This window comes from Bacillus rossius, chromosome 1, assembly GCF_032445375.1.
Source record: "Bacillus rossius redtenbacheri isolate Brsri chromosome 1, Brsri_v3, whole genome shotgun sequence".
Lineage (NCBI taxonomy): Eukaryota > Metazoa > Arthropoda > Insecta > Phasmatodea > Bacillidae > Bacillus > Bacillus rossius.
The window spans coordinates 143496220-143549623 of NC_086330.1; the positions used below are offsets into that span (position 1 = coordinate 143496220).

General features: G+C 40.0%; 1 protein-coding gene across 1 annotated transcript; it reads right to left on the minus strand.

Moving 5' to 3' along the window:
- Positions 1-15212: 15212 nt before the first annotated feature.
- LOC134536943 (15-hydroxyprostaglandin dehydrogenase [NAD(+)]-like) lies at positions 15213-43921 on the minus strand. Its single transcript, XM_063377091.1, has 6 exons — positions 43814-43921; positions 43604-43732; positions 41423-41549; positions 32071-32177; positions 25448-25602; positions 15213-15252 (listed from the first exon to the last, which is right to left on the minus strand). Exons 2-6 carry the CDS (start codon positions 43694-43696, stop codon positions 15213-15215), a joined length of 522 nt encoding a protein of 173 aa, XP_063233161.1. The 5' UTR covers positions 43697-43732; positions 43814-43921.
- Positions 43922-53404: the final 9483 nt, after the last annotated feature.

Here is a 53404-nt window from a genome sequence, read left to right on the forward strand (position 1 = left end):
AATTATCATTACTTTAACTATCACATCCACAACGATAGTATTGATAACATATATTTTAGTTAAAACCTATAAATGATAAGACTTTAAGAAAAAAAATTGTGGTTACAACAACGAAATGACTGTGGTTTTTGTGGATTTTGTGGATTTTTGTGGATTTTGTGGATTTTTGTGGATTTTGTGGAATTTTGTGGATTTTTGTCTATAAGGATCATAATAATGCTGGTACGAGATAGGAACTCGACCTTACATACACTAACGTACTTTAGAAACCTACACCCGATGATAACATCCATCAGATTAAATCAAGATGGCGGTCTCCACTAAATAAGATGGCTGCCTCCGGCAGGCAACGATGGTATATATTTTTTATTTTGATAATTAATTTATTTTAAAGCATGCGGTGTAACGAGAAATTGTAACAGGGATGAGTGGGGTTTTCGATGACGATATCATTGTAACAGAGGAGGGGGTGGGCTAGATGGTGTATTCGCAATGTAGAGGAGTGGGGTACTCGATGCATAGGGTTTTTAAATAAAATTTTATTAAATAATATATTTTTAAATTTTATTTTAAAATTTTGATTATTTAATTTTTTATAAATTTTAAAATTTTTTTTCATTAAAATCGGATAATAAATAAAGATTTTCAAGATGGCGGATGAAACTCGAAATGTCGGGATGTTCTAGAAAACAAAATGGCGGATAAAAACAAAATGGTCGCCGGAAGTGACGCAATCCAAGATGGCCGCAGGAAGTGACGTAATCCAAGATGGCGGCCGGAAGTGACGTAATCCAAGATGTTCGCCGGAAGTGACGTAATCCAAGATGGCCTCCGGAAGTGACGTAATCCAAGATGGCCGCTGCGGATCCCCGGATCCCCCACCACCCACCGGTGCACCAGGACATACTATATATACCTACTTGAAGACTTGTTAATAGGCGTATAGTAAATCAATTAAACTGATGGTCACGAAAAAGTTTGTTTGTTTGTTTGTTTACGGCACGCAGTTACAGCATGTTACAGTAAGATTGGGTGTCTCGTATTTCGAGACGAAGAGAGGCTATGCGATGAGTATGGAGCATTAGCAGAATGAGTGGTTGAGGTAAATCGGAGTGCTCCGAGAAAACCAACCCGCACACGGCAACACTTGCGCCTTGGAGCGAGTGACCTGACCACTCAATCACCAAGACCCACGTTCTAGCGAGATCTGACATAAATGTTGGCATAAAGAATTTTCTGCAAATCAAAAGAGTGGAATTTAAAATGGCGTTCACTGAAATTTTCCAGAATACAAGATGGTGGATACAAGAGGATGGAATCCAAAATAGTGGCATATTGATTTTGTGGTATGCATGATGGCATATCGAAGATGGCGGTTAACAATGTTATGAAAAGTTATAACTAATAATAAACTAATCGGCTTGGATTTAGGGATTGTTACGAAACTGTTAGCTGTTTAGGATATTTAGAATGTTAAAAAAAAACATTGTGGCTAATCTTGTTTAAAAACTTTCCCTGAAACAGAGAAATTTTGTGTTATTTTGAGAAATGTTGGCAAATTTTTGAGTGAAAACAGGAAATTTTTTAAGGTAAAGGTCATCTAATACAGCGGCTGTGAGGTCACAAATCAAAGATGGCTGCCGTATCTCGACTCAATAACCAGAACCAAGTTTCAGGACGCAAGCGTTCAAGTCACAAGTTGAAATAAGTTTGGTTGTGGACTGCGGAAGTAGGCCCATCAAATGGAATGAATCTCGTATGTGGACTGCAAACTTAAGGACCTCGAAAACCCGGGCACACATGTGTGCAGATCTTCAGAAGAAACCACGCGATTTAGAAAATTTCTCACGATTTTCCGAGTGCTGTCTGTTTGGGAAAAGCATTTAATAATATTCTGAAGTCGGATGATAAGATCTGTTTCCGGATTAAATTTTTTAACTGTATTTTTAAGAGATAAAATGGCTACAACGTATTTTCTTAGAAAAAAGTAATTTGTAGGCATGAAACACAGTGTACAGATTCTTGAAAGCACTCAAGCGACCTGACGTTTTCCTTTATTCATTTCTCCGCCATATAATGTTATTGTTACCACTAAAATATCATATTCACCGCACGACGAGAAGACTGCGCGCTATAGTTCAGAGGAGATACTGCGCTAGAAGCACCAGCGAGCGTCGAACTTGCCATCACGCCTCACTAACAGTGCCACTAAAAAAATTGGCCTATATTTAAAACAAAGTAAATATTACAAGGTACCTATGTTAATTTAGTTGTAAATCATTCTTCAGGGTTATTTGAAGTAATTTCCTGAACACATCCCATTGCTGGTTTAGACAGGTTGTCATAGAAAAGCACTAAAACGAACAGCAAAGATGAATACATAAACACACGGAGAAAATAAAAACAATACAGGCTGAAAACAAATGTTTCACACAGATAATTCAGTGTAAGAATTTTAGTTAGAAAAAAAATTATGGTACCGACGAACACAGTGGACTGACAGCGAAGAAACAGTTGCAACAAGAACAGTAAATATAGAAATTATAGGCGTGTAACATTTGGCATCAGTTGATATAACCTTGTTTCCGTGTTTTTATGTATTAATTTTTTGCTATCTATTCATTAGGCTTTCTTATGACAGTCAGTGCAAGCCATAAAATGCGTATATTTTTATTTTTATTTTTGCATATGGCAAAGTTACACGCTGAACGCCTTGCCTTATACTTAACCACATTTTATAAAATATAAAATAACTTTTACAAATAAAACAATACATTAAAGAGAAACATAAAGATAGTGATCACTTTAAGAAATGACTAAGCAAATAGAATAGCTCACACTTAAGTTTATAAACTAAAAATGTAAATCTAACAAAAAAATGTAGGTATAATTTTTTTAATATAGGCTTATAAATGCTGGTCTTTATTTCTTACTAAAAACAAATTTCACTATATATATATATATATATATATATATATATATATATATATATGTGTGTGTGTGTGTGTGTGTGTGTGTGTGTGTGTGTGTGTGTGTGTGTGTGTGTGTAAAAAATAAAAAAAAGATCAAAAACTACATTTTGCTAAATAAATAATTATAACTTTTCCAAACTACAGAGTAACTATTAGTTTTCAAATAGTTAACTTATCACATTTAAAAAAATTCCACACACACGTAATTTAATTTTAATTTTTTTAAATTAAAAAGAGAACCATGTACACTATCCATTTCAATTTTTTACAGTGTTTCAAAACAAGCCTGCTCCAAGCTGAGTGTGAAATTTATTGCCTTATTGGCTCTTCGAGTGTGAATTGCTATGTCCATGAAATTATATTAAATCAGTATTCCCCATTGCGAGAATCATAGCTCGGTCGCTCGTCCTGTCGCCGTCAATCCGACTTCCATCGCTCACGGCAGGTCGTAATTGTCTGGCTGCCAGGCGGACGGGTGTCGGACGCGACTCGTCGAGGTCAAAGGCCGCGGGTCACACACCTCTGCGCGCTTAACCCCGCTCAACCCCCCCCCCCCCCCCCTTTTTCAACCCGGCTCTTTCCTATCCAGCCGCGGTAGTTCGCGCGCCAACATATCGGGCGATCCCGACAAAGGGACGACGTCATACCACTTTAATAAACCCAGGCTCGGGGAAGCATCACAACTGGGACGAGGGAGATCGACGAAGAAATGATTAATGCGCGTCAACAAATTTTCTGTCTTTCCATCCTAACTAAGCCCACTTTCGGTGTCTTCTTAAATATCCGTTCATTATTCCATTCTGATGCGCCATTTATCTATCCCACGAACACTGCATCCCAGGAAGAGGAAGTACGGAAACTCTGACGATGTTATTTTAAAAAATGTTTTTAAAAAAGCCAGCGTTATTTACCTCGGTGTATTACACTCTGATAGTCTACAATGACAAAAATATCGGTTGGATGAACCAACATTAAGTAACGCACGACACAGAGACCCCGGAAATTTTTGCTCATTCGTCTTCCAATTAAAACTCTGATAACTCCTTTTTTTTTTGTGACGTCTTCAATGGAGTCAAAGTTGCTCTGCAACGCCAACAAAGTAGTCTAAACAAGTAGTAATAATAATTATAAAACACATGGATGCGTGACCAGCACGCGCGTTAGAAGTGAAACTTCACACGACTGCATAAAAATGTGTGAAAGTATTTATGTGAGAGAGAGAGAGAGAGCAAGTATGCGAATATGCAAGTGCGCAAGTATACACATGAATGTGCACAAGTATGCGAGCATGCTGTAATTGAAACATGCAATTCAGCGCCCCATTCCAAGCCTTCGTTACTCTCTAATGATGTCATCGCTTATACTTACCCTGCCGGCTATTAAGGGCGTATGTCCCATTCAAGGTCATTATTTTATTTTCACTTTTATTATGGTTAAACTTGAAAATATTTTTAGTGTCCGAAATCCAACAAAATTATTTATATATAGTGTGCATACTTTTCCATAGTTAGCAGGCAAATTTGAATTTTTATAATTTTTGTGCAGTATGGATAATGAGGACCAAACGGATTAAATAACTGGCAATATTAGTGTTTAATGGCAATGGTGGTGGCCACTGTGTGGTATCGTATAAATTTATACATACATTTTTATTTAATTGTATTTAGCTTTTTTGAATCATGAAAATTATGGTGGTTTAAAAAATCAGATTTTTTTTTTAATATTTCTGAAATAAATTAAACCATATCATATACCAGCCAGTAAAATTTATTTAAACCTAAAATGTTTTAGTTTTATATTCCATTTAATTCCCTTTATATATGCTGCACAAAATCGTTTGAAATGTAACTTTGACAACTCTTTTTTTCTCTCCAAAAGTAAGCGATATATATTTTTGTTCTTTTTTGTAAAGGTTCAGCCACTCAAAAAATCTGCAAGTTTAACCGCGTGGAACGTAAATATAAAGTAATGACCTGGAACGGGTCATTCAACTTAGAAAATTTTTTACAAAAAAACCTACAAAACATTTAGCATGAACGTTCGAACCCTGAACAGGCAATTCAATAGCGTACAGAGGCCAACGGACAAACACAAGTGTAGACCGTAGATTATTGAATCCACGAACTTTATGGGGCACTAATTTTAACCCTCCCAGACTTTTAGTACAGGAACAAATCAGGGTAGTGATATTTAACTGTTTCCTGGAACATGAACTGCTTTATTCTGTAACACTCTTTCGAGTGCCACGTTGTGTTTGCTCAGGCTGTGTGTGTGATCGAGGCGCGGGCGCAAATCGTGCACGCTATCTGTGTGAAAGCGCGCGCGGCGATCTGAGTTAGTTGCTGGTTTTGTCGTGCGGCGTTCCGATCTGGTGTGTTTTTGTGCTGTTGGTACGCGAGGGAATTTAGCGCTTGGGTGAAGGTATTGGCAGGAGTGGACGTGTGTTAGGAGTTGGTAGGAGACAGCAGGTGGAGTGGAGTTGATACGAGTCGCTAAACGAGGAATGTCGTACCTACTGAAGAGAAGGGTTGGAGGAGGAGTAATAGGCGGTTAACTGTGAGGAAGCTTCCGCAACAAATAACGAGACGTTAAAATAAAATAAAATTTAGCTGCGCGCCCGAGACAAGAGTACAATGGAATAGAGGCTCACCTTTCATCGATTAGCTAACGAGAGTTATGAATTCAATCAGCATTAGTTTCACGAGAGATTGTGACGATGAGTAAGCAAGTGGAGAAAGAAATGAAGCCGAACTGCGTCAGAGTATTGGACTGATCACGAGAATAAAACGTTTTGCTCTCATAAATCTACACGTTGGGGTGCCACAAGTTGTAATAATATTTTTTGCCGAGGACAATAAGGAAGTTTACTGCAGAGAGAGTTTTTCATGGCGCATGAAGATATAAAGAGTGCTGCTACGAGGATGTCGTGTTCTACCTGCTTGGATAATGAAGTAGAAGCTGGAGTCTACGAAAAGAAGTTTTTGTGAAATCAGTGCAGCAGTGATGTCAGCGCGGCGACTTCAATGCACGTCAGCGGCTGGAGAGAATGGGGCCGCTCCTCCGACACTTCTGTAAATTGCTAGGGGCAATTTGATTTTTCTTCATAGATCAGTTTTCCTTCAAACTGTAAGTGTTGACATTTTTATATTTTTTTGTGGATCTATCAAAGATTTATTTTTCTCTTAATTAGGAGTCTAGGCATGTGTAGGTTTTCCTCAGATTTAATAATTTTTTTTGTCACGTGGAGTTATGCTCTGATTGATCGCTATGTTGTGTCGCTTTTCTTTCGTTGTGCTTTTTTTTGGTGCCGACTAACTATTCGGCTGTAAAATCCGGCGACTAGGAAATGCTGAGGCTTAGTCAGGTTTGCCACACAAATAGGATGAGTAGTTTGTAAAAAATTCATCCTTTCCTGCTAAAGTAAAGTTGATTTTGTTCCGTTGGAATTTAAATTATTTTTATTATATTTATTGGTGCTCACCTGGTTTATCTTCATAAAGTAAATTCGTAACGGAAATAGTGAACTGAAGAAATTTTTGTTCTTGGTTAGGTATAACTATAATACTTGTTAGGTGATTATTAATTTTAGAAATGTTTTGTGGTATTATATTGTGATTACAAGGTAGGCCTACATAGTAGGTATAGATTTTATTGCCAGTCCAGCTTAAAGCATTTTATAATAATAGGTGTTTTATTATAATTTGTTTTAGCAGAAGTGCAGGTACATTCTTAAATACTCAGTAACTCTATCTCGGTGCTAAAAAAGTATTTATGATTGTGAATAGGCCAGTGATCTAATGTGTATGATATTGATGTGTGTAATAGTACCTGAACAAGTAATTTAAATATTTAAATATTTTTATATCGATTGTTTACATATTCTATTTTGCTATATACATATTATTTTTTTATGAGATTTTTAGTGGGGTTAAGTGGTCTGGTGTAACCGGTGCACCGGACGGCGGGGGCAAGTGGTTCCAGAATTTGTGAGGCTGGAGGTTGTATTGGAGGGGAACGGCCTGTATGCCCCCTTTGCTAGAGACCTTGACCCCCATTGATTATTCTATTTTAGGTGTCTATTTTATATGATTTTAAGACTGTTGGAGTCTGTAACTGAAGTAATGCCTTCTTCTGATGTGGAATATTTACTGTGTATATTTTTTCTTTTGGAACTGAATATTATAAACTAATATCATCAGCCTGGGTTTATTATTATTGTAATCCAGCCTTCTGCTTGGTCCCTATTAGTGTTTTCTGGCCCGGTCAGGCAAAAGAGGGGGTTTCAGGCTGCGCCACTCTGCTTCTAGAGCTGTGGTGTTAGTTGTCAGTGTTGCTGTTTCTGTTGTATTGCTGTGGCAAGCCTTGCTCTGCATCATGCCTACCGCCTGGATTCAGCGGCTAAGCAAGGCCGAGTTAAAAATAAATTTATCTGCAGCGGGGATTATGACTGAGGAATCTGAGGATATGGAGTCTTTGCGTAAGAAGATGATCAATTTCCTTAAAGGTAATAAGGGAGGTGTAAATGAGAATGTTGGAGAGGGCAGCGCTAGCTCTAGGGGGGGTGAAATGAAAGTTTCTTTGGTATTATCTTCTTTTAATAATATCCCACTGTTGTACAGCTAAGATCCTATGGCTGTATTGTAGTTCATGGTTGAGGTAGATAAACTCAAGCGCAGTTTTCTTTTGAGTTCAGATGTCGAATTAATCCAAGGGCTGTTAACTAAGTGCTCAGGTGTGGTCCTGGAAGTGTTATTAGAAGGCCTTGAGAAAGGGAACACCTGGGAGAGTATAAAATCTAAAGTTTGGAAGGTCATTTGTCCTGTGAGGTAAAAAGAGGATTTGATTAGGAATTGCATCCAACATTTTCAACGGAAGGGGGAACGCATGGTGGAGTATATTCAACATCTAAAGGAAAATGCTTCTGCTTTGGGGGAGATACTGACTACTGAGGAACTTATCAACCGGGTTTCAGAGAATATGGATCCTGGAATCCGGCAACAATGTGCCTTCCTGCAGCGTCCTAGTAATGAAGAGGAGTTAGGTGGATGGGCAATAAAAGTGGATAATCTTGTGTACACCAGTCGTGTTTACGAGGCCCAAGAAAAATTGAAAGGTAAAGAGAATGACCAGCGCAAAAGTGAGTTTACGGTGTCCGCTACAAATTATTCTCAACATCACAAGAGCGAGATTGTTTGCTATAGATGTAATAAATCTGGACATATCGCTAGCAGATGTAGGGATCAAAGACCTGATTATAGAAAATGTTTCCAGTGTGGTCAGAGCGGGCATATTGCTAAATCTTGCCAGGCCAAAACTTCCAGTGGGACTGTTGGAATAGGGAAGGAACATGACAAAGATGCTGCGAGTCAAGTAGCTGTCATTAAAGCTAAAGATGGGGGCAAGAAGTATAAAAGTTTTTGGGTGAACATGCAGGTTGGTGAAGAGAATTTTCAAGCCATGGTAGACACTGGCGCTAATAGCAGTTTTGTCAGTCAACGATTTGTGAGTCAACTAGTAAACAACAGACCTGAATTGAAGAGCAGGATACGTATTGGGGAAGATTTCAGTTTGCAAGTTGCAAATGGTGCCAGCTACCAGGTGAAAGTTTTCTTCTTGATGCATTTCAAGATTCTGAAGTTTTCGTCGACAAGAAAATTTTGGATTCTACCCAACCTTATAGGAGATGTGATATTGGGTCTTGATTTTCTGGAAGAGACGAGGGCCATTCTCAATTGCGCAGAGCGGAAACTGGTGTTTGGATTTCAAGATAACTTTGTAGTTCCGTTATTGGAAAAGAAAAATAGGGAAGAAGTTTGTTCAAGAATTCAAGTAGAGAAAGGGAAATTAACTAAAGAGCAGGAAAATCAGATTAAAGAAACAATTGAAGAGTTCCTAGATGTGTTAACTTGTAAATTAGGAAGATGCGATATGCTGCCATATAAGATCAAGGTCTGTGATGAAGAGCCCATTAAATTTAGGCCTTACCAGTGTTCGCCACCTAAGTTGATGGCATTCAAGGGGATTATTAAGGAGTTGGAAAACCAGAAGATCATTAAGCGAACCTTATCTTCCTATGCTTCACCTGCTTTCCTTGTGAAGAAAAAGGAACCTGGAAAATACCGGCTTGTACTGGACTATCGTCTACTCAATAAGAAGGTAAAGGTCGACCCTTTCCCTTTACCAAATATTGAGGTTCTATTTCAGTATTTGAGTAAAGGAAAATATTTTACAGTATTTGACTTGAATTCAGCCTTTCACCAGTGTGTATTAGATAAGGAGAGTTGTAAATACACAGGCTTTGTCACACTTTGGGGCCATTTTGAATGGGAAAGAGTACCATTCGGAGTAAACTTTGGAGGTCAATGTTTATCCAGAATCCTGCATACACTCTTGGAGGATTTTCAGTTTGATTTTGTTGTCTCATTCTTGGATGACATCCTTGTGTTCTCTGAGACTTTCGAGGAACATTTAGAGCATATGAAGAAGGTTCTGCAGAAATTGCGTTTCGCTGGGTTCACTGTAAATCCAGACAAGGTGGTGTGGGCTAAACAACAGGTCAAGTTTTTGGGATTTTTGGTAGCAGATGGAAATTTGGTTATGGATCCAGAGAAAATTGCCCCAATCGTGAATTTCCCAGCTCCCAAGAATGTTAAAGGAGTCATGCGGTTTCTTGGCATGTTGGGATATTTCTCGAAGTTCATTCCTAACTATGCTGAGCGTTGTGCGCCGTTGAATAAGCTCAAGAGGAAAGATGTAGAATTTGTTTGGGGAAATGAGCCTTTGAAGATCTTAAGTATGCCATCTCTCATCCCCCTATTCTTCGTTTACCAGATTTTCAGAAGCCTTTCACCCTTCAAGTAGATGCTAGCAGTTTAGCCTTAGGGGCAGTGCTGTTACAGGGAGATGAAGGGAACATGAGGCCTGTAGCTTATGCGGGAAGGGCGCTTACACAGTGTGAACAAATGTATAGCACCTATGAGAAAGAGGCTTTAGCTTGTATTTTTGGTATGGAGCGGTTTGCTAACTACCTGAAACATGCCGAGTTCAATCTGCTTACGGATAATCAGGCACTCACCTGGCTGTTCTCTCACCCGAGACAGTTAGGTAAAGTCGGCCGTTGGATAATGCGATTGTCAAGGTTCAGGTTTAATATCTCTCATATTAAAGGCTGTAATAATGGGGTGGCAGATGCCATATCAAGAATGTATGATCCTGGGGAATTCGAGCTAGAGAAGAAAGAGGAAGGATAAAAAGAAGAAGAATTTGTTTTGGCCATCAACACCATTCCTGAATCCTTCATCAACATTGAAATATGGCAGCAAGATGATGAGGAGGGTCAAGAACTCAGAGACAAGATCGTGCGAGGAAGTTGTAAGGACTTCGTAATGCTTAAGAATATCATTCATAAAGTCAATTGTAAAGGGAAAAAAAGTGTTTGGGTACCAAAAGCGGTATGAGAAATGTTGTTGCGGTATTTCCATGATTCTACTGTGGGAGCTCACATGGGAATAGAAAAAACGGAAAGTAATATTAGACAAGAATTTTTTTGGGATAACCTACATGAAGATGTGAGAGATTACATCAGGAAAAATAAGGAGTGCCAACTCGCAAAGCAACCAAAGAATACCAAAGTGGGAGCGTACTCTGTCCAGACACCACAAAGGATATGGGAGCGGGTGTTTATTTATATATTTGGACCTTTCCCTAGATCGAGCCGGGGGATGAATTGCATATTAATATTGGTGGATGCCTTTTCATGGTTTGTTTTTCTACTCCCGCTCCGAGACATGAAGGCGACTTCTGTAAGCTCGAAGCTAGAGACTGAAGTTTGGAAGATTTTTGGGAGTCCTGAGTTATTAATTTCTGATAATGCCACCTACTTCACATCCATCACCATGAAAAACATGTGCTTCCAGGGGCATCAAGCAAGTGCATACAAGTCCATATTATCCATGCCCCAATTTGGTCGAACGGGTAAACAAATCGGTAAAGGTTGCATTGACGATTTTCCATCATCAAAATCAAAGAGGTTGGGATACTGAACTTCCTTCACTCAATGTTGCCTTGAATTCTGTAGTACATGGAGTTACTGGTAAATCTCCTAGCATGATCATGTTTGGGCGTGAGTTGCCACATCCCTTACTGAGTATGTGGGGAATACCACCAGGTTGTTTCGAGAGCACTGGGAAAAAGTTGGAAGAGGTTTGATTGGAAACAGAGAAGGCGTTAGAGAAAGCACACACTGTGATGGCGAGAAGATACAACAAGCACAGGATTGACTCGGACATCAAGAAAGGTGATCTGGTGGTGTGTCGGAAAGTCGTCTTGAGTAAGAAAGTAGATTTGATTTCTAGCAAGTTGAGTCCAGCAGATGAGGGTCCTTTTCGTGTGCTATCTTTTCTGACTCCCGTTACGGTCAACCTTGGTGATCCGGAGAAAGGGCATTCAGTGAAGAAGGCTCATATTTCAGCTGTTAAGAAGTTTATACAATCTTAGAGGCTCTGTCTGGTGGGTTTTAGAGGAATCGTGCCTTTTGGTGTCTTGATAGTTTTTTGGTGGGTTGAAAGTGTTTGAATTTTCTTCTTGGGTTTTTCCTTAGTTGGGTGAGATCCTTTTGGTTTATTGGGGATGTTGTTCCTTGTTGTAATCGTTGGTATTGTCTTGGTGATTTAGTTTTCCCCCTGGAGTTTGGCGGGTCTGCTATCATCTTTCTCTTCGGTTTTGGTCTTTTTGTTGTCTGCCGGGGGGAGTGTTTATGAGGGGTGGCTGTGACACTCTTTCGAGTGCCACGTTGTGTTTGCTCAGGCTGTGTGTGTGATCGAGGCGCGGGCGCAAATCATGCACGCTTATCTGTGTGAAAGCGCGCGCAGCGATCTGAGTTAGTTGCTGGTTTTGTCGTGCGGCGTTCCGATCTGGTGTGTTTTTGTGCTGTTGGTACGCGAGGGAATTTAGCGCTTGGGTGAAGGTATTGGCAGGAGTGGACGTGTGTTAGGAGTTGGTAGGAGACAGCAGGTGGAGTGGAGTTGATACGAGTCGCTAAACGAGGAATGTCGTACCTACTGAAGAGAAGGGTTGGAGGAGGAGTAATAAGCGGTTAACTGTGAGGAAGCTTTCGCAACAAATAACGAGACGTTAATAAAAAAAAATTAGCTGCGCGCCCGAGACAAGAGTACAATGGAATAGAGGCTCACCTTTCATCGATTAGCTAACGAGAGTTATGAATTCAATCAGCATTAGTTTCACGAGAGATTGTGACAATGAGTAAGCAAGTGGAGAAAGAAATGAAGCCGAACTGCGTCAGAGTATTGGACTGATCACGAGAATAAAACGTTTTGCTCTCATAAATCTGCACGTTGGGGTGCCACAAGTTGTAATAATATTTTTTGACGAGGACAATAAGGAAGTTTACTGCAGAGAGAGTTTTTCATGGCGCATGAAGATATAAAGAGTGCTGCTACGAGGATGTCGTGTTCTACCTGCTTGGATAATGAAGTAGAAGCTGGAGTCTACGAAAATAAGTTTTTGTGAAATCAGTGCAGCAGTGATGTCAGCGCGGCGATTTCAAGGCACATCAGCGGCTGGAGAGAATGGGGCCGTTCCTCCGACACTTCTGTAAATTGCTAGGGGCAATTTGATTTTTCTTCATAGATCAGTTTTCCTTCAAACTGTAAGTGTTGACATTTTTATATTTTTTTGTGGATCTATCAAAGATTTATTTTTCACTTAATTAGGAGTGTAGGCATGTGTAGGTTTTCCTCAGATTTAATATTTATTTTTGTCTCGTGGAGTTATGCTCTGATTGTTCGCTATGTTGTGTCGCTTTTCTTTCGTTGTGCTTTTTTTTGGTGCCGACTAACTATTCGGCTGTAAAATCCGGCGACTAGGAAATGCTGAGGCTTAGTCAGGTTTGCCACACAAATAGGATGAGTAGTTTGTAAAAAATTCATCCTTTCCTGCTAAAGTAAAGTTGATTTTGTTCCGTTGGAATTTAAATTATTTTTATTATATTTATTGGTGCTCACCTGGTTTATCTTCATAAAGTAAATTCGTAACGGAAATAGTGAACTGAAGAAATTTTTGTTCTTGGTTAGGTATAACTATAATACTTGTTAGGTGATTATTAATTTTAGAAATGTTTTGTGGTATTATATTGTGATTACAAGGTAGGCCTACATAGTAGGTATAGATTTTATTGCCAGTCCAGCTTAAAGCATTTTATAATAATAGGTGTTTTATTATAATTTGTTTTAGCAGAAGTGCAGGTACATTCTTAAATACTCAGTAACTCTATCTCGGTGCTAAAAAAGTATTTATGATTGTGAATAGGCCAGTGATCTAATGTGTATGATATTGATGTGTGTAATAGTACCTGAACAAGTAATTTAAATATTTAAATATTTTATATCGATTGTTTACATATTCTATTTTGCTATATTACATATTATTTTTTTATGAGATTTTTAGTGGGGTTAAGTGGTCTGGTGTAACCGGTGCACCGGACGACGGGGGCAAGTGGTTCCAGAATTTGTGAGGCTGGAGGTTGTATTGGAGGGGAACGGCCTGTATGCCCCCTTTGCTAGAGACCTTGACCCCCATTGATTATTCTATTTTAGGTGTCTATTTTATATGATTTTAAGACTGTTGGAGTTTGTAACTGAAGTAATGCCTTCTTCTGATGTGGAATATTTACTGTGTATATTTTTTTCTTTTGGAACTGAATATTATAAACTAATACCATCAGCCTGGGTTTATTATTATTGTAATCCAGCTTTCTGCTTGGTCCCTATTAGTGTTTTCTGGCCCGGTCAGGCAAAAGAGGGGGTTTCAATTCGGTGGCATATAATGTTCTGTATGAGGGTCATTATCTGCTGATACTGAAACCTGGTTGTTCTTTTGTTCTTTCTCTGCTCTAGTTTTCCTCATGCTGGAATCGCAGGTACGCGTAGGATACGTTGCGACAGCAAAATATTGCGTAATTGTGTTAAATGTTTTTACCCGCATGGCAAACAAAAATAAACTATTGAATATAAAATGTTTCCTGCCAATGTACTTACTATAGGTATCAGACATACGAAAGACAAAAAAGTTACACATTTTATTTTTAAAATTTTAATCAATATGACAGAGTGATTAATTTATTTCAAATTTAACATTCTGTCAGAAAAAAATTCCTGTGGATGAAGACACTTTGAAAATTCCAAATTTAATTTAGGAAATAAACCTTAAAACAATACACCAATTCTCCAGTCGAAACATCTTTCGGAAACTGAATTCTAAAACTCATTTCAGTAACGTCGCATTGAACGTGACGCGATGGAAATAGAAAATCTTTCTGGTCGAATAAATCCGTCGCTTTTGCCAATTTTGTCGCGCTCACGTCACGGATATGTCGAAAGTTACTGTCTGGGAAATGATTAAATTTGTTTGTGTCCACCATGCTATTGTGATTTTAGCATACGCGTGAACAAATATTTAAACTATTTTGTTTATCCTATCTCACGTCTTAATTTAAAAATTGCCAAGACGTGTAGCTTTACTTCCAACAATAAAACATTTTTTCACAGGCACTATCCAGTAAAAAAAAAAAAGTTGTTGTCTACTTTTAGCGTCGTTTAGCCAAATTCATTTGTTATATTCAGGATATTGGAGAAAAGTTATTTGACGTGAATAATGCTTCCTTCACCTAAGTTTTTTTTTGCTACAAAGTAAACGATTACAACGAGCTCGCAGTGCTGAGTGAATGTTGAGAGCAAATTTTAAGTCAACGCAGAAATTAATTCTCGCAATCCTTTACTGAAAACTAATTAGGACACATAAAACTGAGTTGAACTGCTCACCTCTTCTAACTGGCATATTAATGAGTACAAATTTTTCTTAATGTATGATACAACAAAAGCTCTATATTCTATTCTTCTTACTAATTACCTTAATGGTATAAGTACCCAAAATAAAATTTCAAACATCAGCTCATTTCTTCATACATTGTCATATGGTACTAATAAACACCATAAACATTTTGAGAGATGTTTATTTAACTAATTTATAAATATGAGGCAAATTAAATGTTTTCATACAAAATAATTAGTAAAAAGTATATATTTAAACATGCATATTGACCTAGGGTCACTTTCACCCCCTGGCCTATGTATTAGCATACCATTTTCCATCTCTTCTCTTCATCTCTCTTCATCCCTTTCCGCCAACAGAGGTTGCTCTTGGAGCAGGTTTTCCACTCCGTGGTCAATGGAGAGATGTCCCTGTGCATCTCACTTCTCCACCCCTTCCAGGGAGGGGGTGAAAGGATAGAATTACTTGACTGCATAGTTGCAGAAACATGAGCCACGTGGTTATACACTCTAGAAATAGTTTGGAGGGGAGGTGGTGGGAGGTTGGGTTATAAAACATGTTTACCTCCATCTGTCAACTCACAAGCCAGCTTGCAGAAGCCTAAAATGTAATCAAATGGCCACCAAGATAATGAATATGATTATAAAGACCTGTTCTATTTCTTTCGCTCATCCCTCTGTACAATTGTTTTGTTGAGGTGTTATTATTGTTGTGTGTGTATATTTTAATATGTATTTTTGAAATAAGACATATGTTCTTTCGAAAAATTTCAATAATTTGTATATTTATCATATAGTAAAAAAATATTTTTTCTTAATAAACAGAATTTCATGTGAGTGTGTAGAAGAACTACAGTTATTGCTTATTTTAAGAATTAAAATAAGAAAAAATAAATATAATAAAAATAATTTTAATAAACTTATACATTGGGACACGGCTCATAATTTCTGCAAAGAAAAATTTGTTTAACTGCTCTGAAACTGGAAGTTCTGGATGTTTCTTGTCTAGGCTAAGCACAACACATAAGTGTACTCAGGGGAGAATGTGAGACCTGTCTATCTAGGCACAATAAATATTTTTAAACACAACTGCTTTGTTTTGAATTGTACTTGTTCATCCAATGTCATCAACCTGACAAGAAAATAAAAGTGGAACATATAGGGTCTCACTCACACTTCTCACGCATTCGACTGCTAATAATGTCAATCATATATTCGGTTTCCGGAACTGCGACCGGAACATCTAGCTATAATTGATAATAGCTATGAAATACAAGACTCAAAGACACACATAAAACCAAAATTACTACCAGATGAATCACTTTTATCCTACAGTGTGTTTTTCATAGCAATGCTCAAGTTGATATCAACATCAGCAACACTCTAGATCAAATTATGGACTTCAAACCCAAAATCTATGAGGAAAAACATGTTCGAGTTGAGCCAAACTGTCATTCCATTTATAGTAAATATCATACAAATCACAACTTTTGTTGTAGGGTATAGCTACCTAAATGATAATCTAAGTACATGATTCACGAATTCCCACAATTTATACTACCTAAATATAACATTTGCAATCGAAACATTGTTGCACAATCGTGGAAATTCAACAAAAGCAAATGGATGGGTGTGGAGGAGGAATGGAAAGGAATGGGCCTGAACACTGTATTGGTGCTTAAAAAGGACGTATATTACTAGAAATAATCATGCAATCATTAGAGTACGAGGGATCCTTGGAAAAACACTGATTAGAAAAATAACCATATTAGACTGCAAGGTTAGGCAAAATATAGTTTACCAAATTAAATATTTTTAGTGCCATTAAAATGAATGTATGCTTGAACAATTACGCCATACAGAGTTTACTAATTAAAAGAATGCGGGGAGGACCTGCCAAGTAATAATCATAACCCACTCTCTTTTTTTCATTTTATTAAATGTCACTATAGTCGCGCCGTTGTAGGAAAGGACTTGGCTCCTCCCTGCGAGACCTGCCAACGACGACGCACTTCGCGCGAAGAAGTGTAAAGATTGGTCGGCGTGGTCAAGAGGGGTGGGAGGCAGTCCAGGTAGTCGTTGGACACAACAGGCAGCGTTGCCACGTCTTTGTGCCACCCCGACGTGACATCACACCCTGAGCCGCCACTGTTCTCGGGCACGTTCTACAATCACATTCACGGATGCGGACACGATCACGCAGCTGGTAATATAACGAACGTATTGACCGACACGTAATAGTTCAACATTGCCGAGGTTAGCCTTCATTTCCGCGAACGTTGCCCACTCCCGTCTGGGTTATAGTTTTTCCATTAATATCTTAGTTCTGCTGTATTTCTTGTACTTGAACCCCAACAAATGTATTATTCTCTTTAATGATGTCTTGCCTCCAGAAAATAAACCTGCCTTAGCCAACTATGCAAGTAGTTTCGTTACGGTTGGTATCTCTCCACGTATGTAGTACTGATATATGTGCCGTCGAATAGCATCTTGATCGAAGTTGTCAATGCTGGTCACAGGCTTGCATCTATTACGATGTTTCCCTGGCGTCGACAGTCTTTGGTTTTGAGTATCGGCATAATCTTTCTCGTTGCAGATCCGTATAACAGTTGTCTTTGCAATTCCAACTGCTTCTGATGTTCTGTTTACTGCTTGCGAAACAGGTAACAACAGCCCGTTGTTTGCTTTCTCACGCTCGAAATACTCGCGCACTCGAGTTACCACCTATCCGCTGTACGACCGCAAAACGCACCGTTTTCTACCACCTTCCATCCTTGTGTGTCAGTACACAGCAACTGGCCGTACGCCCACGACACTGCATGGAGCGTTACTGCTGGATGTGGCAACGCCGCGCCGCGGCCAGCCAGCGGGTCATCGCCGGTTGGCTCTTGCACGCGTCACTCTGTCTCTCTCGTTCACTGTTGCAGGCGGAGCCAAGTCCGTTCCTACAACGGCGCAACTATAGTAGTATGTAAATGGGGCTCCTGGCACTGGGTCCTGGGTGAGGAGCTAAGTGGACGGCGGCCATCTTGGATTTCTGACGTCACGGCGACCATCTTGGATGAGTGTGACCTTGACCTTGACCTTGACCTTTCACCTTCAAAACTTTTCAAAATTTGCCAAAATTGTTCAATATTTGCCCAAAATTCCTCAAAATTAACCAAAATTTCCATTTTTTTGGGGAACAAACCCGCTAAAAGAACCTCAAAAATTTTGATAAATTAAAAATTTCTCTTTTCGAGGGAAAAATTCCCGTTTCAAGGGAAAATTAACCGTTTTTAGTCCTTAAAAATCCCATGGCTAGAAATGTCCATATAGAGGCTTAAGAATCCATGTCTACAGCCTCCGATAAGCCTCTGACGTCATCATGGAATATGTCATCTTGGATTATGACGTCACCGTTGCAATTTCCGCTACGGCCGCCATCTTGAAAATCTTTATTTATTATCCGATTTTAGTGAAAAAATGTTTAAATTTATAAAAAAAAGTTCAATTAATAAAAAATGAAATAAACATACATTTACGACATGGAACTAGGAGTCCTCGGTTCGAAACTGCTAAGAGCAAATAAACAACAACAGATCCTTCCTCCACAGAAGCCACCTACAGACTGACCTACCACCACCAATACCAAGGTATATATCTCGTCAGCTGGTATGACGTCATGTCCGCCATCTTGTCCTCATCCGCTGGAGACCACCGTCTTGTTTTCGTCTGCTGGAGGACACCATCTTGTGTGTGTACTTGTCTTTTAGGGTACATTACCATCATACTTGTCTAAGTTTTACCCATTAGAGTGCAGTAATTATTTATTATTACTGGGGTGCCCATCATCTTGGAATTTGGGCGCCATTTTGGAATCATGTAATTATTTAGCTATAAATTCGGGAAAAACTCCAAAATTCATAAACAAATTCACTCATTAAAGTCATGATTGATTATATCAATTCCTGTTCTTGGTTCGAGCCTAGGACGATGCAAAAAATAATAATTTTATGTAAAAAATATAATTTTAATAAATTATTATCAAAGTCCTAAAAGAGACTTAAAATCATCTACTACCATCATCCTTTAAACCATTACGACCGCCATCTTAGATATTTGTATTTATTGACTTATTATTTCGGGATAAATTCCAAAATTCACCGAAAAAATCACACATTACCTACTTTACATATTGAATCGAAACTTGGTTCAATCAATGGACGAAACTAAAAATAAATTTCATTTAAATACCAGAAAAGTGTCAGGTTCAAGAAATAAAACACTGCAAGTTCTTTTACAAACATAATATTTATTACATAATTTCTATCCTACTACAGGATCACTTGCGACAGCCAGCAATCTTATAAACATTTAGCCCTGCATAGACGTGAAACGACTAATTCTTAGCTCCAACTGCTCCAAATTATCCAAATGCTCCAACAGCTCCAAATGCTCCAAATGCTCCAACAGCTCCAAATGCCCCAAAGGCTCCAAATGCTCCAACTGTTCCAACTGCTCCAAATACTCCAAATGTCCAAATGCTCCAAATGCTCCAAATGCTCCAACAGCTCCAACTGCTCCAAATGCTCCAACAGATCCAACAGCTCCAAATGCTCGAAAGGATCCAAATGCTCCAACAGCTCCAAAGGCTCCAAATGCTCCAACAGTTCCAACTGCACCAAATGCTCCAAATGCTTCAACAGCTCCAACTGCTCCAAATGTTCCAACAGCTCCAAATATTCCAACAGCTCCAAATGCTCCAAATGCTCCAACAGCTCCGACAGCTCCAAATGCTCCAAAGGCTCCAAATTCTCGAAAGGCTCCAAATGCTCCAACAGCTCCAAATGTTACAACAGCTACAACAGCTCCAAATGCTCCAACTGCCCTAAATGCTCCATAAGCTCCAAATGCTCCAAAAGCTCCTGTTCACGCATGTGTGAATATTTACTGGACACAGACAATTTTCTCTTTTCTCTTTTCATCATGTTGACTTGTTTGTAGTGCTTGGCATTGTGGGTAAACAAACAAGGAGTCTAGCAAGATGGCGGTTTGTGTTAGTGGTTTGTATTTAGTTGTTGTGAAAATAAAATACATTATCCGGCAATAGATGTTGTTGAGTTTATACATCAAAACATAATTTTGGTCCTCCGGGCCGGATAAAAGATATGAGCAACCAGTTTTAAAAACATTTCTGTGTGTGTGTGCTATTGGTGTCATGGCGGCTTCAACAACCGAGTTACAGCTTATCATTTTTGACTATGTTATGGACAAAGTAAACGAAGTTAGTGCAATTTTAAAGGAAACAGCCAACAATCCAGATCTTTTTGAAGAATTTGCAATTGCGTTTGAAGAAGTCTCAGAAAAGAAAGACGAATTGCTGGCTAACTACTTTGCTTTGTGTGCAGTACCGCCGAAACCAGAAGTACGAACAGTTGATGAATTGGGGACAGCCTTTGTGACGTTCGAAAGGTTGTTTAGGCAGCTTCGTATTGAACATAATCGGTGTACAGTTAGAGCGGCAGACCTAACCTCTCGTGCAACATTCTCATGTGCAGTCCTGCCTCCACTTCCTTTGCCGGTGTTTTCAGGAAGCAGGGCAGAATGGGCATCCTTTTCTGAGCTTTTTAAATCCATTGTGCATCAAGATGTATCACTCAGCAACGTGCAGAAACTGCATTATCTTATTGGATGCCTGAAAGATGAGCCAAGAGAGCTGGTAAGTAATTTACCCCTCACCAACGAAAATTACGAAGTAATTTGGTCATTGCTGGAAAAGAAATACCAGAATCTACGCATTGCTGCTACCATTCATGTTCAGAAAATACTTCATCTTCCATCTGTGCATTCTAACCCACCAGACTCATTATCCCGCTTTGTTAGTGTGGTGCAAGAGAATTTGAATGCATTAAGGGCTGATAATTTTCCAGTGTCTGAGTGGAGCTTTCTCCTACTGAATATTCTTCTTGAGAAACTAGACTCAAATTTACGTGAATCATTTGAAATAGCTGTGGAGCAAGATTTGCCCACTTGTGACCATCTCCTTGCATTCTTAGAGCGTCGTGCTGTGGCGAATGAAAATGTTAAACTACTTAGTGTTCAAGGGAATCATGAGGCTAAAACCTCTACAGTTGGTCGTAGCTACAACAGGACTGCAACATTTAGTGTGAAACCACCCTTTAAACCAACCAGTGGCCGAAGCACTGCCCTCGTAGCAGTTGGAAATGTTCTGTGCTGTGCATTTTGTAACGAAAATCATTCACTTAGTAAGTGTGAACATTTTTTGTCTAAGAACATTGATGAGAGGATGCAGTTTGTGAAGGAGCAAAATATGTGTTTTAATTGTTTGAAAAAACATCATTATGCTCAGAGATGTTTATCAAAATTTTCATGCAATCATTGTCAAAAGAGACACCATTCAGTTTTGCACTTCAACCACAACAATCACCCAACTCAGCCAGAGAGTACTCAAAATGATACAAATGATACTCTAGCTTATGAACCATTTGTAAATAAATTACAATCGCTACATCTGTCAGGTGATAATCAGGATCAATCAACTACCATTTTATTAACCACTCCTCTTGTGCATGTGAGAGATGGAAGTGGACAGTTTCAAGTGGTAAGAGCCTTGCTAGATGGTGCTTCACAAACTACATTTTTGACTGACTGACTGACTGCTGGTGTTGGTCAGAATCCTGTGCCAGGGGCCAGAGGCATTGTCCATTGTTCAATAAAACCAGTGGATTCTCAACATATTGAGTTTAATGTAAAGGGCACAGTTCTATCTGAAATAACACATCCCATGCCTTGTTCAAGAATCTCACAAGGCTCAGTTACTCACCTCAAGGGTTTAAAATTAGCAGATCCATCATTCGACAAACCTGGGCCTGTTGACATGCTCCTTTCAGCTGATATCGTCAGTGAAGTGCTGACTGGAGCTAAATTACCAGGGGAGCCTAATGCTTTCCACTCTCTGTTTGGTTGGGTTGTGAGTGGTAAGGCCAAGTGTGAAACACATGTGAACCCACCTGTGTCATGCTTGATAAGAACAACTAACCTAGATGTACAATTACAGAAGTTTTGGGAAATTGAAGAAGTGCCATCAGTCGACCTTATATCAGATGATGACAAGAAATGTGAAGACCACTTCCTTGCAACACATGAACGCAGTGCTGAAGGGCGATACATACTTCGTTTACCATTCAATCAAGAGGTGAAGGACATGGGTCATTCTTTGCACTCTGCTTTATCAAGATTTGAGCGCCTAGAGTGTAGGTTGAAGAAGTCACCTGATCTCGCGAGGGAATATAGCCAGTTTCTCAAAGAATATGAATGTTTAGGCCACATGACCCACGTGAAAAGCATTCAGCATATTCAGGGTCAAGATGATGAAACAGCCTATGTCATTCCTCATCATGCTGTACTCAAGGAATCAAGTTCTACCACAAAACTTCGTGTGGTGTTTGATGGGTCAGCAGCAACTTCTAAAGGCATCTCATTGAATGATTTGCTCCTTACTGGTCCAAAACTTCATAAAAACATTGGTGATATTCTTTTGAACTTTCGAACTAGGCCTGTTGTTTTCACTGCAGACATCTGTAAGATGTATCGACAGATTCAAATCCATCCTGATGACTGGAAATACCAGTGCATTCTATGGCGACCGTCTCCCGAAGAAAGTGTCCATGTTTATCAACTGAAGACTGTCACATATGGTTTAGCATCTTCTCCTTACCAAGCTTTGAGAACCTTGCAGCAATTGGCCTTGGATGAAGCCCAGCAATATCCTCAGGCATCAAAAACATTGTTAAGAGATGTGTTTGTAGATGACATTGTAACAGGAGCAAATTCTGTAGAAGAGGCAGTGCAACTTAAGTGTGAACTCGTGGACTTGTTAGCTCAAGGAGGATTTGAGTTACGTAAATGGTCATCCAACAATTCCAGTGTGTTGGAGGATATGCCTGTAGCACATTGCGAGACTCTCAGAAGCTTTGATCAAGACACAAGTCCAGCAGTTAAGGTTCTGGGCATTCATTGGTGTCCCATCACTGACGAGTTTATGTACCACATCAATGTACCCCATCTATCTGTCACAAAACGAGGAATTCTCTCCACCATTGCTAGGTTGTTTGATCCATGTGGATGGGTGTCCCCAGTTATAGTTTGGGTTAAAATATTGCTCCAGACTCTTTGGACACTGGGATTAGAATGGGATCAGCCAGTCACTGCAGAGGTTGCTCAACAGTGGTTACACTTCAGAACATCATTGTCTTCCCTGACTAATGTAAGGATTCCACGATATATCCATTTTCTGGATGCCTGCTGCATTCAGTTTCACGGATTTTGTGATGCCTCTGAAAAGGCATATGCTGCATTGATTTATGTAAGGCTTGTGGACAAAACTGGTATAGTCTCAACCTATCTAGTAATCGCCAAGTCAAAGGTGGCACCGCTAAAGACATTGTCCATCCCCAGACTTGAGTTATTGGGTGCTATGCTGCTTGCTAAATTGTGGTTATATGTGAACACATTGTTTGAGAGCAGATTGGACAATTTTACTATGTATATGTGGTCAGATTCAACGACTGTGTTGTCATGGCTTAAATCATCTCCTCACAAGTTTAAGGCCTTTGTAGCAAACCGTGTGTCCAAGATTCAAGCTATCACACCCCCAGGAATTTGGCGCTATGTTCCCTCAGTGTGCAACCCAGCTGACTTAGCATCCCGAGGTGTTTATCCTGATCAATTGATTGAGAGTTCTCTGTGATTTCATGGTCCAGATTGGTTGGTAGATTCAGACACAGAATGGCCTGTAAACAAATTTGAGGTATCACCTTTCCTAGAGCTTCCAGAATGCAAGCCGGTGCAAAGTCAGGCCCTTGCAGTGCAAGAGGATAGACAAAATGAATTGGTGAAATTGTTGGAAACATTTTCATCATTTTCAAAACTTAAGCGAGTAACAGCATGGATACTCAGAGCCAAAAGTGTATTCTCAAAACTCCCGCATTGTGATTCTAAGATATTGAAGTGTGAGGAGATGCAGTCTGCACTGATGTTTTGGGTCCATGTAGTACAACATCAGTATTTTATGAAATAAATCAAACTCCTGAAGCGCAATGAATGTTGCAGTAATTTGCGGAGTTTGTATCCATTTATTGATTCCCTCGGAATTGTCAGGGTGGGCGGACGTTTGCAATATGCTTGTTTGCCTGAAAGTACCAAACACCCATTATTGCTTCCAGGAAAATGTCATCTGTCAAAGCTTACTGTAACCTTTTACCATATCACATATCTCCATGCAGGACCTCAAGCTACTCAATCTCTCATTCAAAGGCAGTTTTGGATTGTGGGTGCTCGACATCTCATTCGGCACTGTATTCATCGGTGTATCACATGTTTCAGGTTGACTGCAAGGTCTCCTGCACCTCTAATGGGGAATCTCCCAAGTGTAAGATTCTCACAAGTGCGTCCTTTTCTAAAGGTTGGTGTGGACTTTGCTAAAAGTCATGTAATTGACAGACAGTGGTCAGAAAACCCGAATATTTATCTTACTGAAAAAAACCTTAACTCTGGCAACAGGCATATTGTCTAGAGTCATATAACCGAAAAGTCATTTGACTGACCGTCGCGTCGTTCAACTATAAAACTAATAATTATATTTTTGGAAAAAAATGAAAATGACAGTTATACTACAGACCGTACTAGTAGTAGTAGTAGGACAGGTAGGATTGCTGAAAGCCATTCAACCGAAATGTAATTTCAATTACCGTAGTCTGACCTACAGTCATTCGACCGAGAACCAGAATATTTATCTTTTTGGAAAAATGTCTTAACTATGGCAACAGGCAGTTGACCAACAGGCACTAGACCAAAAATCATATTTCAAAAAAGTCATTTGACTGATAGTCGTTCCTCAAACACTTCAGTCAAGTGACTTTCAGCCTGCCGACTGCTATAGCGTGTCTCATCCTTAAACTGCAGTGTGCATTTCAATGGGCATTTACTCTCTCTCTTTCCAATGCACGATTTCTGCCATTAACGTTATCCTTGTTTAGGTGTGTTCTCTTCCCAGATAGACACCACTGAGCATAAACATTTATGGACAACTTTGTAATGTAATGAGAATTTTTCAAAAATAAATCTGAAACATATTAGTTAAAATAATTTAGTAATTTTCCTGTAGTATTCCAATGAGAGTATCATATGATAATATTCAATTTTTGTTTCTAAATATTCGTAATTGAAAGCAGCCATCTTGTTTTGAAATGTTTTTGTCAACCTTTTTTTATTTTATTTTTGAGCATAGCACATCATTTTATGGAACGCCTCGTTATTAATTGTAACAGACTGCTACCAATAGTTTCTCCTGTGAAATATTAACAGGTGTGTAGCATTGAATATATATTTTTTCTTTTCAGAATAACTTCAATTGTGATAATACTGTAATATAAAATAATTTATGGTTTCATAAATATCCACAGTAAAATGTCAAAATATCTCAAAACTTAATTTGATTAACGAATTTGTGCAAAATAATATCTGTAATGTGATCGAGCCGGGTAGTACTAATGTGGCAACAGTGGACGCCGTTTGTTCTGCGTTGCAATCTGCAGCGCGGGACAGACTGCAGAGAAAGCTACTCACTTCTGCAGCGGCACGCTCGCCAAGAATCTCTTCATCTCCGGGAGCCACTCCGGATGCTTCGTGTGACTGGTCGCGTCCGCTATGAGGGTCGTGTCCATCGCGCTGGGGCACAGGGTCACCACCCGGACTCCCGTCCTCTCCTCGTGGAAGGGCGCCTGAGGGACAGGGCCGGTGCAAGGTAAATTGGCGCCCTAGGCGAAAAACGGTAATGCCCCCCCCCCCCCCCCGGGCCGGACACCCCAAAAAAAAATTTCCTTGCCTCAAAATACATCACGTAAGCCTAAGATTTTGTCAACAATCAAATATAAGCAGGCTTATGTTTTTTTTTTTTACTGTTTTACTTATTACAACTCAAAAACAGGTCACCGTGGACTTCAAATAATTACTTATATTAATATAAACATTCCAAACTGTTACAAAAATCCATTTTCATCTAGTTTCAATAATCGTTAAACATATTATAACAGGTGTTATGTGTCGTGCTGCGCCGCCCCCAGCTACTTGGCGCCCTAGGCGGTTGCCTAGTTCGCCTATATGGACGTGCCGGTCCTGCTGAGGGAGAAACAGCCAAGGACGTGGCCAGGGGTCCCCACCTCCCTTCCAGGACAAGCGAAGACAGAACAGGGGAAATTTATAGCAACCTAGCTACGTAAAATCACAGAGAAAATTTTGGAAGGAATATTGTAGCTAGTGGGCTACAATAACGTATTTCCTCCCAGTCACAGCCCGATATGCCTCATATACACAAAAATTGCAGAAAATGTGTTTCCAATTGTTAAATATTTGATTTTCTTTTCCATGTTTGAAATAAACTATGCTTGAATGAAACATGAATTAAAATATACAATTAGGCGCCAATTTTCGTATTATCACGAAAAACATATTTCATATATTAAAAAATAACGATAGCCACAAGTTACAATATATATGTGTGTGTGTGTGTTTGTGTGTGGTATTACAAACTATGTCTTGGCAACTGGTTTCCAAAGGAGTTCCTAGTAAAAGTACAGAAATTTATTTTCCATGGCAGACTGCCTGGAGCAAGAAACTGAGTGATACGTCCTCGACGACCACCTACCTGTCCACCGGGCGTCGAGCGCTGACACACTTGCGCGTGCTGGAGTCGCCACATCGCGACGGGAGCGACGCCAAGTGCGCGACGCGACAGCGAAACATCGCATTCGTACTTTGAATGCTTCTTGCAATGCGGGAAGATTCATTTTAGATGTTGTTTTTGGACATACACCTTTGCTGGTTACACTTTATACATTAAGAACATCAATAAGAGGCAAACACACACTTTGTGCCTGACTGCAGTAGTGGATCTAGAGGGGGGGCTAAGGGGCTCAAGCCCCCTCCAAAAGCATCTGGATCCACTAATGTTTTAGTGTTTGCCTTGATAAAGCTTAGCCTCAGCTGGGTCAAGCCCCTCCCAAACCAAAATACTGGATCCGCCACTGTGCCTGAGGACGGGAACAGATCTCAGTTCTCGACACGTCGCAAAGTTGGTCTTGGGAAGCCTACTGTGTTCGTCTGCGCCGTCGTCGTTGTGGTGTCCAGAATATCTGCTTTGTCACATTGCTGGGTTCGTCTGTGCGTCTCTGTGTAGTCGTGTGGTCCATTTTATCGATTTTATCTTTGTTGGGTTCTTCTGTTTGACGCTGTGTTGTTCAAGGTCTTTTTTTGTATTTATTTACTGTTCTTGTTGGTATTGTCTCGTCGCTGTTAGCCCACTGTATCCATCTGTGCTGCTTTAATTTTTTTAATTATTCCTTCTACGGAATTTTCTGTGCTGTCAATGTTTTAAATTTTTGGACATCGCCTGATTTTGGCTTGTTCTCTGTGTGTTTTCGCATTTAATATTTTTTTCTGTTATTGAGGTTTCTTATGTCACACAGTCAAATCAGAAATGGCATATGACAAAAACTACATCTTAAACAGTCGCATTGTTGAAAAAAAACCTTCTGGCAGTCATTTCAGTAACAGAAAAAAAAACTGTATATTTAAAAAAGATTCCCGTGGAAACCAGTTCCCAAGAGACAGTTTGAAATCCTTCAAGAAAGATATTGTATCTTTGTGCAACACATGGCTACGATTATTTTTGCATTTATGAAACACGTTATTCGAGATAACACTGATTATCTCTAACGAAAATTTGCTCAAAATTTCATATTTTAAAGGATGTTTCATTCAAGCAAAATATTTTCACACCATGAAAGAGGTAATCGAATATTCAATAATTGGACGTTATTTAGTTTTTATTATGCTCCTGAATGTGAGCAGAGAATACTGGAGAGCTATTCAGGGAACGGTTTACAAATAACTTTGTACTATTGGAGGTACTGGGACAACACAAAGCATAAATGCCCGGACAAGAATCCAAACCCAGTATTACTGCGAAAACTATTTTGCAGTGGTATAGTTGTTTACACGAGGAAATTATTTCGTTCGCGTCGCGCCCGACGCTCTGTGATGACCCCGGCACCAGCTCACCCCCAGGGACTGGCTGAAGGCGACGACCGCGTGCTTGGTGCCGCAGTAGACGGGCAGGACCCCGACGGGGACGAGCCCTATGATGGAGGCGATGTTGACCACGACGCCGCCGGCGCCTCCCTTGTCCTTGCCCATGAGGTCCAGAGCCAGGAGGGTGCCCTTCACCATGCCGTTCTGAGGGCAGATGATCACGTCTTTCGCTTGCACAGCCGTTCACACAGTGACAACACTCCTGGAAGCTACGCACAGGGTGATCTTCTTACATCGCACGCCCAGGAATGCTTGACACAGTTGAACTCAACACGTCTCTGCTCGAAGATACTTGGCCTTCCAACCTCCAACAAGCAAAGACTGATCCTGAATACAATAAGAAATTAGGCGGTTGATGGATTAGTGATACCGAATGAGCGTTGTCTTGCCAGTCATTAAAATTCTCTGACCTAACATGTATTTCCATTAATATCACCTATTTATTTATTTATTTTGACGTGACAACGTCTAATAAATCGATGAACGCCGGCTGCACGCACGAAAAAGTGTCCCGTAACGCACATTTTCCCACTACGATGTGTCCCGTTACGCTCATTGTACGCTTGCGCCATATCTCTCTTCCACTCGATTGGAACAACCATCGATTTGACTTTTCAATCATGTTTTCGTCGTTTGAATTATTAATATTATGTAATTTAACGATCGTCCACCGATTCTCAGCACAATCGGTACGGTTATCTTTTGCACAATGTTTTAAAAAATATTGTTATGTAACACATTATAAATAAGTTTGGTGTATTTGGGATGCGTATTTGTTATAAAATCGTATTATAAAAACGACATAATATTATTCCCCTACCGTTCTGTCATCTACGGTGACGGACGCGAACCAAACGAATCGCGCTATCTATCAGCCTTCCGCGGCAACCAGGCACTCGTTAATACTTATTTTCCTTTGTTTATCGCGATGGGCGTTATTATTAATGAATAATAAATAACATTTCGTGCCCGGGGCCACAATTGCATATCATTTTGAGCACTGGAAGACATAAAAACTTAAAATATTCTCGACGAATTTTAATCTCGGCCCGAGCGTACCACGAGCGTCTGGGTTGGAGATTAAAGCCGAAATTCTTTCTTAAAATTACTTATACTTATTTTATTAACTGCAAGGGAATTTTATTAAATTCTACGTTTAATTTCACGACGATCAAACTTCGTCGTTAAATGTGTAATTGCGAAAAAGCGTAAAACATTCTCGACGATCTTGAAGTTAAATAGCAAACATGTATAAAAGTTATAGTTAAAATAATCTCTTCGTTAAAGTAATAAACAGATTTGAATTAATGAGTGCAAATAAAAGTAAATTTATCAATTAAAATGTAGATTTCATTTCATTAATTCTTTGTATCCATACAAAATAGTGATAATTCAATAAAAATGATTCAATTTTAATCATAAAAGTATGCAATCATTTCATCAATGTTTTGTTATGACGTTGTCACGTTAAACTGTCATCCATAAACCGACTTTACAGACAACCAATTTTTTTTTTCAGAAATTCAAAATTCATCTACGGTTTTGGATTTTACCAGTTTACCCTCCCTGGTGCTGGACTCCCTGAAACAAGAAACTGAGTTATACTCGTTTGCGTTTATTATAAAAACCCCACCACTCTCTTATCAATCTTTCTCTTTCAAAACCTTCCAATAAAAACGTTCTTTGAATGATTCTTGCAAATGGGAAGATTTAGTTTAAATCATTATTTTGGATACACGCCATTGCTAGTTTGAATTGTGTGTCATAGAGATAACCAGTCTGTTTTTGCCTGATGATGCGTACAGTTTACAGTTCCGGAAAAGTTGTTACTGTTTTGTCTTGGACAGCCTCCTGTGTTCATCTGTGCTGTCCTCGTTGTGTTGTCAGAATACCTGTTTCATTTCATCGCTGGGTTCGCGTGTGCGTTTCGGTATTGTCGGTGTTTTGTCCAGATTATCGGTTTACTATCACCATTGAGTTCCTTTGCCTATCACTGTGTTGTCCAAAAATTTTGTTTATGTGTATTTACTTTTTTACTTTTTTTTTGCTACAACTTACTCGTTGTTGTCAATCCACTGTGTTCGTTGGTGCTGTAATACTGTTCTGACTATTTGATTCCTTCCTATGTGCTGTATTATATTTAACATTTGACATCGGCTGTTTTTTTGCTTGTTTTCTGTGTGTTTGTGTATTCATCTTTCTGTGTCTGTTCATCGGGTTAACTCTATGACATACAGTTCCAATTAGCAATGACGTATGTCCTAAATAATGATTTAAACCTTACAATGGAGTTCGTCAAATATCGTTGGAGAGTAATGACCACACTGAAAACACTACTGCAGACATGTTTGTGTGACAAGTTGATTGATTTGCGTTTCCATAACACATGTTTGCATATAGGATTGGTCCAGAAATATGTTGAAATTTTTCGAGGTAACATCCGATAAGAATTGTGCCCAGCGAAAGCAATGATGAATTGAGTTTCCGTCTACAGAAATCTTTAGAATTAACGACACATAGGAGATTAAAATCGGTATAAAAGTGTAATAATAAAATAATTTCCATACGAATGCCACATGTAAAGTAATTTATCATTAAAAATTTATAGCAGAACATAAATTTTACTATGCGTGACAAGTATTAATATTTTTAAAAACATACATGTTTTGAAAGTTAGAAGTTAAGATTGAGCTGCCTCATTCCGATAATAAACTGTACAATTTATTTGATCGAGAAATGGAAAGCCGTATTTCGTTCAATATTACCCCCAGAAATTTCTATGTCAAATGTAGTTTGAGACGGAAATTATGCAGTGTACATGGTCTTCAGGAAAGTTTTGTATGTTTGCGTCACACTGCCAAGTACAGGAATACGCAAATCTCGGTATCACTTGAGTTTTTCTTTATTCGCTGATTGCAGACTTTCACAAAGAAATAAATAGAAAAAAATTTATATTGTAAAAGCAATTTATTTGTGTTTCCCATTGGTGGAAACTGCGCCAATGAACTTCTAGTGAATGATCATGACGCAGTATTTAAGCAAAAGTATCATGATTATGCATATTTGCTTGACTTTTCACAAAAAGAGACCCGGAAATTACGCAGATTATTTTTCTTTCAAGATAGAGCGCAAACCTTCACGGACTCACATTTCTCTCGCCACTACCATATACGACCGTGGGTCAGTCAACTAAAAGCAAGCAGCAGAGCAAACCAATCACGTCGACACTCTCAAAAGGAGACAATCCTCTGTAAAGTTACATCCAAAAAGGAAACTAAAGGAGGGTAGAGAATACACATGAATTTGAATTTCAAACTGACGCCAAATTGACCAGCGAAATTTTTAGGATTCCTACACATCGGTAATAACAAGGGGGGTGCGTTGTTTTTCCTAAAGTGTTTGTCCAAATTGTATTTGTCCTAAAAATTAGGACAAACCACTTTAGGACCAACGACGTTAGGACAAATGACATTAGGAGAAACGACGTTAGGACAAACGACTTTAAAACAAAAGACGGTATGGTGTAGATAAATTTTTACACTCACTGTGTACTCATAACATGTAGCGATATATCTGGCGAAAGAATTTCCTAAAGAACACAAAATTCAATGCCGGCATGTTCTAACAACCTACGAAATTACTAGAATGTAAATGCAGTTACAGGGAATTAACATGGTGAATGAAGCAGAGATTAATTTAAGGATATGTAAGTGTCTAGTGTTATTATTCTAATAGTAGACTACAAAATACAAAATGTTTTATTCTTATTTCTAAATTAATTTTTAAAAATAATAATTTTATGGCTCATATATAGGGCAAATATTATTTCGCTGACTCATTTCACTCCAGGTTAGACTCAACTTGCCTATACACAATTATGACTTTTTAGAGTGCTCGCTGGTCAATAAGAAAGTCACATTTCACATCCTTTGGCTGGTCACACCTGATTGGGCAACCGACGTAGTCCAATCATCATCGTGAAGCAGATTTTTAGCCTCTGTGCTTCAAGTCTACCTTCCTGCCCAATGAATCCGCCAAATAATCGTGGCTCTACTCATAGAACTTCGAGAAAGTTTTGTTGTGTGTTCAGTAATACTTACGAAGTTAAGAGCGATCTCTTTCTCCCATTCACTGTCACGCATAATACCGGCATTGTTGACAACTATGTCGATCTTCTTGAACTTATTCATTGCCTTATTAAAGTCATCTGAAAACGAAAAACACGTTATATATAATCTTGCTTGGTTTTTAAATTGAGTTTAGTTTAACATTTCGAAATACGCTGTTTTAAACCTAACACAGCCTGTGTGAATAAAATACGTAATTTTACTTGCAAATACAGAATGTACTAAAATTTACTTTATTTATTTCATGTGGTTTATATTGTACAATAATTTATTTTTACTACTGTGCAGATCTTTCTTTCTTTTTTCTAGTAATACAGCAGCTAACTTCGAAAAATCATCTTATAGTATATTTACAAGAACAGTCAGTTGGGAGTGAATTAAAAGAAACCAATTTATTCATTTATGCTGGCCAACTGTCTAAGTAAAAAAAAACAGGCTGCCACTATAAAGTTACAAAAGCAAATACAAACATGAATTTTAAATTTCACAAAAATAAAATGTGAAGGGCTGATGTGGAGTAGAGGTAAAATGAAAAGAGAAAATATCTATTAATATATAAAAGGTGATACAATTGAATTATAAATAATTTTAGTTAATTATATTGTTTATTAATATTGTTGTGTCCTTATAGAGTGAATAATACAAATAAGTATAATAGTAAGCAACTCAGGTTGCATTGAGGGCTGACTAAGGAGGGTTCAGTGAGAATTCACCCCCTCCACCCCCCCCCCCCATTTTTTTACCATTCGTCAAGAAGTCATCCACACTTTACTTAAACAACAGGCCATGACTCATTCCTAGACACCGGAAACATTTGCGGATTCATTTCGTTGTGTAATAAAATTGTAATAATTATAAACTTGTTGTGCCGCTTCTGCTATTCTTTCACTATTAATCTGCAGGGATCTTGGCCAATTAGAGACTTTCGGTAAAATAACTATAGAATCACAAGCAACTCAGTTGAAACGCCTCAAAAGTCAGCAGCCAATAAACAGGCGTCATTTGCTCAAGTATGTAAAGGATCGTCGAGGTCATTGAAACCGGGAAGTTTTCCAATCCCTACGAATTTCTGCTCAAATTTTCCTGTACATTGCTCTTTCGATGTCCTATCCGTGACCTGTCTCTTGCCCAAATTCCGCGCATGCGCAGAGCTCACGTTTTCATTTATTTCGTCCAGATGACGGACCTGCATCTCGTATATATACAATTTCGTGACTATCGGGGGACGTACCAAACGTATTGGTACACCAAATGAAACTTTATGGTAGCGAAACTATCTTGCGATACATATTTTATACTTATGTCCAACAAGAAATAATAACAACTGAAAAGAAATACTTGCGAAGGTTAGAAATACAGTTCTGTTTTTGTGCGAAGGTGCTACTATCTCCAGTATTTTTGCGAAACATCCGCTAGAATGCGTTGAAACCAGTTTCTAGCCTTGCGCATGGCACCGTTTATTAAAAAGTTTGCTTTCTGTTCCATTGGTACTGGGATTCGATCTGGACACGTTCTGGAATACGGCCCGCGAGTTAGGTTACGGTTGTATCCCAACAAGGCTACGTTACCCTAACGTCTTGGAATACCGCTGAAGGCTTCCATGAGCTTCATGGGACAGTGTAAACAGGTGAAGTACATTCACGTGAACCTTCAACTGCGTGTAACACTATCCTTAAAAATACTGAATAAATTATGCTGAATAAATAGTAATAAATAGTAAGGAGTAATTTAACAATTATAGCCAAGGATGGATGCAAAGGTTAAATTAGCAAGAAAAGAATTTAAATACATCTCGTTTAATCCTGGGCAAAAGCCTCACGTAAACCATTCTTTCACATACAAAATTAATTCTGAGTATTTTATTTAATACTGATAGCAAGAAAAATTAGCGGTACAAATGCCACGGCAAAATACGTGAACACATATCCATGTTTTCTTTAGGATTAAATACTTGATAGAATACATAATATTAACTTGATAGATACTTGATGGAAAGAAATTTTACAATTAAGTATTAACGCTTACACACAGGGATAATGAATGTCGTGAACACTGACATGCCTCATTAGAGAATACAAAAAACGTCAAATGAACATGCAGGCGACCGCGGCCTAACCTACACTAGGCGGTATAAGCTTACTGTAAAGCATGATAAAGCATGATATAAAAGGAAAATTCACAAATTAATACATTAAATACATTACGTAAAAACAAGTCCTAACGAAGACTGTAGACCAGACGGGGAGAGACGTCAAACAAACTATGCATGGTACTAATACAAAAATGATCAAGGAAAACAATAAATGCCAAATAGAATTTAGACGGTGACGGCCGAAATGGAATTTATAGCAGAGCTATTACCAAGTACCGTTTACATTACTGTAAGGGTCACCACCTTACAACACTTACGTGCATTCTCCCCACTGTCACACACTCTCTCTAAAGCAAGTATCTGACTACATGCTTAATTCACGACCAGCACCGACTGACTGCTAACGAACAAGAAGAACCTTCAAGGCAAAACATCTAGTTTTAATTAAGCAAGAGGGCGCCACGCGCATGCGCGGACACCTCACGAGGGGAAGACAAACACAGCACTGGAAGCAGAGAGGGGGGGGAAGGTAGGAAGGTAAGGAGCGCCGAAGCCCGCCGCGCGGCGCGAAGTTCAAGTGACGCGCACCGACCACTTCAACTCCCCCACCCTTGACGAACGCAACCGCGAGCCTCGCCAACCAAGTCACAAGGACACGAGGAACTGCAGGTCCGGTCACAACTCTGGAAGTAAGTCAAATGTCAAGTCAACACAATTCTATGTGTGTACAAATACAAACAATGTTTCTAAATAACAATTTCTTGATATCTAACTGACGATTTCTTGAAGTGAGTTCAACACATTTCTCTGTGTATACGAATACAAACAATGTTTCTAAATAACAATTTCTTGAAGTGAGTTCAACACATTTCTCTGTGTATACGAATACAAACAATGTTTCTAAATAACAATTTCTTGAAGTGAGTTCGACACATGTCTATGTGTATACAAATACAACCAATGTTTCTAAATAACAATTTCTTGAAGTGAGTTCAACACATGTCTATGTGTATACAAATACAACCAATGTTTCTAAATAACAATTTCTTGAAGTGAGTTCATGACTGGCATAATTTTCCGTGTAGGACACCTAGCAAGGATTCTCAGTGTATCCACAGAAATAAAGATTCTTCAGCGTTTCCACTGAAATAAAAACTCTTCAGCGCTGAAGAGAAAGTTTAAAGTACGGGACGTCCCTAATAAAGTCAATTTCGAACAGCATCTTCTTCATCCCAGAGTAGCAGGAACAGCATGCCTTCACCCAGCGCGAACCCAGGGCAAGAACGGCGGGCGTCCCCACCGCCTGCCCACGCTCGGCGCCTGGCAGGCAGGGCCATCCGAAGCGGCCGCTGCAGGAGAGACAGTCTCCGCACGCGTCACGGCCCCTCACCGGCAGGAGACGGCGGCGACTCCATGCCACCGCTCCTCATCGGTGACGCGACGGCGACCAACGTCCCAGCAAGCAAGTGACCTTGCAGACACGACGAACCCGGCGGGCGGCTGCGGTCACGCTATCTCTGGCAGGGCGAGGAGCGTCGGGTGCGCAGCGGCGCGAAGTCCTCTTCTGGGCGTGGCGGGAGCATCGGTGGGAGGAAAGTAAAAAAAAAAGAGAAGGAAACACGAACACCCAAACAACAACAAAAAAAACTAAGTCCAAAAAAAGGAAAAAAAAAATTATTAATGGAATTTCTTTAATTGACCCACATGGGCCTTTTTATATTTTCTAGAACCAGAAGGGTTACGCAATAGGACCGTGTTGTCTCCCAAAAATTTATCAATCACAAATGGCCCAACAAAAGCAGAAATCAATTTTGAATTAACATTATCAGCCAGTTTTGGCAATTTAAAATTCTTTAAGAGTACCAAGTCATTAACAGCAAAACCATGTGGTCTCCGCGTAGCATTATAAGAGGCGGCTACAGCCTCGCGGGCCTTCTTAAGATTACAACTCACATCGTCAAGCATGGCCTCCAGGGAATCACTGTCAGAGGCGAGTTCCAGAGGCGGCAGTCCCCAGGAGTTAAGCAAAGGATGGGTCAACTCACAGCCCATGAAGGGGATGGAAGGGGGAAACCCTGTCGCCATGTGGACAGCAGAAATAAACGCCACTTTGATGAATTCAAGGTCACTGTCCCACAACGACTGATCATCCCTGTAATAAGCAGTAAGAGTGGCTTTAAGCACCTTGTTTACACGTTCAGACTGATTACCCTGGGGGCAATAGGGACTACTGTAAATGGGTTTAATAGCCCATTCAAAACACATATCCTTAAATAATACAGACCGGAAGTAACGGGCATTATCACAGGTTATCATAGCAGGAGCACCAAAAAATTTCCACACTTGCTCTCTTAAGGCTTTAACAATACTAATCGCCTTCATATTTTTTAAAGGGAGTAACAACACAAATTTGGAAAAGATATCCAGAACCACTAGAATACAAATATTTCCCTTTTTGGAGCGTGTAAGGGGACCAAAAATATCCATATGCAGAACGTGCCATGGAGCAACCGGGGGATCCGCACAATACAGGCCAACCTTGGCACATTGCGGGGGTTTAGAAACCTGACAGTCTACACAGGACCTCACGTGGTGACGCACATCTGCACGTAGTTCGGGCCATGCCAGATGCGCGCTGATGCGGCGGAACGTTTTTTCGATACCCAAGTGAGCACCCAACAATGAGTCATGAAAGTACTTAAGAACCATCGGACGAAGGGAGGCAGGGACCACTGCCTTCCTCTGCTTGCCAGACTTCCCTGTGTAATAAATTACACCTTGTTCCTCTACGTAGGGCGTAACAGTGCCATGATGCAAATCCCTGCGTATGTGAACGCACAGCGGGTCATCCTTCTGACAATCACGGATACTAAGAAAAGACTCTGGGAAGACCTTGCACACCGCGGCACTAATCGGCTCAGAACAAGATACTGGCAAGGCACTGGTGTCAAACTCCTCAGGGGTAAACATCCGTGACAACGTGTCCGCGACCACATTGTCACTACCCTTAAGATGGTGTAGCTTAAAGTTAAAGCGGGACAGCCGTAACACCCAGCGCCCTAATTTCCCTAGCTGGTTAGGGTGGTTAAATAACCAGCTAAGTGCCTGATTGTCAGTGTACAGGTCAAATTCCTGACAGTCCAGGTACGAGGCGAACTTCTCAACGCCGAACAAGCATGCAAGCGCCTCCTTCTCATACACGCCGAGACGCCTTTCTCCGTCTGTCAACGATCGGCTAGCATAAGCTATGGGGCGTAATCTATCATTTTCGAGGTGACCTAGGACGGCTCCTAGAGCAATGCTAGACGCATCAACCTGAAGTGCGAACCTACGCTGAAAATCCGGAAGGATCAAAACGGGAGGAGAAGAGACAAGGGCCTTAAGATTATCAAAGGCTTTCTGTTGCGCGTCACCCCATTCAAAGGCTGTGTTTTTCTTGCGCAGCTTATTCAACGGACCACAGACCGCAGCATAGTCCGGTATAAAGCGTGCATAGTAACCTGTCATGCCTAGGAATCTCTGAATTCCTTTGACGTTTTTAGGGGGCGGAAAATTAACTATGGGTAAAACCTTGTCAGGGTCCATAATGAGCTTTCCCTTAGAAATAATGTAACCAAGGAACTTAACATGGTCCTGGGCCAAACGAAGTTTGTCAGGATTAACAGTTAACCCAGCCGCTCGAAGACGGTCAAACACTTGAGTTAGATGTTGTTTGTGCTCTTCTAAGCTAGCGCTATAAACAATAATATCATCAATATAGTTAAAAACAAATTTATACTTTAAATCAGAAAGAATATGGTCCAGCACGCGACTCATGGCCTGACTACCAAATGAAACGCCCATGGGCACCCTATTGAACTGAAATTGTCCCCAAGGGGTAGAAAATGCGGTGTATTTACGGCAATCAGGATGCAGGAGGATTTGATGGAAACTAGCGTTCAAATCGATGACGGAAAAAATGGCTGCCTCTCCTAGGTGTTGTAGAGCGCTCTCTACCGTCGGTAATTCGTAAGAGTCCTGAATGACCTTATCATTGAGAGATTTGAAATTGTGAACCAAGCGAAATTCTCCAGCCTCCTTTTTAGGAACTAGAAAAGTAGGCGAGCTAAAATCAGAAATAGATGGGGCAATTACCCCAGCTTCCATGAGGCGATCGACAATAATCTTCATTTTTGTAGTTTAGGGGGTGATACTCTGTGGCCTTTGGCCTTAACAGGCGTGCGATCCTTTAAATAAAACTTATAGGGCAATACATCACACCTACCTATACGACTGTTTATTACGTCAGGATAACGACTGAAAACGTCCGAAATCAGAGAGTCTCTGAAGGTCACGTCACTCATGTCAGGACAAGACATGACTTCAGGGGCGGCATTCTGCGGAATTAATTTAATTTTTAATGAAGGGTGAAAGCCAAAAACAAGATGCTGATTAGCCACGTCAATCAAACAACGAGATTTCCCCAGAAAATCCAGACCAAGGATAAGTGAATGACACAAACCAGGAATAACGTAAAAATGCCAGTTCCAGGAAAATCCGGCAATTTTAATGTGAAGCTCAACTGTCATGTTAGCGCGTACTACTTCTCCGTTAGCTACACAAATAATGACGTCAGGGCACGTAGTCACACGGCTCTGCAATGCAGGAAATTTATTACATAAGGAATCAAAAAAATCAGCACTCAACAAAGAACGAGTGGCTCCGGAATCCACTAAAGCCGGAACAATATCACTAAACAAATTAACATGAACAAAATTGTAAAATTTATGAAAGGCGGCTTTTCTCTGACGACGATCGCGGCGACCGCTCATACGCCCGATCGGGGCCCGTTTCCCGGACACTGATCCCTATAGTGCCCTGCGCGGTTGCACCTAAAGCATTTGCGTAAATCACGGCTCACAGCGGGCTGCGTGCACTCAGACACCGCGTGACCGAACTTTCCGCAGTTGGCACACCTAGACCGGCTGGCCTTAAGGCCGGGCGCATTAGTGGGAGGGGGGCGCCTGTCGGTAGCGCGGCCGGAGCCGACAAGGGGCTCGGTTACACTAACCGCACAATCAACGAGCTGCGGCGCGCGCGTAGCACGAGCGGACTGAGAATAAACATTCACAGCAGGCTGAAATTCTAAGTTTTTAGGCTTATAAAACCGCGATGTAGATGAAATGGGGAATTCCTCCTTATATTTTCTAACAGCGAGCAAGCGATTCTCCACTTCAGAGCTCCACTCGCGTAAAGCATTCAAAGTAGTGGGAGGACTAAGCATGGCGCTATGTTGAAGCACAAGCGGAGAGACATTCCCTAATATAGTTTGTACTAACTCAGTTTCTGTGAGGTTTAAATTAAGAACGGCCGCATAATTGGCCACGGAATTAATGAACTGAAGAGTGGGCTCGTTAGGCAATTGAAACCTAAATACTAAGTCTCGTTTACAGCTCTCAAGCACACGTGGAGGACAGGCAAATTGCAAAACTGAGCTTTTGAACTGAGCAAAAGAAAGATTCTGAGTAATTGCGTCAGTAAGTAATTGCAAAAATGCGGCTCCACAGAGACTCAGCAGGGCCTTTAACAATTCTGCCTCACTAACTAATTTCAGCCCTTCAAGACGTGATGCCGCACTTAAAAAATCCAAAACAGCTCGTGGCTCGCAGCTATCAAGCCGAGGAAGAAGCTTAAGGTTAGAAAAAAATATTTTTGTATTAAATTTTGAGTTCAAGGCGGGGCCAGAAGGGGGTGGGAACTGCCGAGACGGTACCTCATCAGCTGATTCCCAGGAGTTACGAACATGCTGGACGAGTAGGCTCCTCAAAACAGCAACAGTAGCGCCCTCCTCGAAGGAAACGCCCTCCTCGGAGAGGATTTGAACCAGCTCGTCACGGCGCAGACGATACACCCATCCCGTGACCGGTGACCCCATGGTGCATGCAAGACAAAAGAGAAAAACAAACGCTTTAATAGTCAACATAACACAGCAGAGTTGCGCAGTTGAAGGCTTCCATGAGCTTCATGGGACAGTGTAAACAGGTGAAGTACATTCACGTGAACCTTCAACTGCGTGTAACACTATCCTTAAAAATACTGAATAAATTATGCTGAATAAAGAGTAATAAATAGTAAGGAGTAATTTAACAATTATAGCCAAGGATGGATGCAAAGGTTAAATTAGCAAGAAAAGAATTTAAATACATCTCGTTTAATCCTGGGCAAAAGCCTCACGTAAACCATTCTTTCACATACAAAATTAATTCTGAGTATTTTATTTAATACTGATAGCAAGAAAAATTAGCGGTACAAATGCCACGGCAAAATACGTGAACACATATCCATGTTTTCTTTAGGATTAAATACTTGATAGAATACATAATATTAACTTGATAGATACTTGATGGAAAGAAATTTTACAATTAAGTATTAACGCTTACACACAGGGATAATGAATGTCGTGAACACTGACATGCCTCATTAGAGAATACAAAAAACGTCAAATGAACATGCAGGCGACCGCGGCCTAACCTACACTAGGCGGTATAAGCTTACTGTAAAGCATGATAAAGCATGATATAAAAGGAAAATTCACAAATTAATACATTAAATACATTACGTAAAAACAAGTCCTAACGAAGACTGTAGACCAGACGGGGAGAGACGTCAAACAAACTATGCATGGTACTAATACAAAAATGATCAAGGAAAACAATAAATGCCAAATAGAATTTAGACGGTGACGGCCGAAATGGAATTTATAGCAGAGCTATTACCAAGTACCGTTTACATTACTGTAAGGGTCACCACCTTACAACACTTACGTGCATTCTCCCCGCTGTCACACACTCTCTCTAAAGCAAGTATCTGACTACATGCTTAATTCACGACCAGCACCGACTGACTGCTAACGAACAAGAAGAACCTTCAAGGCAAAACATCTAGTTTTAATTAAGCAAGAGGGCGCCACGCGCATGCGCGGACACCTCACGAGGGGAAGACAAACACAGCACTGGACGCAGAGAGGGGGGGGGGGAGGTAGGAAGGTAAGGAGCGCCGAAGCCCGCCGCGCGGCGCGAAGTTCAAGTGACGCGCACCGACCACTTCAGCGCCCCAGAATCCGTTCCCTAAAAACAAATGACTGCCGTGTCCTATCGTGCACTAGGAATGTGGTCAGAGTAAAGATGCAGCAATTTCAAAACGTAAACCCTCATTGCTGTGTCTTGTGATGCCGGCCAAAGAGCGGGACCTCACCCTCGAGTTGCTGCATGTCGGAGGCGTCGCAAGCGACAAACAGAGTGCTGTCGGCTCCGAACTGCCGGTTCAACTGCTCGGCCGCCGCAGCGCCGGCTTGAAGGTTGAAGTCCAGCATGGCGGCGTGCTGCGGACAAGACCGTTTCAATCCGGGCGGATAACCTAAACGTGCGCACACTCTCAAGCTGGACTCACAGTGGTCCGTCTCATCCGTCCGTCAGTCAAGTGACCAGCAGACAATCAACAATCTTGAGATTTAATACAATTTATTGGACTTAAGCCATTGCAGTTTTGCACTGTTTGTCATGGAAAAAATTCATAAATGCAAAATAAGAAATAAAAATGAAAACATAGCCCCGCCAAAAAAAAAAATCCAGCCTAAAATATCTGATGTCAACAGATAAACCCAACGTTTTACCTAAACAGGTATTATGAACAACACAACGACGACAGCACGGGCGAAAACGTTCAAACTTAAATATCAGACAACACAAGAATTCCGTGGAAGGAATTCAGTCATGGAAAACATAATACAAACACAAACAAATACAGTGGGCTAACAACTTCACAGTTTCAACAATAACATTTAATGCAGACAGACAATAAAACCTGGACAACGACCGATGACAAACAGTGCAAAATTGCAATGGCATGTGTCATGAAACAGTATTAAATCCAAATTCCACGAATCTTGAGAATGTTTTCTTGGATACAAAATAAAACCTGAAGTTATTCCTCACCTAATCTCTCTTTCTCCCCCCCCCCCCCCCCCCCCCCCAATCTACGTGATACTTTAATTACTCCAGAAGGATGTTCTTGAGATTAAATAGATCTTAACATGTCTCAAATTGTCGGGTATTCTTCACAAGCCGACCGAAAGTAATAACTTGGCAAAGGTATTGTGAAGATATTGGTGAAAAATCTTTAAAAAAAAAACATTGAAATTAGGCCTAGTTTAGATCACAATGTGATCAGAAGCATACACAGAATTTCATTATTTTAAATTCTTTCCTTTTCTTGGTGGAAATGACAGATTTTTTTATATTTTCTTAAAATTTACTGTGGCGCCGGGGGGGGGGGGGGTGGGGAGGGGATACTCCATATTATATTCCCACCTTCCAAATTGCGCACACCCTTGCCTGTGCTTCAATGTACGCGCTAACTTAGGGCCAAAATGTGGCCGCGGCCCTCAGGGACGCCGCTAGGCGTCACGAACAGCACCGGTGCTTTTATGTATCACTGTCACTCACTCGCTTGGCTGGCCTGTGTGAGCAACCTAACCAGCAATGTAAGAGAGTGTAAGATTGCACTGCTTTAACACAATGCCATAGCCCGGATTTTGTGGATGATGAGCTCCAGTATATCCATTACTTATATCATTTTTTTACGAGTAAGTACTCTTTATAATGGATTATTTTAATATTAAAAAGAAAATTGTTTATCACGCAAATATCTCAGGTATAGTAGACTTTTAGTATTTCGTAACCTTCAAATGATTCTCACTGATTGCCATTTGTTGTGATCCCATGCATTGTGGAAGCAGCGGACGCGATTGTGAAGTGTTCCGGGAGATCCGTCGCCGTCACCGTGATCCGTAGAACAGGCCTTATGGCCGTAGTGCTGGGATCATAACAGCGCGACGGCGCGAAGCGAAGATGGCGTAGCGACAGAAAAATTTCGCGTTGTTGTGAACACACGATTTCTACCCACGCGACAACCAAAAATGAACGATTGTATTTAAAATTATTCTTGCTTTTACACCCACACCAAACATCAAAGACGGACTCAACTTCCAATTTCGGGACAGACGACTGGAGGTGAGGGCAAGCATACGACAGCCATTCGTGCTTGCAGGATTTTTTAATAGGTATGTTTGAGACAGTAATTTGTTTAATTCAAATTTAACGTTCTATTGTAAAAATCACAGAGCATAAACACATTTCAGAGATTTCGCGGATAAATTTAGAATAAAAAACCTCAAAAACTACAAGAACAATAATAGAATTACCTATGCATCAGTTTAACCAACTTCCGAAAACAAAATTCTGACACGAATTTCAGTTAATGCCGCGCCTGAGGGGTTTATGTCGCATCCGCCATTTTGTTCACGTTGACGACATTGACGTGCCGTCGGGCTATTGCGATTTCAATGTGAAACGACAGATAATAAGACTGGCTTACCTTGAGACCATTGTCGAACATGATTTTGATGTAATCCAAACCAATGCCTGAGGCTGCTCCGGTGACCAGCGCTACTTTACCTTTCAGGTTCATGTTCACCTGTATCCAGTAAGTTGAACAGCAGTGCCACTGAAATAAATTAAACACACGTAAATGTTTATCATCGATAACTTATCTAGATTTGGCTCGAAATATTTACACACAACTTACTAATGGGAGTCGAATGCATGGTAAACTGCCTACTGATTATCAAATACCGTAATCGAAAATATCACGAAAATAAAAACCACAATGAAGGTAACCTGTAACAATTAAATCTTCTATGATATATAAAAATTCTTTAAAACAATGTTATGAATTCGCTGCTAAACAAATTATGTATAGTAATTTACCTCTGATTTGAGCTGACTCAAGCTTACGAAGATTTTCAGTCAAACTTGTGTTCTGTGTTTGGCTAAATCTAAAGAAATATAAAAAGGAAAAGAAAATGTGAGCGATAATACAACATAAACTATTCCCACTTCAGAATACCTTGCCCTCGAGATAGTGGGCAATGTACAATTTGGGAAAATAAATAACAGACGGTATCTTGAAAGTAATCTTTATATTATCTATGATGCAATTGAAGCAGTTTATTTCTTCCCTTTCCACAAAGTAATATATTACCCGCGGTTTCTCTGATGATAATTTCAGGGTATGCTTATATTCGTGCCTTCTGCTTTACCTGATGTTTCAAAATTTGCTTATTATACATCACACGTTTTACAATAATTGCTCTATCGGAAATTTCCCCCTTTTTTTTCCATTCGCAACAAAATCATTCATAAACGAAATTTCGAAAGTGTTTGTGAACAAAATTATTTATTTTCAATGTATATTGTTACAATTTATAATGTGGGGAGAACTGGGTTCGTAAGGGATAGCCCAATTAAGTTTTTGATAACAGTTTTATTAATTTGTAGTATTTACATAAATAATAAATTGTACTAAAAAATGTCCGGCCACAAATCACTGACACTTAAAAATGTTTACTCTCAAGTCACTCAATATCTGCCCAGTTCACAGTTCGCACTCCTCGCTGGGCCGCACTCCTCGCCGAATTCTGTCACCAAACTCTCGCCGCACCCGCGGCACTCACAGCTCTCACCGTCGCGGGACTCTGTCGCCCCAAAAACTCCAGTGGAGGCCGGCGTCGCGGCTTAAGTACCTAGGGGCGCTCTTCTCGAACAGACGAGAGGGCTGATGACGAGTCGCGTCATCCCTGGCCGACCTGACGCTCGAACAGTCGAGAAGGGCGTCGCTCACTCACATCACTTCGCGCGGCGGCCCGCGGAATTCCCATGGCCGCTCAGCGACAGATAACGGCACCGTGGCATGGCTCCGCGCGGGCAGCGGTTGGGGAGGGAGGTAGCATCGACCCTTGTAATCCGGCCAGGCACTCGTGACATGTACTTTAGTGGCGGCCACGTGACACGCGCATGACACCTGTAGCCTGGCAGGACCACCGGCCAGCTCCTGGTCTCTCTCGTTCTAACATTATTAATCATGTGTTAGTTTCTTATCTATAACCTTAATGTATTTTGAGATACATTCAACCTTAATGAAACCACAACTTATTTTACTTTCCATTAAAAAATGAATTATTAAATAAAATTATATTTTTAAAAAACTAAGTAGAACACATTTTTATTGTTGTATTAACTAAAAAGTAAAAAATAAAACCTTTAAAATTAAGTAATGTGTTCAAATGCGATAGAATAAATACAATGATGTATAATGTAGCACCTTTATAAACTTAAAATAAGAAACAAGTAATAAACAAAACAATTCATCTTTATAAATAAAAGTGTAGAGTGCTCACCTATTTCATTTCCATAATGACTCTATTCTAACAAATAGACTTTAGTAATAGAAAAATTAAAACAACTGATCTCAAAAGTGCATTGCTCTCTTAATTCGTTTTCATAATTACTATATATCCTAACGAATAATCATTTGTAATAGAAAATTTAATTCAGCTGATATCAAGAATGCCATGATTTTTTTTTTCATTAAAATTAATTGTTTGTTTATTACTTGATTCTTATTTTTAACTTACTAAAATATTACATTATTCAAGTTGTAGTTCATTGAACAAATTACATAAATTTAAAGATTATATTTTAGTTCATAAACAATAAAGGTATATTTTTTTTTTAGCTTTTAAAAATACAATTTTATTTTCTACTTTTTAGTTCAAATTGAAGCACATTTTTATAAACTCCTCAAAATGGATCACAAAATTAATTTGCAAAGACCTGAACATTTCAGGGCAATTGACCCCCCACTCCGTCCCCAGGGGTCTGGTGGGGTCCGAAGGCCTCAGAAGCACGTAAAAATCAACGTACTTCCATTTCCCAGACTTTCAAAAACCGGGGGAAAAGGAGGGGGGGGGGGGGGAGTTTTAGGTCACCAAATGGCTCAGAAAAATTCAAAATCAAAATAATGCCGATATTTTATATTTTCGAAATTTTTTGGCTTTGACCAACCCTCCCCCCTAGGCCCAATCGATACACAAAAAGCTTAATTATTGCTCATAGCTTGAAAGTAGTGGTATTTGGCTTTCTGAACCACCTTTTATTGGGTAATATTCATTAAATTATTGTATTGTCATCGGTTCTTAATATTCTTTAAATTTAAGCAATACTCCTTAAAATGCACCATAAATCAATTTTTTAAGTCCCGAAAATTTGGGGGGCACTTGCCCTCCCCCTCCCGAGGGGGTCCGATGGTGTACGAAGAGCTCGGGAGCACGTCAAAATCAACATACATAGGGCCTGCTTCACTTTTCCTGACTTTCGAAAAATCTGGGGCAAATGACTACACCTAAACCGGGAGGGGAGATGGACAGTCGAACACCGGGCACATATTACACCATGCGCCGGCTTCTTGGATCGGAAACACTACAAATCGAAAGAGAATCGACTTTTTAGAATTTCGAAATTTTGAGAGTTGATCTCCAGAAGGGGGGACAGGCAGTCGATCCCCGGGCTATTATATCACCATGCCCCGGCCTTATGGACAGACAAAAAAAAGTTATTATTGCCTATAGCTGAAATATTTGAATTTTTGTTTCTAGCTGGAAAGTAGTGGTTTTTTTCCCCTCAGAAATTTCCCCCCCCCCTTTTTTTTTCTATCTTTTTCAAAGTCATGAAAATATTGTTTTGTCATCCGGATTACATACACTTGCAGAGTTTCAAATCGATACGAAAATTAGAAGTAGGTTAAAATCTACTTCCAAAATTTGAGTACACAGTTACAAGTGAAGCTAATATAATAAAATAAAAGTGTGTTAAAAAATAGTTAAACACACAATTCTTTCTTAGTGCATGCAAACTTTCACAATTTCCGGATCTATGTTTTTGACTGTTTGTAGAGTAAGTACTAATAAAATCTATTAATTTTAAACTTCAATAGAAAAAAAATGAAAAATTGAAGAGCTTCGTGCAGTATAGTGACAAGCCACACTTTTATGAAAAGTGAGATTTTATTATTTTTAGAGCCAGGGTTGCTGTATCTATCGTGTGTGCAAAAGGTTAGTAAATATTTTAATAGATAGCAGCAGTACCTCAAAATCATTTTAATGCTGAACTGCCATTTTCATGTGTTTCTCTTCTATAACATGATAAGCCACAGTTAAAGATGGCCGACATCAGTGAACACATGCCACAATGTAGCTCAAAAAAACGTGTTTCTGAGGCAAGTTCGGACAGTGACGATGTAAGTAATTGTTCCGTTTTTGATGATAGTGATTTGGATGAAACCTACAAACCAAAGGATGACGAATATGCAAGTAATTTGTCTGATGTAAGTATTAATTGTAATTTGTGGCTTACCATACTCTTGCTCCCAAGGGAGTTAACGTACTGTCACATTTAATGATATGCCAAAATATTAATACAATCATGAATACAATTGCGAATTTTATTCCTATCACTAGATAATAAGTTTTATTTACATAAGTATGTTGTAAATTATGTTATATTGTCTGGATAATTAATAACCTATATAAATATCCCCGGTGTGAAAATAAGTGTGGCATATCATTATTTTGCTGGTATGTTTACATTAGCACGGCATTATCACACAACAATATTAGTATTTATTATTACATTTTTATATCAAATATAGGAAAGAGTGCTGTTGCCTAGCAGTCTTCAATCGGCAGTTGGCAGTAGCCAATATATTGATTGCAACGAGCAGTCGTCAAGTTATTGATGTAAATGAAAGTGACGTGTCCCGGCAGCAGCGTCGGGTGATGGAGTGGCATGAGGTGGGGCGACAGGCCCCACTGGTAGGTTGGCAGCTGTTCCTTGACGCACAGATATTGGTCTAACCTGCCCTCTTGCTTGGCATGAACGAAGATAGGGAAGAGGGGGGTAGTAACAGGAGCCTAGAGCGAAATCCCCGAAGGGCTGCTCTGAGAGAAAGAGAGAGAGATATCTATATATATATATATATCTCTATATATACATCTATCTATATATATATCTCTATATATATCTATATATTTCCCCAGATTACTCTGGGGTAAGGATCTCTGGCTAGGCACATTTCGACCTAGCTTAAATACAGCTCCTTCAGACATTGGTCACTGACAAAGCGACAATCTTTCCCCAATACAGGAAAACAGGCCATCCTGTGCCCTCCCCAGTAATTCACACACTAGGATATTATTTACTTATAACATATATAGCACTGACACACATTTTATATTATACAGTCATTAATAAATCCATATGCACTGCTATAACCGTTCAAAAGATGCGTGCTGCCATCTATGATATGTAAACGGCACCACTCGTAGCCTATATCCCACGGCTGGTGTAGAGAAGCCTGTTGGGATACGGCTTTCTTGGCGAAGCGGCCATGTTGGTTGCAGAGAGAGGCCGAGGACAAATATAGGACACAACAAAAGTTTAAAGGCAAAAATATTATGGTTTAAAAAATCTATGTTGACGAGATGTAAAGTCCACTTACCTTACCAAAATAAGAACTGGCCAGTAGTAGCTCTTTGGAATAAACTTATCAAAGAACAACGCCGTAAGGAAATTCATCATTATTTTCTTATAGCTGGATACACACATATGCCATCTGACAGAGATTTCGCTTTAATAGAGAAGTGCCACAGGAAGGTTTCTCAAATATTTTCACCAACAGAATGGCTTTATATAGTAAAAAAAGCAAACATAAAGAGACCCTTGAAAATGATAAGTATGTCACAAGTTGATTTTGTTAGTATGGATAGTCTTTTAAAAAATATAAGGAAATCTAAGGAAACAAAATGTGGCCAGGTAGTGAAATTTTCTTCCGCGCTTGCATTCAAGTTCACTTCTGAAAAACTAACTAGCTTCTTCATTAAGCATGCAGTGAATGAACACTATAGTGTATACAAAGAGGTGAATTTGTGCAAGGTTGGCAGACCTACGGGAAAAAAAACTTTGTAATCTGCTGAGGAAATATACAGCATCACTGAAGATTAACAAGAAGAAGTTGGATGATGTGCGAAGCCTTCTTCCGATTGTTCCTTCTGTCCACCACAACTTCTATAATGGACTTCAACCTGATAGTGCTACGGCTGTTGATGCAGATGTGGAACTGTTGACTTAAACTTTGTTATGTAAAAAGAATATACTACTGTATTTTAAGTGCTATTTCCACTTACTGCTTGTTTGGTATTGCTGTTTGTTCGCGTAATTTAAGTTAAATAAGTCGCACTAATGTTATAGTAACTGATCAGACATTTTCTATATGCACCACATGTGTTTATTACATATATAATTTGATAATTAAAGCAAGGCAATAATATGATATGCCTCACATACATGAGCATTATCATAGTATTATTTATCTACATTGAGCAACTTATAAGATGAGCAATAAAGTGATAAGACACAAATATTTACACAAATGAAAGTTAAAAAAATACTACTGGTCTCAATTTACACCATTGGTGAAAATACAAGTGGCCAATATGCTTTCCAATAATTAAGTTAGATAATCATTAATCCTCACATAAAATAAAGCAATAACAAGAATTATAGAATTTGGTAAAAGTTTAAAATTGCTATATCTCTGTTTGTGCATGATGTGGCTTGTCACTATACTGCACGAAGCCCTTCAATTATGAAATACACGCAACTTATTTTAAATATAGATTACACATAAAAAATCTCATATCATCCATAATAGTAGATTAGGACACTGCTTAAATATACCTATTAAAACAAAACTCAACACAATTTTAACTATCCTTTATTTACTTTTAGAGCATTTAGATCGATTTGTCTCTAAATTCAATGATAATTATGTGTGTAAAGGTTACACTATTTACTTCAATGGATTCGATTTTATGTGAAGCCTTAGTATACAAAACTTACTTTTTTTTACACCGTGCTGGTAAATGCAACCCAAGAACACGGACCCCTACTGGTGAGTCCAGAACGAGAGTGGCAGGTCCTATCACCTGTGGCCACAGTGGAAGATGGCAACCCAGTCCTGTTGCCCATGAGCACACGGACAGCCATGACATGGGATTGTCCGAGGGGAAGGGGGGTGAGTTCTGACGTCATCCTGCCCTGCGCAGTATCTGCCACATGCCGCACTAGCAGAATGTCCCTGTCGGCAACACCACCAGCATCAGAACCTTAATTGTTAATGTCCCGGTGTGGTTATTTGTTTAGGTTTATTTTGTGAAGGAGGATGGTCAGCATAAGTAATTATAGAATTTTATGTAGTTGTAAATGACAGCAAGACAGACTAGAAATTTTCTTTAAATTGGTTTTTGTGTGTGGCGTCACTTTCCATATTGTACATGGAAGTGGTGTCTTTGCAGCACCCACTTCAATCGAGCTCAAGCCACTGACGGGGATAGACACTCTCCCAGGGAACTCCAGTATTTCTTTTGGACTCACTGATTGCTAGATTCAATGATTAATTATTCTTTGTAAAACCGTTTATTTTCGACGTCCACGAGTGCCCTGACATTTTGGAGCGGAGGATCTAATCTCCCTTCTTGTGTGAAAGTCTTGCACCACATGACACATGGTAGGGCAGGTTATGTACAGTACCGGCCTACTCCAGATTTTCGGTTTGGTCTTGTAACCACAGTTGTGTGTTAACACCAAGTTTTTTTTTTTAAACTGAAGAGGGGTGCCAGTTAAGGATCTACAAACTCTGTATCGTTGTGGGCGGTCATGTAGTGTATGCAGTGCACTGCAGCAGAAATAAAACCGACTCTACCTTCAGAACTGTGAGTAGTCCTTTCATTGATTCGTTTTCTGTTACTGGATTAGGGGAGACAGGCACAGTGTTCCACAGCTGTAGGGGCTTGCTCGGGAACTCGAATACATGAACCATCAAGTCGTGTCCTCCATTTCCTATCACATGTGTTCTCGGCATGAAGTCGTCTCCAGTGGTCAGTGCGGGTTGAATTGACCAAACACCCTCCTCCACCAGAGAGGTTGCTCTAACAGAGCTGGAGACTAACAAAGCTAACGACAACCACATTACACCTGAAGATGTCTGCCACATCTACAAGAGAGCCAGAGACATAGCTACGTCAATGACATCACAGTCTATGAACTTCCGATGTCTAAAACTTGTAAATTCCAACTAATATTGTCAGTCCCGAATACAAATCGTAGAAATCGTCTTCAACACAGCAGAAAACTATAAAGGCTGTTTGTAAATTAATCAGTTCTTGCACACGATGTTTACAAAATTATATTTTGTTAGTTCAGTTATAAAATATCGTCGAAATATATAATTCTACACTGAATAATTTGAGCATATGTGAAGATACTCTTGTAATTTCATATTTACGAAGTTTCAGAACTTTTTAGTCCCAGTAATTTTGCGAACTGAACTCTGGAAACAATGTTTATACATCGATGGCTAGGAATCAATTGTTCCTTCCTAACAGCTGTCCAGGGATTTATTTATTTATACTTTTGGTGTGTGGATCCCACATGCTCTGGTACCTATATAGAACAAGTAAATTTGTGTGTGTGTGTGTATGTATTGACGCCGTCCCCATTGCCTGCCCTGAAAAGATGATAATTAAATTACGTGAAAGGAAATTTGGTCTCGAGGGCGGGGTTCTCTGCCTCGTGGCTGCAGGCAGGGACGCGTCTACAAAGGGCCCCCTGGGTTATTAAGGCCACCCAGGACGCCGTGCTATTAAAATGACACACGTGAACTTAACTGATTTATTATGGAAGCACACATTACAATACTTCACTTCGCATAAGGCACTTTCACGTGACTAGTCGTATCATCGTCGACCTCCACTCCGCCCACACGGCCCTCGAATGGCGGTACTGGTTAGCGTCTGACGGTACTCCAGGAGGCTACCACATCGAGGGGTGCAGGCTACCCTGAGAGATACGGTGACGATGATTCGGGTGAGCGGCAAGGTTAGTGCTTAGCACGTGGCAGTCTGTACGGTGCGTAACACAGAAGGTACAGTAATAACTGAATGGTGAATTACACATAATACTGAAATGGGCATGCATGTAAGACTGATGGTGAACACTAACACCAACACGGAAATCTAACACTAAAGTCACTACGAGCAAGTCCCGGGCTCGGGGTGGTTTCAGGCCCCTGTTCAGGGGAATTACGTAAATCGAGGCTCGTCCTCGTGGTGGCGTGGGCCACATAAAGCTGGGTATGGGCGCGGCGGAACCCTACATGGTATATCGGCCGCGACCGTAGCACGTCCCAGGGAATGATGCGTTCTGAAGTTCAGTTTTGCGTTAGGCGCAATGCCGCCCCGCGTGGGCAATGTACAAGTTCTCCATAGAGTTAAAAAGGCGTGAGGCGCAGGCACCTCGGCGGGCTGCCTAAAAACACTATCATTTATGTATCACACATGAAAGACTCGCAGTCGAGTCGCACATTTTAGTTAAGGACCATACGATACATCGTACGGCTGGTTAGGGCCGACCGTGGAGCTGACGAAAGAAGATTCAGAAATATTACCTATAGACATAACATGTGGAGTCTGGCGCGAAAGTTGGATGCTCCCCATGCGCGGGGCTGCCGGCCCTGGTGAGTGCTGGAAGGCTACTGACGACTCTCCCTGGCAATCCGGCCAGGGAGGGGAGGAAAAACCCACGGGAAAACGATGGAGCGCGGGAAGATGATGCCGGCCAGTTTTGTGAACGGAAAGAGTTTACAATATCATTAATTAATAAATAAGAATTATTAGGCTTATTAAAAGTTTTAGTTTGTGTTTGTTATTTGAATTACATATGCACTGGATTCCCTATGCGCATTGCCACACCCGGCCGGGCGCTTTGTACACCTAGCCGACCGTGAGTGACATCACGCCATTCGAGGCACTGCACTATGCTACACGCGCGGGCGTATTCGTCGCACTGACACTGTTTCAGGTGTTGAGGACACATAACGGCCTTGCTCTCAGAGGGAGCACCGATGGCGGAGTCAGTATATACATATATATGTGTTGTCATGCCCACCAGTTTGGCCTCGGCTGTTATGATAGTACAAGCCCCAAGTGCGCGACCCTTCCTACATAATCTATGGGGAGGAAAGTTAGTTCGCCACCCGCCCCTAGATGGGAGACAAAGGATAATGTAAATTAAGGAAACTTTGTCAACCTGCCCAGTATAATTCAGGACAAATATGTAAATACCCAGTGTTGTAACAAGAAGCCTTTGAATTATACAAGTGAATGTAAATATTATTGTAATTCTACTATGTATGCACAGGAATGGTACAGGTGTGCCCACCCTG

Coding starts and splice junctions, on each gene's coding strand:
- LOC134536943 (XM_063377091.1), bottom strand. CDS start 43,696: ATGAACCTGAAAGGTAAAGTAGCGCTGGTCACCGGAGCAGCCTCAGGC. Junction 25,603..32,070: donor AAGAGATCGCTCTTAACTTC/GTAAGTATTACT, acceptor CCTGTCCCTCAG/GCGCCCTTCCACGAGGAGAG. Junction 15,253..25,447: donor GCGAGCGTGCCGCTGCAGAA/GTGAGTAGCTTT, acceptor CCTCCCTGGAAG/GGGTGGAGAAGTGAGATGCA.